The sequence below is a fragment of the Triticum urartu genome, chromosome 2 (assembly GCF_003073215.2).
Source record: "Triticum urartu cultivar G1812 chromosome 2, Tu2.1, whole genome shotgun sequence".
Taxonomy (NCBI): domain Eukaryota; kingdom Viridiplantae; phylum Streptophyta; class Magnoliopsida; order Poales; family Poaceae; genus Triticum; species Triticum urartu.
Window position 1 is genome coordinate 679,322,819 of NC_053023.1, and position 72,089 is coordinate 679,394,907.

The 72,089-nt window shown below is 50.5% G+C and overlaps 1 long non-coding RNA gene across 5 annotated transcripts; it reads left to right on the top strand.

The window, feature by feature from the left end:
- The first annotated feature begins 48,638 nt into the window (after positions 1-48,638).
- Positions 48,639-52,051, top strand: LOC125539678. 5 transcript variants are annotated; one of them, XR_007296935.1, is made up of 5 exons: positions 48,639-48,734; positions 48,808-49,732; positions 49,837-49,954; positions 51,050-51,126; positions 51,810-52,051. It is a non-coding gene; the product is annotated as an uncharacterized LOC125539678 (long non-coding RNA). The 5 variants fall into 5 exon arrangements; XR_007296936.1 differs by lacking the exon at positions 48,639-48,734 and having other exon boundaries at positions 48,773-49,732; positions 49,828-49,977; XR_007296933.1 differs by lacking the exon at positions 48,639-48,734 and having other exon boundaries at positions 48,773-49,732; positions 49,828-49,954.
- Positions 52,052-72,089: the final 20,038 nt, after the last annotated feature.

Here is a 72,089-nt window from a genome sequence, read left to right on the forward strand (position 1 = left end):
AGACATGCAGACATGACCGAGACGCCTCTCCGGCCAATAACCAACAGCGGGATCTGGATACCCATGTTATCTCCCACATACTCCTCGATGATCTCATCAGATGAACCACGATGTCGAGGATTCAATCAATCCCGTATTCAATTCCCTTTGTCAATCGGTATTTTACTTGCCCAAGATTCGATCGTCGGTATCCCAATACCTGATTCAATCTCGTTACCGGCAAGTCACTTTACTCGTACCATAATGCATGATCCCATGATCAAACACTTTGATTACATTGAGCTCATTATGATGATGCATTACCGAGTGGGCCCAGTGATACCTCTCTGTCATACAGAGTGACAAATCCCAGTCTCGATCTGTGTCAACCCAACAGACACTTTCGGAGATACCCGTAGTATACCTTTATAGTCACCCAGTTACGTTGTGACGTTTGGTACACCCAAAGCACTCCTACAGTATCCGGGAGTTACACGATCTCATGGTCTAAGGAAAAGATACTTGACATTGGAAAAGCTCTAGCAAACGAACTATACGATCTTGTGCTATGCTCAGGATTGGGTCTTGTCCATCACATCATTCTCCTAATGACGTGATCTCGTTATCAACGACATCCAATGCCCATAGTCAGGAAACCATAACTATCAGTTGAACAACGAGCTACCAACTAGAGGCTTACTAGGGACATGTTGGTGTCTATGTATTCACACATGTATTACAATTTCCGGATAACACAATTATAGCATGAATAAAAGACAATTATCATGAACAAGGAAATATAATAATAATCCTTTTATTATTGCCTCTAGGGCATATTTCCAACAGTCTCCCACTTGCATTAGAGTCAATAATCTAGTTACATTGTGATGAATCGAACACCCATAGAGTTCTGGTGTTGATCATGTTTTGCTCACGGAAGAGGTTTAGTCAACGGATCTGCGACATTTAGATCCGTGTGCACTTTGCAAATTTCTATGTCTCCATCTTGAACATTTTTACGAATGGAGTTGAAGCGACGCTTGATGTGCCTGGTCTTCTTGTGAAACCTGGGCTCCTTGGCAAGTGCAATAGCTCCAGTGTTGTCACAGAAGAGTTTGATCGGCCCCGACGCATTGGGTATGACTCCTAGGTCGGTGATGAACTCCTTCACCCAAATTGCTTCATGCGCTGCCTCCGAGGCTGCCATGTACTCCGCTTCACATGTAGATCCCGCCACAACGCTCTTCTTGCAGCTGCACCAGCTTACTGCTCCACCATTCAACATATACACGTATCCGGTTTGTGACTTAGAGTCATCCAGATCTGTGTCGAAGCTAGCGTCGACGTAACCCTTTACGACGAGCTCTTCATCACCTCCATAAACGAGAAACATGTCCTTAGTCCTTTTCAGGTACTTCAGGATATTCTTGACCGCTGTCCAGTGTTCCTTGCCGGGATTACTTTGGTACCTTCCTACCAAACTTACGGCAAGGTTTACATCAGGTCTGGTACACAGCATGGCATACATAATAGACCCTATGGCTGAGGCATAGGGGATGACACTCATCTCTTCTATATCTTCTGCCGTGGTCGGACATTGAGCTGAGCTCAATTTTACACCTTGCAACACATGCAAGAACCCCTTCTTAGATTGATCCATATTGAACTTCTTCAATATCTTATCAAGGTATGTGCTTTGTGAAAGACCTATGAGGCGTCTTGATCTATTCCTATAGATCTTGATGCCTAATATATAAGCAGCTTCTCCAAGGTACTTCATTGAAAAACTCTTATTCAAGTAGGCCTTAATGCTGTCCAAAAGTTCTATATCATTTCCCATCAAAAGTATGTCATCTACATATAATATGAGAAATGCTACAGAGCTCCCACTCACTTTCTTGTAAACGCAGGCTTCTCCATATGTCTGCATAAACCCAAACACTTTGAATATCTCATCAAAGCGAATGTTCCAACTCCGAGATGCTTGCAGCAGCCCATAAATGGATCGCTGGAGCTTGCATACCTTATTAGCATTCTTAGGGTCGACAAAACCTTCCGGCTGCATCATATACAGTTCTTCCTTAAGATGACCGTTAAGGAATGCCGTTTTGACGTCCATTTGCCATATCTCATAATCATAGTATGCGGCAATTGCTAACATGATTCAGACTAACTTCAGCTTCGCTACGGGAGAGAAAGTCTCATCGTAGTCAACCCCTTAAACTTGCCGATAACCCTTAGCGACAAGTCGAGCTTTATAGATGGTAACATTACCATCCGCGTCCGTCTTCTTCTTAAAGATCCATTTGTTTTCTATCGCTCGCGATCATCGGGCAAGTCTATCAAAGTCCATACTTTGTTTTCATACATGTATCCTATCTCGGATTGCATGGCTTCAAGCCATTTGTTGGAATCTGGGCCCGCCATTGCTTCTTCATAGTTCGAAGGTTCACCGTTGTCTAACAACATGATTTCTAGGACAGGGTTGCCATACCACTTTGGTGTGGAACATGTCCTTGTGGACCTACGAAGTTCAGTAGCAACTTGATTCGAAGTACCTTGATCATCATCATTAATTTCCTCTCCAGTGGATGTAGGCACCACAGGAACATTTTCCTGAGCTGCACTACTTTCCGGTTCAAGAGGTCGTACTTCATCGAGTTCTACTTTCCTCCCCCTTACTCCTTTCAAGAGAAACTCTTTTTCCAAAAAGGATCCGTTCTTGGCAAAAAAGATCTTGCCTTCGGATCTAAGGTAGAAGGTATACCCAATGGTTTTCTTAGGGTATCCTATGAAGACGCATTTTTCCGATTTGGGTTCGAGCTTTTCAGGTTGAAGTTTCTTGACATAAGCTTCGCATCCCCAAACTTTTAGAAAGGACAGCTTAGGTTTCTTTCCAAACCCTAATTCATACGGTGTCGTCTCAACGGATTTAGACGGTGCCCTATTTAAAGTGAATGTAGCTGTCTCTAGAGCATATCCCCAAAATGATAGCGGTAGATCAGTAAGAGACATCATAGATCGCACCATATCCAATAGAGTGCGATTACGACGTTCGGACACACCGTTACGTTGAGGTGTTCCAGGCGGCGTGAGTTGTGAAACGATTCCACATTTCCTTAAGTGTGTGCATAATTCATGAGTTAAATATTCTCCTCCACGATCTGATCATAAGAACTTTATTTTTCGGTCACGTTGATTCTCTACCTCATTCTGAAATTCCTTGAACTTTTCAAAGGTCTCAGACTTGTGTTTCATCAAGTAGACATACCCATATCTACTCAAGTCATCAGTAAGAGTGAGAACATAACGATATCCTCCGCGAGCCTCAACACTCATTTGGACCGCACACATCAGTATGTATGATTTCCAATAAGTTGGTTGCTCGCTCCATTGTTCCGGAAGATGAGTCTTGGTCATTTTGCCCATGAGGCATGGTTCGCATGTGTCAAATGATTCATAATCGAGAGACTCTAAAAGTCCATCAGCATGGAGCTTCTTCATGCGCTTGACACCAATGTGACCAAGGCGGCAGTGCCAAAAGTATGTGGGACTATCGTTATCAACTTTACATGTTTTGGTATTCACACTATGAATATGTGTAACATCACGTACGAGATTCATTAAGAATAAACCGTTGACCATCGGAGCATGACCATAAAACATATCACTCATATAAATGGAACAATCATTATTCTCGGATTTAAATGAGTAGCCATCTCGTATTAAACGAGATGCAGATACAATGTTCATGCTCAAATTTGGCACTAAATAACAATTATTGAGGTTTAAAACTAATCCCGTAGGTAAATGTAGAGGTAGCATGCCGACGGCGATCACATCGACCTTGGAACCATTCCCGACGTGCATCGTCACCTCGTCCTTCGCCAGTCTGCGCTTATTCCGCAGCTCCTGCTTTACGTTACAAATATGAGCAACAACACCGGTATCAAATACCCAGGAGCTACTACGAGCACTGGTAAGGTACACATCAATTACATGTATATCACATATACCTTTAGTGTTGCCGGCCTTCTTGTCCGCTAAGTATTTGGGGCAGTTCCGCTTCCAGTGAGCCTTCCCTTTGCAATAAAAGCACTCAGTCTCTGACTTGGGTCCATTCTTTGACTTCTTCCCGGCAACTGGCTTACCGGGCGCGGCAACATCCTTGCCGTCCTTCTTGAAGTTCTTTTTACCCTTGCCTTTCTTGAACTTGGTGGTTCTATTGACCATCAACACTTGATGTTCCTTTTTGATTTCTACCTCCGCTGATTTCAGCATTGCAAATACTTCAGGGATGGTCTTTTCCATCCCCTGCATATTGTAGTTCATCACAAAGCTCTTGTAGCTAGGTGGGAGCGACTGAAGGATTCTGTCAATGACCGCCTCGTCTGGGAGGTTAATGTCCAGATGAGACAAGCGGTTGTGCAACCTAGACATCTTGAGTATGTGCTCACTGACAGAACTATTTTCCTCCATCTTACAACTGTAGAACTTGTCGGAGACTTCATATCTCTCGACCCGGGCATGAGCTTGGAAAACCATTTTCAGCTCTTCGAACATCTCATATGCTCCGTGTTGCTGAAAACGCTTTTGGAGCCCCGGTTCTAAGCTGTAAAGCATGCCGCACTGAACGAGGGAGTAATCATCAGCACGATGCTACCAAGCGTTCATAACGTCTTGGTTCTCTGGGATGGGTGCTTCACCTAGCGGTGCATCTAGGACATATTGTTTCCTGGCAGCTATGAGGATGATCCTCAGGTTCCGGACCCAGTCCGTATAGTTGCTGCCATCATCTTTCAGCTTGGCTTTCTCTAGGAACTCTTTGAAGTTGAGGTTGACATTAGCGTGGGCCATTTGATCTACAAGACATATTGCAACGTTTATTTAGACTAAGTTCATGATAATTAAGTTCATCTAATCAAATTATATAATGTACTCCCACTCATATTAGACATCCCTCTAGTCATCTAAGTGAAACATGATCCGACTCGACTAGGCTGTGTCCGATCATCACGTGAGACGGACTAGTCATCATCGGTGAACATCTCCATGTTGATCGTATCTTTCATACGACTCATGTTCGACCTTTCGGTCTCTTGTGTTTCGAGGCCATGTCTGTACATGCTAGGCTCGTCAAGTTAACCTAAGTGTTTGCATGTGTAAATCTGTCTTACACCCGTTGTATGTGAACGTTGGAATCTATCACACCCGATCATCATGTGGTGCTTCGAAACAAGAAACTGTCGCAACGGCGCACAGTTAGGGGGAACACTTTCTTGAAATTATTATGAGGGATCATCTTATTTACTATCGTCGTTCTAAGTAAACAAGATGCAAAAACATGATAAACATCACATGCAATCAAATAATAGTGACATGATATGGCCAATATCATATAGCTCCTTTGATCTCCATCTTGGGGCTCCATGATCATCTTGTCACCGGCATGACACCATGATCTCCATCATCGTGTCTCCATGAAGTTGCTCGCCAACCATTACTTCTACTACTACGGCTAACACGTTTAGCAATAAAGTAAAGTAATTTACATGGCGTTTCTCAAGGACACGCAGGTCATACAAAAATAAAGACAACTCCTATGGCTCCTGCCGGTTGTCATACTCATCGACATGCAAGTCGTGATTCCTATTACATGAACATGATCTCATACATCACATATATATCATTCATCATTCATCACAACTTTGGCCATATCACATCACAAAACACTTGCTGCAAAAACAAGTTAGACGTCCTCTAATTGTTGTTGCAAGTTTTACGTGGCTGCAATAGGGTTCTAGCAAGAACGTTTTCTTACCTACGTAAAAGCCACAACGTGATTTGTCAACTTCTATTTACCCTTCATAAGGACCATTTTCGTCGAATCCGCTCCAACTAAAGTGGGAGAGACAGACACCCGCCAGCCACCTTATGCAACTAGTGCATGTCAGTCGGTGAAACCGATCTCACGTAAGCGTATGTGTAAGGTTGGTCCGGGCCGCTTCATCCCACAATACCATTGAAGCAAAATAAGACTAGTAGCGGCAAGAAAGTTGACAACATCTACGCCCACAACAAATTGTGTTCTACTCGTGCAAAGGGAACTACGCATAGACCTAGCTCATGATGCCACTGTTGGGGAACGTTGCAGAAAACAAAGATTTTCCTACGGTTTCACCAAGATCCATCTATGAGTTCATCTAGCAACGAGTGATCGGATGCATCTACATACCTTTGTAGATCGCGAGCGGAAGCATTCACTAGAACGTGGATGATGGAGTCGTACTCGCCGTGATCCAAATCACCGATGACCAAGTGCCGAACGGATGGCACCTCCGCGTTCAACACACGTACGGAGCGGATGATGTCTCCTCCTTCTTGATCCAGCAAGGGGGAAGGAGAGGTTGATGAAGATCCAGCAGCACGACGGCGTGGTGGTGGATGCAGCAGTCACCGCAGCAGGGCTTCGCCGAGCTTCTGCGAGAGAGAGAGGTGTCGCAGGGGAGAGGGAGGCGTCAGAGCTTCAGGGTGCGGCTGCCCCTCCCTCCCTCCCTTTATATAGGCCCCCTGGGGGGCGGCGGCCCTGGAGATCCAATCTCCCAAGGGGGGCGGCAGCCAGGGGGGTGGAGTACCCCCCAAGGCAAGTGGGGCGCCCCCCCACCCCTAGGGTTTCAACCCTAGGCGCAGGGGGTGGGCCAAGGGGGGCGCACCAGCCCACTATGGGCTGGTTCCCCTTCCCACTTCAGCCCATGGGGCCCTCCGGGATGGGTGGCCCCACCCGGTGGACCCCCGGGACCCATCCGGTGGTCCCGGTACAATACCGGTGACCCCCGAATCTTTCCCGATGGCCGAAACTGCACTTCCTATATATAATTCTTCACCTCCGGACCATTTCGGAACTCCTTGTGATGTCCGGGATCTCATCCGGGACTCTGAACAACTTTTGTATTATTGCATACTCATATCTTTACAACCCTAGCGTCACCGAACCTTAAGTGTGTAGACCCTACGGGTTCGGGAGACATGCAGACACGACCGAGATGCCTCTCCGGCCAATAACCAACAGCGGGATCTGGATACCCATGTTGGCTCCCACATACTCCTCGATGATCTGATCGGATGAACCACGATGTCGAGGATTCAATCAATCCCGTATTCAATTCCCTTTGTCAATCGGTATTTTACTTGCCCGAGATTCGATCATCGGTATCCCAATACCTCGTTCAATCTCGTTACCGGCAAGTCACTTTACTCGTACCGTAATGCATGATCCCGTGATCAAACACTTTGATTACATTGAGCTCATTATGATGATGCATTACCGAGTGGGCCCAGTGATACCTCTGTCATACGGAGTGACAAATCCCAGTCTCGATCCGTGTCAACCCAACAGACAATTTCGGAGATACCGGTAGTATACCATTATAGTCACCCAGTTACGTTGTGATGTTTGGTACACCCAAAGCACTCCTATGGTATCCGGGAGTTACACGATCTCATGGTCTAAGGAAAAGATACTTGACATTGGAAAAGCTCTAGCAAACGAACTATACGATCTTGCGCTATGCTCAGGATTGGGTCTTGTCCATCACATCATTCTCCTAATGATGTGATCTCGTTATCAACGACATCCAATGCCCATAATCAGGAAACCATGACTATCAGTTGATCAACGAGCTAGCCAACTAGAGGCTTACTAGGGACATGTTGGTGTCTATGTATTCACACATGTATTATGATTTCTGGATAACACAATTATAGCATGAATAAAAGACAATTATCATGTACAAGGAAATATAATAATAATCCTTTTATTATTGCCTCTAGGGCATATTTTCAACAGAAAGACCACTCTGTTAGGTTCTCCAAGGTTGACAATATGGTGATGGTGCGTGTAGCCATCTCACACGAAGTCCATGGCCTAGTCAGTTATGCGGGGTTCATCCCATAGGTCGGTGGCAAGAAATAGTCTACAGAGTTTAGTTAGTGCAACTTTGCTTGTCTGTAGTAAGTACTATTGTTCAGTACTTGATTTGTGTTTGTGAATCCTGTATTGTTTATTAGTACTGCCGCTTTTGGTGTGTGGTCAGTCCTGAGAACGGTCTATGTTAATGTCTGTCCACTCAATTCAGTCTGTATATTTTGAAGTATCCAGATCATATTTTTGTGAGGACGGTTTATCAATTATGGCTACACTCCAATATCTGTATGCATTGCAGGGTTTATCGCACCCACCAGGATTTCCAGTCCCCTGGATGTTCGGTCCATACGATTTGTCACGACCTTTGGACTGTCCTGCTTGTGGGAGTAGGCAGGGCCCCTGCATGCCACGCGTAGTTGGACGATCAATCTTCTGTTTAGTACTTCAACATAGTGATTTCCTGGTAAGGATTCGCTCGTGTCACATCAAGTAAATCTTATTGATTTACTGTCTAAATCTTATTGATTTAATGTCATGTTTTCTTTCTTTTCCTGCAATTTTACGATGCAGGTATTGCCATGTGACATTCATCACAGAATAAACCGTTTGGTTTGCTCTACGATGGCTTTTTTGCAGGTTTCACTTCTTATGTCGTGTCAGTAACGAAGGCACTGTCCATCACTTATACTACTAGAAAAAATTGGATCAGTCTATTGTCTGAGTACAAGCTGAATCCCTATGATGAACTGCAGTTTGGTTTAACAAAAACGCCACAATTAGTCCTTCTCGCGTTTAAAAGAAATGAAGAAAAAACTGGATCACGGTCATGGATCCTAGTCAAGTTAGAAAGCTGATCATAGCAGACAAGACACGATCACCGCTGTCTCGCACAGATCGAGCACCGGCAGTTGCTCTAGCACTGGCAGCGGCAGCAGCTCAGTCTGATCCAGCTGAGGATTGGGCACCGACCGCGTCAGCGGATCAGTCTGATCTACCGGAGGATCGGGCATCGACACCGGCACCTGCTCCGACACCGGCACCAGCTCTACAAGGAGCACCATCTCCGGTAGGGGCAGCGGCTTCGGCACCCGCACCAACACTTGCACTTGCATCTGCTCCGGCCCGTGCAGTTGCACCGGCAACAGACTAGGCTGTAGTTCGCACTTCATATACCAAAGTCCTTACAAAAACCGACATGTCCACCTTCTTGGTAAGCATTGGCCGCCCAAGTGCTTCGTTCCTTTTTCTTTCCATGTTGTTTTACATGATTCACTGTGTTGATCTAACTGTTTGGGTATGTCTTCTTGTTTGCAAATAGAGAATTCCTAGAGCAACAAGGGAGTCGTTCAACAATCCGGGCGACCGCGGCCAAGTTTCTCTTACCATGTGCAGCCTTGGTGTGAATGAACCTGCTCAATATACCGTAAGTACAAAGGATGGTCGCATGATGATTGATGCTAAAGGATGGTCAAGGTTCAAATCTAAATCATATCTTGCGGTAGGGGATGATGTCAAAATCAAACTTTCTCAGCAAGGAGAGCTGGCCCAAATGAACTTTGAAATTCTTCAGTAGCAGCACGCAACTGCCGAACTGATCTATCCTCCGAGAGATTTTGATGTAATAATCTGGCATGGTGAAACAAGTGTCCTGTGTGTATAAGTAGTACGAAAGTATTATTTATCACATGGTATATCGTTGATAGAATTGCAACTCTGATTGCTGGTTAGGAAATGTCGTTCGATTTCATTCCAACAGCTGCCGTGCTTTATTCAATTTTGTGTATTCGCCTTGTGACAACATCTAAAACCAGCGCCGTACCGATTGCTTGCAATATGAAAAGCGCTGAGGTAGAACACATGGGCCCCCAAACATGCAGGGCCGGCCTACGACCCAAAGTCCAGAACCGTGAGCCTATCTGAGTATTATATTCTCAGCTAAACCCCCATAATGCCCGTGCGTTGCAACTAGTTATATTTATGTTATGTGTAACTAGTTACTCCTGTCTTTCTACTTCCTTTCGCTGATATGTGGGGCAACCGGCAACGGGGTCCATGTGTCATATGCACAAATTAGAGTGCACAACTTCACGGTAGACACACCCCGGTCATAGCGCCGCAGTAATGCCCAATGAGCCATCAAATCACAACCCCCCTTTCCAGCTTTAGCAGTAAGCTGGACGGACGAAGCGGCAATATTTCACTGGGCCTGAATCCCCTTCTCCCTCGTCTGCTTGTTCAGAGGAAACCCCCTCTCGGCGATTGCATAGGGTTTTCTCATGGAGAACCAGGTACGAATTCTTCATCCATCCCCGATAAACCCAAGTCCCTTGGTCGCAGGTAATTCTAGGATGGCAACCGCCGCCGTTGATGCATTTTTCTTCCTACTGAATCTAGTGTGTTTCATTTGCAATGCCCAAAGTGCGAGTACCCTACAGGTTTCTGCGCCCTCGGCGAGATGCCACACTTGTTCCTTCTCATCCTAACACAGCATTGTGAAACGCGCACAGTATGTTCCTAGAATCCTCTTTTCTATCCGGGAGGGTGGGGGTTTTTTGAACATGCTGTGTTCTCATATTATTTTTCCTGCAGTGTATTATTTGCTCTGCCAGAACACATGTACTCAAGATGCTCGGCCTTGCCATAGCTGAATACACTAGTTTAATGGTCACAGTGAAGACAAGCCATGGATATAAGTTCCGAGTTGGGTTCATGAACCAAGAAGATCACTGCTTTTTTTATGGCCGAACTTGGATAAACTTTCTCAAGTGTTACGGACTGAAAGTTGGCGCACGAATGTTGATGGAAATAGCAGAACCTGGTCTCATCTTCACTGCGATCTTCCACCCCGACGTCATTCCAATTGTTCATCCATGTTAGTTTTGTATCTGGTTCTTGCTTGTTGCCTCGATTACTTCTTAATCCACCTATTCTGTCTAAGTAATCACAATTTAACTTTAAAGTAGCAACGAATCTCTCACGAAGATGCTACTTCTAACTAATATTTTCTTATAATTGGTGGAACGTGTAGGTTTTTTCAGAGTTAAGCAGTCTGCTCGTTTGTTACTCTGTAATAACTCGGCTGTTACTAATGGCACTGAAGTTGACTGGATCGACATCCACAAGTTCCTACACTCCATTGATCGTCTTGAGGTCCTTGTGGGGCGTTTCAATGGTGGAAGGCCACGTGGGATATGTGTGCCACTGCAGCACTCGTTGAACAGGTCCAACTGTGTTGAGAAACTTATGGTACGAGCTCTTTTCTGTTATATATGTTGTTCATAAACTATTGCTTATACACAGTTTTACAGCTGTGATCTTCTCGAAACAGGAACTGCTGAGTTCTATTGTTCCTATACATATGCCTGACCATGGTCGGGCCAGACTTGCGCTTGGTCACAACATGATGTTTATGTCGACCTCTACTCAATTCCCCTTGGAGGTGAAAAGATACTTATTCATGGGTGGTCTCAAATAATGAAGGCCCGTCCATCTTGGAGAATAGGACAGAAGATTATGTTCATGCTTTTCCATGGCTCTAAAGCGAATATCCTGTTTATTGACCATGTTGCGAGATGAAGCCGCTTTCAGAAGGTTGTGGATGCGCCGGGTGGCGCCTGGGCCTTGTCCTTGTGCTTGGCAACCTCACCCTTGGTTAACTGTAGGCAAAGTAGCACTGTTCGAGGCGTGCTTTGTACGGTTGAACCTGTATAAGTACTCATACTGCTTTCAGCTTTGGTTGTTAAGTGCCCCTGGTGGTTTCAGTTAAGGTTGTTAAGTACTCCTGCTGCTTTTACAGTCTGTCGTGTTTCTTCAGTCATGTCTTCATCCAGCCGCCAAGACCAAACCAGCGCCGACGGGGCCGCCTGCTTCCGCCTCCCACGGCTGGCTGCGCCTCAGCGCACGCATCGCCGCCCCACTGTCTCCTAAATTGTTAACGCCGACGTCCTCCGCACGCTTTGGTGCGCTCGCCGCGGCGCCGCCCTCTCGCGTTGTCAACATGGTCAACAAACAACAGGAATCGGCAGAAGTACGTGGAGAGGATGACAGTAGGGGCCCACCACGTCAGCGTATGGAAAAATAAAATGCTTCCTCCTAGTGTTTTCCTGACATCTGGGACCCACGACATTGTGAGCGTATATAGTCAATAGACAAGAGAACAGCACAAGATCGGCTGACACCTAGGACGTAGCTACTCGAGCAATATTTTTTTGTTTGGTATTGTTGAGACGGAGCAGGGTTTGAACTAGGCTGTGGTCCGTCTAGCCCGGGCTTATATTTTATGTTCACCATGTGACCAGCCCCAGCTATTTTTTCTTTGTGAAAATGAGCCCAGTTTATTTTTTTTGAAGAATACCCAATCCAGGCCTACTTATTTTTCAACACCCTGATGGGCTGCAACTCTTTCAAGACGCCTGCAAATCTTGAAAGTAATATGAAATGGGTTGTAAATATAAAAACAGATGACAAATTGGCAATTACTTTATAATTTCTGAATTTTATCACATTTTCAGATTCCTATTTCACTGGGCATTAACCTAATTTAAATATATCTTCAAAGTAATTTAAATCTGGCTGGACATTTCGGTATTAAAAATAGTTTGGAACCCACAGAAATATGCGAAATTGGCCCGGGTCAACCAAAGAAAAACGACTGCAATAAATTGCATAAGAAGTTTCCATGAGCTATATATAAATTATTAAAAAAAGAGGGAGTGGTCTGACTTGTGGGCCTGTTTAGTTGACGTGTATGCAAGATTTTTTAGTTATTATATACGTCAACAAACGATTCTAGCAGACGTAACCGTTGGATGTCAATCCAACGGCCGTCGTGTTTCTTCAATCTCTGATCTTCTTGCTCCAGCCGCCAAAGCAGCGCCGGCGGGACCGCCTACTCCCGCCTCCCGTGGCTGGCTGTGCTGCCGTGCAGGCCTCAGCGCCCCCTACTACTCCCACCGCTGGCCAGGGCATCCCTCTACTCTCCCACACCCCCTGTTATTCTGCGGCGACGGCAGCCTCACACCTCAGCCGAACCGGTGAACACTCGTACTCATCTCCGCGTGGGCATCCACTGCCGCATCTTCCCCGGCTCCGCATCGTCCCCTTCCGATGCCTCGCCGTCGTCCACCGCCGTGGTGCTCTCGGCGAGGCGTGGTCAAAGTGGTCAACGACCGACTTCCATCAGAAGAGTACTGTACATGGAGAGGCTGACAGCTGGGTCCACGGCAGCCGCAAGGAAGTGCCTCCTTATTACGTGGAAAATAATTATTCCTCCACCTGACAGCGGGGACCCATCGGACGGGCCACCAGTATTTTGCGAAAAAATCGTTTCCCCCTGACTGCTGGGACCCACCGGACGGGCCACCATATTTTGCGAAAAAAATGTTCCCCCCGCTGTCAGCTCGGACCCACCGGAAGTGCCTCCTTATTACGCACAAAAAAATGAATACTCCCCCGGCTAGCTGGGACCCACCTTGGTGGGAGGCTGACTTGTGGGCCTACTAAGTTGACGGGGACGAAGGGCTTTGTCAACTTAGTCAATATGAACGATAGTAGCTCAAGTGACCGTACGATGTCCATCAAACGGCCGTAGTGCTTCTTCGACCTCTGGTCTTCTTGCTCCAGCCGCCCAAAGCAGCGCCGGTCGTGCCGCATGCTCCTGCCTTCCGTGGCTGGCTGTGTTGCCGCGGAGGCCTCACAGCCCCCTACTATTCCCACCGCTAGCCAAGCCCTGCGGCGACGGCAGCCTCACACCGCAGCTGAACCAGTGAACCCTCGTACTCCTCTCCGCGCGCGGGGGCTTCCACTGCCGCGTCTTCCCCGGCTCCCCGTCGTCCCCTTCCTAGGCCTCGCCGTCGTCCACCGCCTTGGTGCTCTCGGCGCGATGTGGTCAACGTGGTCAAGGAACGACATCCATCGGATGTGGACTGTACGTGGAGAGGCTGACAACTGGTTCCATGGCCGCTGTCGGTGTCAAAACCGGCGGATCTCAGGTAGGGGGTCCCGAACTGTGTGTGTAGGCGGATGGTAACAGGAGACAAGGGACACAATGTTTTACCTAGGTTCGGGCCCTCTTGATGGAGGTAAAACCCTACGTCCTGCTTGATTAATATTGATGATATGGGTAGTACAAGAGTAGATCTACCACGAGATCAAGGAGGCTAAACCCTAGAAGCTAGCCTATGGTATGATTGTTGTATGTTCTATGTTGTCCTATGGACTAAAGCCCTCCAGTTTATATAGACACCGGAGAGGGTTAGGGTTACACAAAGTCGGTTACAATGGTAGGAGATCTAAATATCCGCATCGCCAAGCTTGCCTTCCACGCCAAGGAAAATCCATTCCGGACACGGGATGAAGTCTTCAATCTTGTATCTTCATAGTCCAGGAGTCCGGCGGAAGATATAGTCCGACCATCCGGACACCCCCTAATCCAGGACTCCCTCAGTAGCCCCCGAACCAGGCTTCAATGACGACGAGTCCGGCGCGCAGATTGTCTTCGGCATTGCAAGGCGGGTTCTCCTCCACTTTCCGTGTACCTGTTGAATATTTTTTGTGAATGCAGTGCTCCTTGGCTTCTACGCCCAATAAAGGCCGCCTTCCACGTGTCAAATGAATACGAAAAGTCTGGGTGTTTTTACATTCACAGCCCTAGCCGCGTAAATAAGCCACCCATTTAAAGAGATGGGGATTTAGATCCAAACCACACCTTCTCCCTTCCGCGAGTAGTCATCAGAGCGCATCCAGCAAAGGTCCATTCCATCATGGCCAGCCGTCGCAACTCCTCCTCTCGCTCTTCCAGTCCTCAGCCTGGAGACTGGGAGAGGTGCTCCATCCCGCATAGCGAGCTAGTATCGCTTCAGACCAAGGGATTCCTCCCTCCGGCCTATATGGTCCCGGTCCGAGCCGGACTCGCCACCTATAATGGCGGAGGGCAAGCAGAGAGCGCCCCCAATCCCTCCAAAGGAGAGCGGGTGTGCCTCGTCCCTTATCTAATAAGAGGACTTGGATTTCTAGTTCATCCGTTTCTCCGGGGGCTTCTGGAGTTCTATGGCCTCCAGCTGCACAACCTCACGCCCGCCTCTATATTGCATATCGCGGGCTTCGTTGCCCTTTGCGAGCTGTTCTTGGGTGTCAAGGCTCATTTCGTGCTGTGGAAGAGGCTGTTCTGCCTGGTGCCCCGTTCTCAGGAGGGGTCAATATATCAAGTGGGCGGAGCCGAAGTGTGGCGCATCGCCGGGACCAGATATCTATCCGGAACTCCAAAGAAGGCGTCCGAGGACTGGCCTTCAGAATGGTTCTATATAGGGGATGTCCCCCTGCCGGATCCTGTTCGGATCGGCCTCCCTGAATTCAACAGTGCTCCGCTGAAGAAACGCCTAAGCTGGCGTCCACGGAGCTCTCAGAGCACTAGTAGAAAACGGACCTTTAAAACCGGTTTGTAAGGGCCTTTAGTGCCGGTTATGGAACCGGTACTAAAGTTTCGGCACTAAAGGCCCCCCCTTTAGTACCGGTTCGGCACGAACCGACGCAAAAGTACGCAAAAGTGCCACCACGTGGCGTGAGCTCGCGCTGGTACGTGGTGTAAGGTTTTTTTTAATTTTTTTTTTGAAAATTTTGGAAATAAAATTTGATTTTTTTAATTTTTAATTTTTCTGAATTATTTGATGATTTAGTCTCTAATCACCTCTCTTAACTGCTCAAGTGTGGATCACTCATTCCAAAACATCTAACTTCCCGACCGGTCACCCATCCCTCTCACTACTCCAACCCGAGCACGCTTAACTTTCAGGTTCTATTCTCCTTCGTTTCCGAGTCTGCACTTGTTGTTTTCCTGACAATAGTAAGATGTCCATCCTATTAACCCTCATGAGTTTAGCTTGAGCATGAAGTCACACATTTCACCGTTTGAGTTTGAAACTATTATTCTAAAGAACAGTAATTATTTAGTAACGCTAATATTTCTTGAATAAGTTTGACCATAGTTTGACCATAGTTTGACCAAATTTGACCAAAATTCAAAAAATTGAAATAATTATTTAGTAACACTAATATTCTTTAATAATTATGTAGTAACACTAATATTTCTTGAATAAGTAGTTTGACCATAGTGTGACCACAGTTTGACCAGATTTGAACAAAATTCAAAAAAACTAAGATACTTATTTAGTAACACTAATATTATTGCGTAATTATTTAGTAACACTCTATATTTCTTGAATCAGCTGTTTGACCGGTTTGACAAGATTTAACCAAAATTCAAAAAACATAAATTAGAGCATATCTTTTTTTCCTTTTACAATTTGTCATTTCAAAAATTGTCCTAAACCCTAAACCTGGGACTTAAAACATCGGAAACTCTATGCTAAACAGTAAAAACTAAGGGTTTAGACCATAAAACCTAACCCTAAATGCTGAAATCTAAACCCTAGCACTAAACGCTAAAAACGTCCAAAAAACGTCTAAAACGCCCAAAAACTCTATTTTCCCTTTGGAATTTTGTGATTTTAAAAAATTGTCGAAACGGAAAACTGGTCAAATTTGAAAACTCTATTTTCCCTTTAGGATTTGTCTAAAACGCCCAAAAACTCTATTTTCCCTTTAGGATTTTAAAAACAGTAATTATTTAGTAACTCTATTTTCAGCGGATCAATCTTTTTGTTCTGCAAATTTTGATATATTATATGTATTTTTCTGAATTAGGATGATTTAGTTATGATTTTTTCAAGTTTGAAAATTGCCCTATAGTGCCAGTTTGTGTCTCCAACCGGTACTATAGGTCAGACCCCGTTAGTACCGGTTCGTGGCATGAACCGGTACTAAAGGTTAGACCTTTAGTACCGGTTCGTGCCACGAACCGGTACTAAAGGTGATCGTGGGGCCCCGGCCTGACGCCAGCCTGCCACCACCCCTTTAGTACCGGTTCGTGCCACGAACCGGTACTAAAGGTTCAACACGAACCGGCATTAATGCAAATCCGTTCGAACCGGCACTAATGGTGCCATTAGTATCGGGCCAAAATCAAACCGGCACTAATGTGCTTCACATTTGACCCTTTTCTACTAGTGGAGAGAAAGTGACAGGGACGTCCTTTACCTGATGGGCCGGATAAGACTATTGGCTCATTCCGGACTAACCATGATCGGAGTCATGGCCGTATGCATCATGCGGGGGGTGCAGCCGCTTCAGTATAGAAGCCACCCCATGTGGGACTTCAACGGGGAGGATGGCGGCACCCGTCACGGACGTAAGGGGCCGGACTCGGCTGCCGTTCTGATAAAGATCTTGTCCACTTTGTATAAGGGAGAAGAGGAGGAATTCCTCCGCGTCAACCCTCAGGGTGGATTTGCTATGTACAATCCTCCGAGTTGGGTAAGTGGGCAATTTTACTTGTCCATCCGTCCATTATTAATTATATAGTCTAACGACTTCAACGCAGGAACTGCGCCAGGAAGTAAAGGAAATAAACAGCCCTCCTCCGCAGCCCGAGGATCCAGAACGGTCCCTCGACCCGGCCTCCGAAGAGGATCCGAACTTATCTGTGGAGCGGATTGACGGGGTGTTTTATCAGCTGAGCAAGCACAATACCTTGGTGGCCATTACGGCCGATTATCCAGGGTTAATCCCGGCCTCCCAGGTAACTGAGACCGAAGTCCCAGCACCTTGAAAAGGGATCCATCCTCACATGTTTTCAGTCTCCTGACAACAACCGTGTTCTGTAGGGGAGGTTCTTGAGACGGGAGGCCGAGCCTGCAGCGGCTAGCCAACAAGGGGCTGCAGGGCCCCGTGGGATAAAAAGAAGTGTAGTCCGGATTGAGGCGCCGGCGCAGAGGTATAGCGCGCCTTCTCATTCCCAGGTGTTATTCCTTCAAGGCATATTAACACTCGTGCTCTGTTCAGGACAAAGAGACCTGACCGGACTATATCCGGAGAGGCTGCCAATCGCGCCTCCACCAGCCAGGCTCCACAGCCCGGTCCAAACACGGAGGCGAACATGAGGCGCGCACCGGATGCTCCTCCGACAGAGGATGCGGACAGGCTGTCCACCACAAATTCCGAGGTGGAGAGTGCCATGAACCACAGGCGTCGCCGGACAGTTCTTCGCGACGTTTGTTTCTCCCGAGAGGCATTGGACGCCTTCAATTCGGGAGATGCGTATCTCCGTGCCGCTCAAGATGGTCTAGCCAGAGCCACGGAGCAATATGTAAAGGACATACAGGTGAGAAATTTTAATGGTTATATATATATCAGTAGCCCCCGAGACTTGAAACAGTTAGAGTAACTGATTTAAGGATCATGTAATACACATGTTCTTTCAGAGAAGAATATCCAACTGTCCCAGGAGCTAGAAGAGTGCAAGGCCCAACTTGAGGCCGCACTAGCCGTGACAGGGGAGACCAAGGAGACCCCCTCTGGTTATATATGCTTCAAAAAGGATAAGTATTATGCAGCGTATGTGCGAATCTAATAAATAAAATTGCAGATGGCGCCGGACTAGATCCGGAAAGGCAACAACTCCTGCGCCAGCTAAAGGCTGGTGAGAGCGTGCTGGCGAAGGTGAGGCGGGAGAAGAATGATCTTCAGGATGCCAACACCAAGCTGGACGTTGAACTAAAACATGTTCGTGCCCAGCTGTCGGACTCCGTTAAGGAGAATCGGTGGCTTTGACGCGGCATATTTAGTAAGTGCTTGAACGAACCTTTGGAAAAAAGAGTTCGGCGAGGAAGTCTAATAACAGAGTAATGTCTGTAGGTATGCTAACAGGTCGTCCTGCAGTGGAGATGCCCGGTTCTATGGGTGACCTTCTTCCCGAGCTCTCGGGACTGCACGAGCAAGTTCGGCAGGCGATGCAAGGCGTTGCCCAAGCCTTATTGCCTTCCCTCTCCATGCCCGAGGGCCTTGGAGAGCTTGCAGAGAAGCTGAAGGGAGCACGGCGGCACTTCCGATTGTGGAAGATATCGGCCTGCCGTCAAGGCGCAAGGGAGGCCTAGGCCATGGTGAAGATGCGGTACACAAAGGCTGACCCAAACCACATGGCCGAGGTCGGACCTGTGGGGCCCGATGGGAAGGAGATCCCTGTAAGCTTAGTGTATGGCCAAGTAGAATTGGCCGCAAAGTATTCCTAGCAGGACTGTAAGCTAGACAGCCTGTTAGATGGTATTGAAGAGGAATACGATCAGTCATAATGACTATGTAATTTTAATTGACATGTGTGATGCCTTCTAGCCGGATTGTAGATCGTTTGTCATGGCTGACCTTTTCGCTTCGACCTCGGGACCTGACGGTCCGGAGTGTGTCCGAATACCCTTGCGGTTATGGAAGAACCGGGGTATGCATGGAGACCAGGCGTAGGGGTCATTAGTGCTTTATCAGCCAAGTGCCCAACTAGTTATGTTATATTACATGTTTAGTAGGAAACATCTTCCAGGGAGAATAGTTCCATTAGGGGTTCCTTTCCCTGGGAGGCATGCCCTAAAGTGCATGTCCAGACTGCGAAAAAAACGCAGGAAAAAACATCTAGGGGCAAATAAATAAGTAAAAAGATCATCTTTAGTTCACCGACCGAATATTCCCTTAAGAACGCTAGCTTTCGGCTTCACCTGGTCTGAGGTACACATCCGGCTGACCCGGCAGTAACAATCGCAGAGGTGCTCCCTTTACCACCTAGCCGAACAATCGGGAATGTAGGGGTAAGCACAGGAGCCAGGCAACCCATCTTGGCCAAAACTTAAGTCATATCGATGCATATAATGGTGAGGAAAAGGTACATGCAGAAGTGTGACACATGTGTTGGGCATGAAGCCCGTATAAATAAGCTTCTGTGTAAAGAAGCCCCCAGGTTTAATGAGCGCGGGTAGCGCGTCACTTGATGAGCCTTTAAGGGCTATAAGAGAAAAGAGGGGAAGGAGAGAAATGTAAGAAAAAAAATGTAAAAAATGGATAGAGGAAGGAGACAAACACAGAGTCCAGCGCTAGGCATAGAATCTTCGGAGACGGGCGGCGTTCCATGGGTTTGGCTCGAGTCGGTTATCCGATGCAACTCACAGGCGGTACGCTCCACCAGTCAGGACTTGGTCAATTATGAAGGGACCTTCCCATTTGGGCTTAAGTTTGTCCTTTTTCTTGTCCGGCATGCGTAGAACTAGTTCGCCAACATTGTAATTTTTGGCCCGTACTTCTCTGCTTTGATATCTTCGAGCCTGCTGTTGATAGAATCCGGAACGGGCTTTTGCCACGTCACGCTCCTCCTCCAAAGCGTCCAAACTGTCCTGCCGATCGAGCTCGGCTTCTCTTTCTTCGTACATGCGCACTCGAGGTGAGTCATGAATTATGTCGCAAGGCAAAACTGCCTCTGCGTCGTACACCATGAAGAATGGTATGTATCCGGTGGTGCGATTCGGCGTGGTCCACAGCCCCTAGAGTACGGAGTCGAGCTCCTCTACCCAGTGCGTGTTAGACTCCTTGAGGGACCGCACTAATCTGGGTTTAATGCCGCTCATAATAAGACCATTTGCACGTTCGACCTGTCCGTTAGTTTGTGGGTGATAGACGGAAGCATAATCGAGCTTGATGCCCATGTTTTTGCACCAGAGTTTTACCTCATCGGCCGTAAAGTTCATGCCGTTATCAGTGATGATGCCGTGGGGGATGCCGTAACGGTGTATGATCCTAGATATGAAGTCTATCACCGGTTCCAGATTCAGCCGTCTTAACAGGCTTGGCTTCTATCCATTTGGTGAACTTATCCACCATGACCAGTAAGTATTTTTTCTTATGGGTTCCACCTTTAAGGGGTCCAACCATGTCAAGCCCCCAGACCGCGAAAGGCCATGTGATGGGGATAGTTTGGAGGGCGATGGGTGGCATATGGCTTTGGTTTGCAAGAAGCTGGCAACCGACGCATCGTTGGACCAAGTCCTGAGCGTCTGCCCGGGCCGTCGGCCAATAAAAGCCTGTACGGAAAGCCTTGCTTACAAGGGACCAAGCTGCAGCGTGATGACCAACGAGTCCGGCATGAATTTCAGCCAGCAAGTTCCACCCTTCCTCTTCGGAGATGCACCTTTGAAGGACTCCGGTAGTGCTTTTCTTATAAAGTTCTCCCTCATGGACTTTATAGGCTTTAGATCGCCGCACTATGCAGCGTGCCTCGTTTTGGTCCTCTGGGAGTTCCTGCCTAGTAAGGTAGGCTAGGATTGGTTCTGTCCATGGGGCGATGATGGCCATTATTACGTGGGCTGAAGTTGTAATGTCATTGGCAGAGCCTCCGATTATGTCAGATTGTTCGGTGTCGGCCAATGCGGTTGGGTCCGGGCTGTTATTGCCAGGTTCCCCTTCCCATACTACGGATGGCTTAAACAGCCTTTCCAAGAAGATGTTGGGGGGACTGCATCGTGTTTTGCGCTGATGCGTGCCAGGACGTCTGCCGCCTGATTGTTTTCCCGGGCTATATGGTGAAATTCGAGTCCCTCGAACCGAGCTGACATTTTTAAGACGGCGTTGCGGTAAGCTGCCATTTTTGGATCCTTGGCATCGAAGTCTCCATTTATTTGGGATATCGCGAGGTTCGAATCCCCGCGCACCTCTAGGCATTGAATGCCCATGGATACTGCCATCCGGAGACCATGTAAAAGGGCCTCGTATTCGGCTGCATTGTTGGAGTCTGTGTACATAATCTGTAGTACATATTGAACTGTGTCTCCTGTGGGGGACGTCAAGAGGACGCCAGCCCCTAGTCCGGCCAACATTTTGGAGCCGTCGAAATGCATGATCCAGTTTGAATATGTGCTGTACTCTTTAGGGAGTTCGGCCTCCGTCCATTCTGCGATGAAGTCGGCTAAAACTTGCGACTTAATAGCTCGCCGAGGCTTATAAGTTATGTCGAACGGGAGGAGCTCGATGGCCCATTTTGCAATCCGGACCGTTGCGTCGTGGTTGTTTATAATATTTAGTCGCAAGAACCTTAGCGTTTTCCAGATCTGGCCCTGTAATGATGTACTGTTTCTTCGGGCTTTTGCCTGATTTGGGATAGATCGCTTATGTCTGGGTGGGTGGGTGGAATTTAATCCGAAATCTCACCCAATCTGAGACTCAGAGGCCAAGGAGTTTCCGAACTCTGAAGTTTGGATTCTTGGATGTTGTCCAATGAATCTAGCCCGTTGCCTGATTCTAAGTTCAGGTCTTGAGTTACATCCTCCCCTCCGCGGGTATCCGGCTTGGAGGGATCAGGAATCCGGACATAGCTAGTCCTTAAGATAGATGAAGGGTCGCCGCACTGCGCCTCTATCACGGCGACGTGATGGGTGACTTGGGGAGAGTTAATCTCTCTTAGATCGGGTTTAAGCCCAACCTGGTCGTAATCCGTAGCGACCCCCAGGGCGGCGATGCGATCCAAGAGCTTGTTTACGGAAGAGAGCTCCATTGGATCTAGCTGCTCGGCGAGTTCTGAGCTGACGTGAAGATTGCTTTTGATGACCCGAGAAGTCATCGTCGGCGCAACAGCCGAACAGGCGGTCATAAGAAAAACCACCTAGCCGGAGGGTTTGACCGACAGCCAAAGCTCCCTTAGCAATGGTGCCGTCTTTAAAGACGGGAAAAGGCATCCTTCCTGATTGCGACGGCATAGAGGAACTCTCAATGAAAGCACCAATGTTGGTGTCAAAACTGGCGGATCTCGGGTAGCGGGTCCCGAACTGTGCGTCTAGGCGGATGGAAACAGGAGACAAGGGACACAATGTTTTACCCAGGTTCGGGCCCTCTTGATGGAGGTAAAACCCTATGTCCTGCTTGATTAATATTTGATGATATGGGTAGTACAAGAGTAGATCTACCACGAGATCAAGGAGGCTAAACCCTAGAAGCTAGCCTATGGTATGATTGTTGTATGTTCTATGTTGTCCTACGGACTAAAACCCTCCGGTTTATATAGACACTTGAGAGGGTTAGGGTTACACAAAGTCAGTTACAATGGTAGGAGATCTAAATATCCGCTTCGCCAAGCTTGCCTTCCACGCCAAGGAAAGTCCCTTCCGGACACGGGACGAAGTCTTCAATCTTGTATCTTCATAGTCCTGGAGTCTGACGGAAGATATAGTCCGGCCATCTGGACAACCACTAATCCAGGACTCCGTCAGCCGCAGCAAGGAAGTGCCTCCTTATTACGTGCAAAATAATTATTCCTCCACCTGACAGCGGGGACCCACCGGACGGGCCATCGTATTTCGCCCCCCTGACTGCTTGGACCCACCAGCTACATCTTTGCAGGCAAGGAAGTTCCTGACAGTCGAGACCCACCTGGTCGAAGCGTACATAGCGTTGTCATTCTGGTCGTGAACGTGTACGTACATATATACTGGTGGATGTAGAGGCACGCACGTGTTGTAGTAGAGGCAGCCAGGGTGCAAGTAAGAAAATACGGCCACGTATGTGTACATACGGGCGGGGTCTCGAACGCCTACTCGCGCATACGTACGGCGAGGGCTCGTGTACATGGCCGGGTCAGAACGGAGAAACAACGTCGTCGTCGTGTTCATGGGGAGGCAATGGAATGTGTCGTGTTCATCGGGAGGCAACGCGGGTGGGCCGGAACGGAATGCGTGGTCGTGTTCATCGGGAGGGCTTGGACGGTAGAGGCGATGGAAACGAGGCCTGGCGTACCGCACAATGGAGGAAACGGCCTTGTGTTCGACCGGCCACGTTCGAAACGGGCTCATGTTCATCGGGAGGGGTCTGGCGTACCGCAAAACGGAGGAAACGGACCTCCTACAGTCGAAACGGGGGTCCTGTTGATTAGGAGGGGTGTGGCGTACCGCAAAATGGAGGAAACGGACCTCCTACGGTCGAAACGGGGGTCCTGTTGATTGGGAGGGGTGTGGCGTACCGCAAAACAGAGGAAACGGACTTGTGTTGGAGCGCTACGGTCGAAACGGGGGTCCTGTTCATCGGGTGGGGTGTGGCATACCGCAAAACGGGACTCCACGGGATACTGTTCATCTCCACCGTCGACCCCCTCCAGCCTCCACGAGCTACTGTTCATCCACCGTCGACCTCCTCCAGCCTCCACAGGCTCCTGTTCATCCAACCTCGACCGCACGCTACTCCACCGGCTACTGTTCAACCACCCCTCCACCGTCGACTGTTCATCCAGCCCTCCACACCACGGGGTCCTGTTCAACCACCCCTCCACGGGCACCCCTCCACCGTCTACTGTTCATCCTGCCCTCCACACCACGGGGTCCTGTTTATCCACCCCTCGACGGGCATCCCCTCCACCGTCTACTGTTCATCCAGAGGCAACGCCACCGCTCACTGTTCATCCAACCCCCCCCCCCTATAACACCCACGATACAGCTATATCTCCCACGTGTCGGGGCACGACTTGGAGGCATAACCGCATGGTGGTTTTGTCGCAAGAAGGGTCATCTTCACACAATCCCATGTAATGAACAAAAATGGGATAAAGAGTTGGCTTACAATCGCCACTTCACACAAAACGTAAATTTAACATACATCAATCATGATACAATCAAGGTCCGACTACGGAACCAAACTAATAGAAGACAATGCAACTGCTAAAAGCCCGATCGTCCCAACTGGGCTCCACTACTGATCATCAGGAAACGAAACATAGTAACGACCACGTTCCTCGTCGAACTCCCACTTGAGCTCGGTTGCGTCATCTGCACTGACATCATCGGCACCTGCAACTGTTTTGGTAGAATCTGTGAGTCACGAGGACTCAGCAATCTCACACCTGCGAGATCAAGACTATTTAAGCTTATAGGAAGGATGGGGTAATGAGGTGGATCTGCAGCAAGCACTAAGCAAATATGGTGGCTAACATACGCAAATAAGAGCGAGAAGAGGAGCAATGCACGGTCGTGAAGCTAGAAGTGATCAAGAAGTGATCCTAAAACTACTTACGTTCATACATAACCCAAACCGTGTTCACTTCCCGGACTCCGCCGAAAAGAGACCATCACGGCTACACACGTGGTTGATGTATTTTAAATTGAGTCAAGTGTCAAGTTCTCTACAACCGGATATTAACAAATTCCCATCTGCCTCATAACCGCGGGCACGGCTTTCGAAAAGATAATACCCTGCAGGGGTGTCCCAACTTAGCCCATCATAAGCTCTCACGGTCAACGAAGGATATTCCTTTTTCCGGGAAGACCCGATCAGTCTCAGAATCCCGGTTTACAAGACATTTCGACAATGGTAAAACAAGACCAGCAAAGCCGCCCGATTGTGCCTACAAATCCCGATAGGAGCTGCACATATCTCGTTCTCAGGGCACATCCGGATGAGCAGTCCGTACAACTAAAACCAGGCCTCAAGTTTCCCCGAGGTGGCGCTGCAAAGGGCTCTAGTTTGGACCAACACTCAGAGGAGCATTGGCCCGGGGGGTTAAATAAAGATGATCCTCGGGCTTGCAAAAACCCAAGGGAAAAGGCTTAGGTGGCAAATGGTAAAACCAAGGTTGGGCCTTGTTGGAGGAGTCTTATTCAAAGCGAACTGTCAAGGGGTTCCCATAAATCACCCAACCGTGTAAGGAACACAAAATCAAGGAACATAACACCGGTATGACGGAAACTAGGGCGGCAAGAGTGGAACAAAACACCAGGCATAAGGCCGAGCCTTCCACCCTTTACCAAGTATATAGATGCATTAATTAAATAAGAGATATTGTGATATCCCAACATATCCATGTTCCACCATGGAACCAACTTCAACTTCACATGCAACTAGCAACGCTACAAGAGGGGCAGGAGCAAAAGTGGTAACATAGCCAAACAATGGTTTGCTAGGAAAGGATGTTAGATGCTTTACATGGCAATATGGGAGGCATAATATAGCAAGTGGTAGGTATCGCAACATAGCAAAAGAGCGAGCAACTAGCAAGCAAAGATAGAAGTGATTTCAAGGGTATGGTCATCTTGCCTGAGATCCCGCAAGGAATAAGAACGAGTCCATGAAGAAGACAAACGGACGAAGCCGGACAAATCCTCGCAAACGCGACGTTATCGGAACTAACCCGAAGAAGCAACACCGGAAAGAAGCAAACAACATGTTAAACAACAAACACATAAGCATGGCATGATGTGCAATCAAGTATGATGCATGCCCGGTTTAAATATGCATGGCATGGCAAAGTGCAACAAACAATACTACAAATTAAGTGGAGCTCTTGCATATTGACGAAACACCACTTTCCAGTTATTTAGTTCGCTCTCGTTTATGTACCCAACAATATTAAATGTTGTTAACCATGGCAAGAGGTGAAACATAAATAAACTAACTATTTAGGCAAGTTTAAATAAGGCCGGAAACAACAAAGAACAATGCCGGAAAATCCTCATATGCATATTTTGGATTTGGTACTGTTCTGTCCTAAAGCATATTTTAGAGTTGTTAAACATGCAAAGTAATGCTACCATGTTAAACTAGGCATTTTTTCACCCCATTTACATATAAAGTTTATTAAAATCGGAGCTACGGTTAATTAGTTATGAAATAAATCATTTTAACATGGCATTTTTACAAATTTAAACAAACAGCAAGTTTAAACATTTTTAACATGGATGAAAGTGTCATATTATTAAACTACACAAATTTCTGAGCATTTTACATATATAGTTTATTTAAATCTGATGCATGGTTAATTAGTTATTATATGCCTGAACTCATGCGGTTTTCTGTAAAACAGACGTTCCTGGGATAATAGCTAAATTCACAGATCTAAAAAAAACACATCAGGCTGAATCTGGGCGGACTGAGCGCTCACCATAGGCTTGGCCCAGGTCGGTGTTGCGATGCGGGCAGGCTACGGAGGAGGTTGGGCTCTCTTGGCACTGGCTGGGCCTTGCTGCCGATGCGCTGGAGACGCGGTCAATGTTCGGGACGAGCGAGCCGCTGCTGCTCGTTACCAACAGAGGCAACAGCAGGCCATGGTGACGCAGAAGGCGGGCATCGCAGCAACGGGGCTCCGGTGAGCTGGGTGTCAGCGAGGCAGGGGCGCGGACGAGGACCTGCGTCGGGATTGGGCCGCATCCAACCGGATCTGGCCATTCCCAAGGCTTGGCGGCACGGGAGTTCGAGATGGAGGGGCACCATGGCCGCTTCCTGCTACTGCTTGGGTGGCTGGCTGCATAGCAGCGACCTAAAGGCAGGAACGAGACCGGGGCGCAGGGAATCACCGGATCTGACGGAGATAGCAACGAACGGAGCAGGGCCGCGGTGGGAACTTGGCGTCCATGACGTCGGCTGGAGGAGCCCATCCATGGCGCTGCTCCTACGTACCTGAGAGAGAGGGAGGTACATGAGAGAGAAAGAAAACGGGAGAGGGAGGAGAAGAAGACAGAGAGGAGGAGCAGAGGTCCTGGAGGCCGGCGTGGCGGGGTCACCGGAGGGCGCGGCCTGCAGGGTCGGCGAGGTTGGACGGCTGCGGGGTGGCTGCGACTCGGGAAGAGGAGCTCGGGCTCCTGGCTTGCGGTTGACGGCGGGAGGCGACATGGATGCAGATCAGGAGGATGTTGTGGCTGGTTGCACGCGGGTGGAATTTGGGCGGCGGCGAGTGGTTGGCTTGCCGGTGATCCCGAGGGAAATTGAGAGGGTGACGGCGTCGTGGGAATTTGGAGGAGAAGGTGGCGGCTTGGCTGTGGTGGTTGGAGCGAAGGGGATCTGGGAGAATCCCGAGGAAGGGGGAGACTAGGTGGAGCTAGTGACGGCGGAGAGGAGGATGGATGGGACATCTCCCCTAGAAACTAGGGTTGCTCACTATTTATAGCAAAATGGTTTTTGTTAGGGACTAATCTGACCCTTCGATCGTAACTGAGCGGCCGAGAAAAGTAGGTTAGGTAGATCAAATAAAAAAATCAAAGATGTTTTTCGGATATTTGGTGATGATCTGAAACCAACGGTGATGACTCAGCGGGCGGGTTCGGGGCAGTTTCGGACATGCACGTAAAGGGGGGTTAGGCCGTCATGGTCAAGAGGGAAGCAAAAACCCGATTGGTCTGGAACGGTCAACGAAGGCAAAGCGGATGCGGCAACTACGAGCGGACGCAAGTTTTTAAAACATGACGGCAACGGAGTGCCTATGCAAATGCGGATGATGCGACAATGAATGCAACAAAATAAATAATTACACACAATGATAACGAAAAATATGGAAGCCGTCTGGAGCGTTGGTCTTGGGGCGTTACAACACTCCACCACTACAAGAGGATCTCGTCCTGAGATCTAGGATGGCACCGGAGGGGATCAGAAGAGCAAGAGGTAAAACCAAGTTGCTTCTTTGACAAACGAATGAAACCACGAACCTTGAGAGGTTGAAAAGTTCAAAGAAAGAACACAACGGAGTTGAATACAATTGAGAGCACTGCGGTAGAAAAAAAGAAACAAGGAACACCATGTGAACCTTGGAGATTGCAAAGCTATGAATGACGAGCACAATGGACAAGAAGCAATTGAAACCACTCTGGTTGAAACGAGATAAGAATGATATAATTTTGACAGCACTCCAACTGTAAATTGAAGGAATTGAACATGAACTTGACAAAGCGAGACGATGGGTCGAAGAGAGCCACATCACAATGCCTCCGAAAGAAAAAATAGAAGATAGATCATTGGAATAAAGGAATGGAGAAGAAATGACAACTTCTACCATAATTTAATTTGGAAAGCATCCTTGAAAGAACGTTAGAGCGGAACTGTTGGAAAACCAACAACGAAAAGAATAAGCTTGATGTGGGCTTATAGAAGACATCTCAAAATTATGAGGTGAAATTCTGCCACTAAGGGAAACAACAGATTGGATTGATATCAGCAAGGAGATGAAAACTTCTTCACCAAGATGAGAAGGAGAAAATTGGATCATTGATAAACACCACAAATAGCTACATTCCTTAGGGAAGGCTATAGGTGAAATATAACCCAATAAAACTCCAACAAAAGATTGATTGGTTGAAAAGATCTCTTGAATGGAGAGAAAATGATGGATTTAAATATCTCATTCTTAACAACTTGTGAACCTTGAAACACAAAGGGAAATTGTCAAGAATGGCATAACACCATCTCAAAAGATAAGGTAGAAAGGATTGCACTTCGGAATGCAAGATGAAGAATACTTCAACTCCTCAACACAAAACATGTGTTGAACACCATGTTTATTTTAGAGTATATCTTGGCGGATCTTAGCTTTGAGAGAATTCCTGAAGAACACTTGAAGAATGAAAGGAACCCTTGACAAACCACCATGTAGAGCCTCCATGTAGAACTCTGGTAATAAAAGGATGATAGAAAGAAAGAGAAGTTGAAAAACACAAGGTGAAGCCTTGCGATGATTTAGATGGAGCTTCATGACGAGTTAACTGAGAGAGCTTAGAACTCCGGAAACAAAAGATGAACAACTTAGCACCGAAAAATTGATATCATGAATGAACTCCGGAAGAAAAGAATTGAGACACCTCCAAGAAACACGAATAAGATTTACTGTATGTTTATCCTTCATCAACTTAAATTGATGACAAGCAACGGATTTGGCATACTACTTATTCTTCTTGAAAAGATTGAAGAGATATAGCCAAACTTGAGAAAAGTCTTCAACAATCCGCCGGTAGGATTGGAAAGAACGAATGAATTAATATGAGAGCATAGGAAGAGGAATCTTGAACAAACCGCCATAAGAATTGAAAATGAAAGTAGCAAAGGCACAATTCACCGGGAACAATTGGAAAAGTAATGAAGATACTTAAGGGGATTTTGATACATGAGAACGAAGTGATCATGAACCGATTAGAGGATATTTGAACGATGCACCGGTAAGATTTGGAGAATGAGATCTGAAAGCTGAGAATGAATACCTATGACATGATGGCCTTGGGAGGAAAGAAATGGAAACAACTCATGAAATGCTCCGGATGGGTATGAAAAGAATTATCGCAATCGAAAACAATTATGAGAGGATGGCATCAAGCTAGAACCATGAATCTTGAAGAGAATGGAGCAAGATTAAAGAGAAACTCTTCTTCGGTCTTCAGATGTCGAGAATGACGATGAGAAACACCACCATGAATTTTTGAGATACTCTGGGATGAAAATTGGAAAGGTTGAACCAAAGATGAAAAGAATTTGAAAGATCTTGGAGAAAGACATATGACTGATGATAAACCATCCTTACGTCAAACTTCGAAAAGAATTTGGGAATAGCTCCGGGAAAATTAGAAGAGTCAGGTAGGATCCTGGGAAAAGACCTGTGGGTTAGGGCCCACTCGAAGATACACCGTTGAACGGTTTAGAAGAGAGATTGCACCGGTAGAATTAAATGGCTCAAAAGAGATAACAACCTCAAGATATCTTGAACAAATTAGGAATGATAACACGAATCTTCCGAGATATCTTCAGCACACCGGAACAACAGGAAAGCGAGAGGTGAATGATTAAGAGATACACCGGCATAAGAGAAAAAAACATTTGAAACAAGGAAAGGTATGATCAACAAAGCTTGCATTTAATCCACTGGAGAAGAAAGATAACGAATAATGATGAAGTTAAGGCTCCGTTAGTATCTTCCTGAGAATCACCGGATAAGAACGTTGACGAAAAAGAATGGAGGGACTTCCCATATATAAGATGGATACTTGGTTAAGAAATCTGAGTCCTTGAAGAAAAGGGTGGGAGAGTGGGAAAACAAAGGCAACTTGGGTCGGATGAAACGAACACCGTTGAGAAAAAGCTTAGAATTGATCTTGCGAATGTTGGAATGATCGGATTTACTTGAAGAGAAGCACGCCAGTTGGAAAAGAGTTGACATGACAACCTCAATGATCAAGAAGGATTAGCACTCCCATAGAAACATGAGAACACCGCTTAGAATGAGGTATGGAATCAACACTTGGCATTGAAAAAACTCGAATACCACAAAACAAAACAAAAACAAAGGATTGGCTTGTAGAATAAGCCGAAAACAAACATATGATAGATACCATATCGTATCATGTGTGTGTTGGAAAGATATCCTACGAGATACTTGAATTCCCACTTATAAACTCCCAAAACTTTCTGGTTATGCAATCAGGTGTTGGGGATACAGGGGACACAAAATATATCACCCAAACTAACAATACCTAGATCCAGCTGCATCCATCCTTCAACACATAACCAAGAAACCTTCAGAAATCGTTTACCTTAACCTTCGAAAAGCATCCATTATACGAGTTATGGCAATACTCCTGAACTCCCGCCCCAGTACTGGGTGGCGTCGAGGTGATCTCACCAACAACTGCAAAAAAGAGATTTTCGATGTTGGTGAAACTCAGGTATTCCGATGTTGGTGAAACTCAGGTATTCCAGAACTACAACGATAAAATTGTGACGACAACACCTCGGAGCTCAACTCCCCGGGACACTGCCACAACCCCTAAATGTCAGGAGGCACGAAGAACAATGTTCTCGTCACAAGACTATCGGAACGATTCCAAGATACCCGCGTGATCCTAAAAAAAATTTAGTGAAATTTGAGGAGCGGAAAGTCAAAACATCTACGTCAGGAGGCCTCACCAGAGCGACGAAGGGACCGAGGAGTAAAAAGAATCCTACTCTCCGATATATATAATCCTAAGACTCAAAACATTTTTTTTCTAGACTCAACAAAGTCAGCGATTCAATCAAGCAGGGGGCTCCTAAGTAGGGGATGGCTCTGATTACCAACTTGTAACACCCACCATGCGGCTATATCTCCCACGTGTCGGGGCACGACTTGGAGGCATAACCGCATGGTGGTTTTGTCGCAAGAAGGGTCATCTTCACACAATCCCATGTAATGAACAAGAATGGGATAAAGAGTTGGCTTACAATCGCCACGTCACACAAAACATAAATTTAACATACATCAATCATGATACAATCAAGGTCCGACTACGGAACCAAACTAAAAGAAGACAACCCAATTGCTAAAAGCCCGATCGTCCCAACTGGGCTCCACTACTGATCATCAGGAAATGAAACATAGTAACGACCACGTTCCTCGTCGAACTCCCACTTGAGCTCGGTTGCGTCATCTGCACTGACATCATCGGCACCTGCAACTGTTTTGGTAGAATCTGTGAGTCACGAGGACTCAGCAATCTCACACCCGCGAGATCAAGACTATTTAACCTTATAGGAAGGATGGGGTGATGAGGTGGATCTGCAACAAGCACTAAGCAAATATGGTGGCTAACATATGCAAATAAGAGCGAGAAGAGGAGCAATGCACGATCGTGAAGCTAGAAGTGATCAAGAAGTGATCCTAAAACTACTTACGTTCATACATAACCCAAACCGTGTTCACTTCCCGGACTCCGCCGAAAAGAGACCATCACGGCTACACACGTGGTTGATGTATTTTAAATTGAGTCAAGTGTCAAGTTCTCTACAACCGGATATTAACAAATTCCCATCTGCCTCATAACCGCGGGCACGGCTTTCGAAAAGATAATACCCTGCAGGGGTGTCCCAACTTAGCCCATCATAAGCTCTCACGGTCAACGAAGGATATTCCTTTTTCCGGGAAGACCCGATCAGTCTCAGAATCCCGGTTTACAAGACATTTCGACAATGGTAAAACAAGACCAGCAAAGCCGCCCGATTGTGCCTAACAAATCCCGATAGGAGCTGCACATATCTCGTTCTCAGGGCACATCCGGATGAGCAGTCCGTACAACTAAAACCAGGCCTCAAGTTTCCCCGAGGTGGCGCTGCAAAGGGCTCTAGTTTGGACCAACACTCAGAGGAGCATTGGCCCGGGGGGTTAAATAAAGATGATCCTCGGGCTTGCAAAAACCCAAGGGAAAAGGCTTAGGTGGCAAATGGTAAAACCAAGGTTGGGCCTTGTTGGAGGAGTCTTATTCAAAGCGAACTGTCAAGGGGTTCCCATAAATCACCCAACCGTGTAAGGAACGCAAAATCAAGGAACATAACACCGGTATGACGGAAACTAGGGCGGCAAGAGTGGAACAAAACACCAGGCATAAGGCCGAGCCTTCCACCCTTTACCAAGTATATAGATGCATTAATTAAATAAGAGATATTGTGATATCCCAACATATCCATGTTCCACCATGGAACCAACTTCAACTTCACCTGCAACTAGCAACGCTATAAGACGGGTGGAGCAAAAGCGGTAACATAGCCAAACAACGGTTTGCTAGGAAAGGATGGTTAGAGTCTTGACATGGCAATATGGGAGGCATGATATAGCAACTGGTAGGTATTGCAGCATAGCAAAAGAGCGAGCAACTAGCTAGCAAAGATAGAAGTGATTTCGAGGGTATGGTCATCTTGCCTGAGATCCCGCAAGGAAGAAGAACGAGTCCATGAAGAAGACAAACGGACGAAGTCGAACAAATCCTCACAAACGCGACGTTATCAGAACTAACCCGAAGAAGCAACACCGAAAAGAAGCAAACAACATGGTAAACAACAAACACATAAGCATGGCATGATGCGCAATCAAGTATGATGCATGTCCGGTTTAAATATGCATGGATGGCAAAGTGCAACAAACAATACTACAAATTAAGTGGAGCTCTTGCATATTGACGAAACACCACTTTCAAGTTATTTAGTTCGCTCTCGTTTATGTACCCAACAATATTAAATGTTGTTAACCATGGCAAGAGGTGAAACATAAGTAAACTAACTATTTAGGCAAGTTTAAATAAGGCCGGAAACAACAAACAACAATTCCGGAAAATCCTCATATGCATATTTTGGATTTGGTATTGTTCTATCCTAAAGCATATTTTAGAGTTTTTAAACATGCAAAGTAATGCTACCATGTTAAACTTGGCATTTTTTCATCCCATTTACATATAAAGTTTATTAAAATCGGAGGTACGGTTAATTAGTTATGAAATAAATCATTTTAACATGGCATTTTTACAAATTTAAACAAGCAGCAAGTTTAAACATTTTTAACATGGATGAAAGTGTCATATTATTAAACTACACAAATTTCTGAGCATTTTACATATATAGTTTATTTAAATCTGATGCATGGTTAATTAGTTATTATATGCATGAACTCATGGGGTTTTATGTAAAACAGACGTTCCTGGGATAATAGCTAAATTGATAGATCTGAAAAAAACACATCGGGCTGAATCTGGGCGGACTGAGCGCTCACCATAGGCTTGGCCCAGGTCGGTGTTGCGGTGCGGGCAGGCCGCGGAGGAGGCTGGGCCCTCTTGGCGCTGGCTGGGCCTTGCCGCCGATGCGCCGGAGACGCGGTCAACGTTCGGGACGAGCGAGCCGCTGCTGCTCGTTACCAACACAGGCAACAGCAGGCCATGGCGACGCAGAAGGCGCGCAGCGCGGCAACGGGGCTCCGGCGAGCTGGGTGTCAGCGAGGCAGGGGCGCGGACGAGGACCTGCGTCGGGACTGGATCTGGCCATTCCCAAGGCTTGGCGGCACGGGAGTTCGAGATGGAGGGGCAACATGGCCGCTTCCTGCTGCTGCTACTGCTTGGGCGGCCGACGGCGTAGCGGCGACCTGAAGGCAGGAACGAGACCGGGGCACAGGGAATCGCCGGATCTGACAGAGATAGCAACGAACGGAGCAGGGCCGCGGCAGGAACTTGGCGTCCATGACTTCGGTTGGAGGAGCCCATCCATGGCGCTACTCCTACGTACCTGAGAGAGAGGGAGGTACATGAGAGAGAAAGAAAACGGGAGAGGGAGGAGAAGAAGACAGAGAGGAGGAGCAGAGGTCCTGGAGGCCGGCGTGGCAGGGTCGCTGGAGGGCGCGGCCTGCAGGGTCGGCGAGGTTGGACGGCTGCGGGGTGGCTGCGACTCCGGAAGTGGAGCTCGGGCTCCTGGCTTGCGGTCGACGGCGGGAGGCGTCATGGATGCAGATCGGGAGGAGGTTGTGGCTGGTTGCACGCGCGTGGAATTTGGCCGGCGGCGAGTGGTTGGCTTGCTGGTGATCCCGAGGGAAATTGAGAGGGTGACGGCGTTGTGGGAATTTGGAGGAGAAGGTGGTGGCTTGGCTGTGCTGGTTGGAGCGAAGGGGATCTGGGAGAATCCCGAGGAAGTGGGAGACCAGGTGGAGATAGTGGCGGCGGAGAGGATGGATGGGACATCTCCCCTAGAAACTAGGGTTGCTCACTATTTATAGCAAAATGGTTTTTGTTAGGGACTAATCTGACCCTTCGATCGTAACTGAATGGCTGAGAAAAGTAGGTTAGGTAGATCAAATAAAAAAATCAAAGATGTTTTTTTGGATATTTGGTGATGATCTGAATCCAACGGTGATGACTGAGCGGGCGGGTTCGGGGCAGTAAAGGGGGGTTAGGCCGTCACGGTCAAGAGGGAAGTAAAAACCCGATTGGTCTGGAACGGTCAACGAAGGCAAAGCCGATGCGGCAACTACGAGCGGACGCAAGTTTTTAAAACATGACGGCAACGGAGTGCATATGCAAATGCGGATGATGCGATGATGAATGCAACAAAATAAATAATTACACACAACGATAACGAAAAATATGGAAGCCGTCTGGAGCGTCGGTCTTGGGGCGTTACACCCCCCCTCGCAACGCTCACTGTTCATCCCATCGATCGGCTTCAGTTAGCAGCAATAGCCAAGGAATCGCTCGATCGCGTTTAGTTAACAGCCATCGATTGATCGCTCGGGTTCAGTAACGCGTAGCCTTCAGTGCAATCGCTCGGGTTCAGTTAGAGCCCAACGCCTCTCTCGGGTTCAGTTAGAGCCAACGCCTCGCACACATGCGCGTACGTGTACGAGAGAAACGCGCATCGCTTGGCCCCCGACCTCCCACCGTAACCGGGAACTCCCCGAAATTTTCCTCTCCCTCGCTTCTACCATGGTTTTTTCCATCATGGACGGCCCAAAGAATGTCATGCAGCTGCGTCTTCGGCCCGCCCAGGACGAAAAGCCCATTTTCTTTCATGATTTTTTTCATAGAAGTAGGAGCCCACCACATCTATGATGATACCAGGTTTTGTCACAATTATCGTCATAGAAGTGTCATATGTATGACAGAAAAAAAATTCGTTCGGCCCAAAATGTCATGGATGTGTCTTTTTTTGTAGTGAAGGCGAGGAAGACCAAACCCTCAGGAGTTCATCGCAAGAAACACCCAGGAGCTACAGGAGTCAAGAGTCATGCGCGGCAGCCGCCGCTTGCCCGCCTTAGCCTCACATCCAGGCGAGGATGGTGGGCTGCGCGTGTGCATCGACGTACCAGGGCTCAACCGAGCCGCATCTCAGGAGTGCCTCTGGCCTTCGTGCGCGGGGCGTTGCGAGGGTCCACCTCACAGCTACGTCCGCATGCCTTTTGGCCTGCCGAACGCGGTTGTCGCTCATCAGCTCCTGCTGAGGAGCATTCTGGAGGCTCAGGAGGTCAGGCATTCGGCAGTCCTGGCAGAGATGGAGATGGCCCTCGAGGACCCACCTGTGCCCCCGGAGCCTCCCAAGGCTCCTGGGCCTGGGGGCTCATGAGGGTCGACGTCTTCACTTTGCATCGCTCGCTTCTTCAGCATCACTTCATCTTCAATAGCATCAGGTGACATCTTTCAAAGTTCCATTATCAGTTGGGAGTGCCCACAGGGCCGCATCATTCCCAGGCCGCGTGGGTCCGTCCACGCGGCATGTATCCATTTTGCTTGTGCTCTTTACTTACCCTGTTGAGGGCGCTCCTCGGGCTGCATCATCCCCAAGTTGCTCGGGCCCGACCCAGAGGTGGCTGCTTTTCCTGCATCTACCTAAAACGAATTTGCTCTTCGCGCTTAATCTGGCTCCCATGATTATCACCTGCTGCTTATCGCGGACTTCTCCACTCTCATGCAAAGCGCTTGCACGTTAAAAGGGGAGTACCTGAGCATCGCGACTCATGGGCTCCTACTGGCTCTCCAGCCCTCACCCCCTGGCCTTGACCCACGACATCGCGACCTGTCATACCAGCGGCGGCTGAACTCGCTCGAGGGCCGGGACCTGAGGACGTAGAGCATTTGCATTCTAACCACCCTGTAGGAACACACCATTGATAAAGGCCCAGAGCCAGGCGCAACCCGCCTTGAGGTAGGGCCTCGTGAGTCCCGCGCTGGCTCACGAGTGCCCAGATACACCTCTCCTAGCCCTACCGTGACGGCCACGTGTCAGGGCGGGGCTGTACACGCCCCGGGGGCTCCTCCCGGAGGGGAGCCCCCTCCCACGTAACAGTGGAAGCACCATGCTCCGCGCTGGCTGACGACACTGCCGAGGAGCGGCTATGCCCGTACACATATGAAAGCGCTATGCTCCACGCTGGTGATAAACAACCGAGGGCAGCCCACGGCCGTACCAACCTCAGGGAGCCTAGTACTCAGTGTCCGGCACCGTCGCAACGCCTCCCCTCGGGAGCGCCGCGCGAGGGGGCTGGACACGCGGGCTACGCCCGGGCCTGGCCCGAGCGCACGCCACCCAGCCAGGTCCTTCAGACCTGGTCATCGCGCGCCCACCCCGAGCGGAGCCAGGGTATGAAAACCCGTTTGAGCGTCAAGGGGGACTCCTGAGCATCGCGACTCAGGAGCCTAACTGGTCACGTAGCCCCTCACTCCTTAGTCCCGTCCTGGTTTCCAGTCGAGGCTAACGCTGGGTGAGGTACGTGCGGGGCCGGGCCCTGCCGACGTAGAGCGCAAGCAAGTAGGAGAGGAAAATGCAAATTCCAGGAAATTCAAAGCAAATATTACAAGCCATAGACTGTTCCACAACGCCAAACACAAGTTTAAACGCCTCCGCGAGGCATGGCGCATGTTGCAGGAATAAAAGCAGGACAGAAGCCGCGAAGGGATCACTCTCCAATGGCGCCGTCGCCTGTGGTGGAGTCACGTTGTGTGACTCCGCCTCCTGAGGTCGCGGAGTTGGCAGCACCGCGCCCGGGCAAGATGCTGAAGGAGCGGAACTTCCCTAGCAAAGCCTCTGCTCGGCCTTTCACGGCCTCAGCGGCAGCGGCGGCATGGTCGCCTCTCACGGGTTCCAGCAGGCTGTCGAAGTCGACGTTGGGGTCGCGCAGGTAGACGTGGCTGAGGACATGCGTCAGCGTCGCAGAGGACAGAGCACGCGTCTCGGCCTCGACCGTGGGGCCAAGGCCGTCTGTGACATCTTCAAGCGCATCGACCAGGAAGGGGAGCAGCTTGGTGGCACCGTCCTCTGTACCAGCCAAGGCTCCTCCAGGCCGCTCTCGTAAAGCGTCTTCAGCGTGGCGCGAGCTTTCTTCTCCAGCTTCGCGAAGGCCACCCGATCCTCCGCCAGGACCTTCGCCTTGGCATCCAGCTCGGCCCTCTCCGCCTTCAGCAACCGCTCCAACGTCTCCAATTTGTTGTGGCGGTCATCAAGCTTGGCGTCCCGGTCCTTGACGGCAGCCTCATGAGCCTTCATCTCCTTCTCCTTCTCCTGGCGGCCGTGCACCTCCTTGGCGAGCTCGTCGCGCAGGCCTTGCAGCTCGACCTCCAGCGCCTTGCAGCGGCCCTGGGCGGCCGCAGCGTCACCCAGGGCAGCGTCACAAGCGGCCTTGGCTTGGCTGGTGGCCTGCTTCTCCCATCGGAGGCCGACACGGCCTGGCTCAGCGCTGCTCGGATGGAGGCGGCAGAACGGGCCCAGCCAGAAGCTAGCTCCAGGCGCCCGGCCACTAGGCGAGGGTCCGCACTCAGGAGATCCTCCCGCAGCTGGCTCAGTTCGTTGGCAGCCAGGTCCAGGACGGCGGCAAAGGGAGCAGAAGAGACGGGAACCAGTGGAGCGAGCGGAGACGACGGCAGCGTGATCATAGCTTGACAGGAAGGAACCCTCTCGGCCTTGGCTGCTCCGGCTGCAGCATCGAGCGCAGTCGACTCCAGGGTTTAGCGGGGCCACGGGGGCCGACTCCTCGCCAAGTTGTCCCAGTTGGCCTCGCGAAGACGATCGGGCAGAGGAGGCCCAAGCCTTGCCGTCTTCTTCCCCAGCGGATGAAGGCGCCGCCCCGGCAGATGGACTCGCCCCAAGCAGGGCCGCGGAAGCCCCTCTCAACCTCTTTGCTGCAGGTGCCGACCTAGCAAAAGAACGCAGGCGTCAAGCCTCGGCGGCAGAACCCAAGCAAAGCACGAATCAAGCACTTACTAGACGTCGTTCACGGACTCAAGCAACCTCCGGCCAAACTTGAAGCCCGAAAGCCTGCAGCTGGGGTCGGCCTTGGGAGGCCTGGAAGCAGAAGGCGCGTCAGGAGGGCCGGAGCTGGCCTCAGACCGCCCAGGGACCAGAGTAGACCCTGGGGGAACCAGTCCCGACCTGCCCTTCCTTGTGACCAAGGGAGAGTCCTCCCCTCCTCGCGTGGCACCGGCCTCGTCGTCGTCCGGCATGGAGCGGAGGGCCTGGGACCTGCGTCAAGGGAAGGACTCCCCTGACTCCTCGCCAGTCACTTCGGAGTCAGACTCTTCCTCCTCCGCTTCTTCTTCCCCCTTACTCCTGCTGGAGCTACTGGAGGACACGTTCACCATCGCCAGCGCCGCCAGATCCTCAGGAGCTTCCGCAGGCACCAGCCCCTTACCATTAAAGGTGGGCATGGCGTTCACCACCTGCTCCCAGTCGTCGCGAAGGAATAGGGGGACGGGGGCGCCCATCGGGCTCACCACATCTCCCCAACCAAGGAATGGAGGGCCGTGACCAGATCCTCGTCGGTCAGGGCCTTGGAGCTCAGGCGCAGCGTGGCGTCCGCGCCCCCAAGCCTCCACAATGGGAGCGAATTTCCTGGAGAGGAGCCACCCGGTGCTCCAAGAACTCCCTTAGGAGGGTGGCCCCGGTCAACTTCGCCACCCCCAAGTTGCTTGGCCTCAAGTCTGCATTCATCCTCTTCAGCACCGCCTTCACAAGGGGGTCGACGAGCTCCGCACGGGACCACGCATCAACGGCCTTGGGCTGCCCCGTGGGCAACACCAGTCGGGGGTGGATGCGCCCGACGTCCACCATGACCCACTTGCTCCGGAAGCCTTCGATCCTCTTCCCAGGCTTCGAAATGGCATTGGAGTTGGAATATGCGATAAAGCTCGCGCATGCGGAGACATGGGCACCAAAAACTCGGAGGGAGAAAAAGTGGCGCAGCAAGGCCACCGAGGGCTTTACCCCAACGTGAGCCTCACAATAGTAAGCGAAAATCGCCAGGAGAAGAACGGAGTTAGGGTGGAGATTCAGAGCCTGCAAGTTGTATTGGCGGAGAACAGCAAAGAAGAACTCAGAGAAAGGAGGCACCAGACAGGCGATGATGGCGCTCACGATGAATGGATAGAAGGTGCTCCCCTTGCCCTCAGGCTGGTCGGAGCCGGCCTTGAGCACATTCGCCCCCTGGCGGCCCTGCACCACCGTTATCAGGCGCGTGAGGACGAGGTTCTTCTCCGACAGGTTCGTGGAATCCAGAGCCGGCGAGCACCAGGCCTCGGTCGGGGACTTGCGAGGCGCCATGGCATGCCGGATGAGAAGGATTGAGGCAGATCTGGAGGATTTCGGGGGCGAGAAGGAGAAGAGCGAGAAAGGGGATCTAGGGCGAGACGAACGAGAACAAAGCAAGTAAGTCTGGCCCGGGCACCTCTTTTGTCAGATAGACAGTTGCCGAGGCGTCGTGGGAAGCGTAGTCGCCCGCGTCCAATATACCACCACGCGGCGCCCAAGGCCGTAGGCTTTTGGGGCCCGTGGCGCTTCGCGCTTGCCCTTTTGCTTCTCTGCTAAGCCAAGCCCGCACGCGCCTTGGGCCCGGGGGCTACTGTCGGCGTTCTGGGAACGGGGGTCCCCAGACTTGCCTGCCTGCGGCCTGCGGCGTGGCTCAAGTGGGGGACCAGCATGGCCCATCTTCATCAGCTCAAGCTCAAGACCCTCGCGAGGGGCCGAGCCTCGCGGGGCGGACGACAGGAAGCTTCCTCAGGAGCAGCCTCATCAGGCAGGCTCACGAGAAGGCGGAGAGATCAAGGCAGGGGTACCTCGTGAGGAGCCTGTGACGCAAGCCATGACGATCGAGACCAAGCGGGCGCCAGGCGGGCGCTGGCCTACGTAGTGTCCTTGTTTCCCTTTCAGTGCAAAGGGAGCAAGCAGAGGCCAAGGCATCAGGCAAAGGTTACCATTCTGGTGCAACGAGACCAAGACCAGCAGAGCGGCAGGACGGAGGTCACCGTGGAGCCCAAGACGGCGTCATCACTAGTGCTTTGGCAGCCGAAGACCACCTTTGGTCAGGATAACTTGTACTAGATGTTCCCCTTCAAAATGGCCAATTGTTGGCACCCTTCCCGCTCATTATTTGGGGAGAGGCCCAGGGCCTCTATAAATAGAGCTAGCCACCACAGAGTAGGGGAGAGGACATCAAGAGATCGGGAAATCCGATAGAGCCCTAGCAGAGAGAGAGAGGCGACTAAACTCACCCAGGTAGTTCATCGCACCAGCTCAAGAACACCTCTCGCGAGGCTGTTCTTCCCTTGTACTGTTCATCATCAACCCCTGAGGCAATCCACCACACCACACACTGGAGTAGGGTATTACACCACAGCGGTGCCCCGAACCAGTATAAACCTCGTGTCCCTTGTGTTGTTCATCGTTTCCAGCTTAGATCACGCGACGAGATCGGGCATAGATAGGTAGGGGAGAGATCTTCGCGTGCACCCCAGTGTTCGAACCTCAAGGGTCTGCCGGAACCCAAAATCTGACAGAGGTCACGCGAGGCGCTGGAGACGCTCTACGAGCGCGGCCTGGAGAAGCCTCTGGACACCGACGAGGACAACCCCGCCTAGCTCCTTCCTATCATGGTGAAGGCGCTTGAGGAGGTCGTCGACGGCCTCGCTCCCATGGCAGAGGCAGAAGCTCATGTCCTGCCTTCAGTTGCACTAACTCAGGTCTTCAGCCTTCTGCACCTCCGCGACCCCAACGCTCGCCTTGACGAGCTGCTAGAGCTGGTGGCTGAAGATCAATACGAGGCAGCTGCCACGACTGTGCGGGATCAAGTGGGGGCCTTGCTGAGAAGGTTCCGTGGCTTTGTCTCCGCTCCTCTGTCCGGCGTCGTCTACCTTGCGGCTGGTGGTGAAGACAAAGCAGATCACGAGTGAGCGCCTTCCGCAGGTGTTGGCGACGCCTGGAGGTGACCCGTGGCCATTTCTCCTGTTCTGTTCCTGCAACATTTAACCGGCCTCGTGGAGGCGTTTAGACTTTTATTTGGTATTGTGAGGACAATATGCTTGTAATATTTGCTTCGAGATTTTGTGATTTCCTTCCTATTTTCTTTGCGTTCTGCGTCGGCGGAGCCCGGCCCCGCACATTCCTCAACCGCCATTGGGCCGACCGGAGACCAGGACGGACCAAGGAATGAGGGGCTACGTGACCAGTTAGGCTCCTTTGTCGCGATGCTCCGGAGTCTCCCTTGATGCGCAAACAGCATATAGGGAGAGTTCGCTGGGATAGATTATTGTTCTACGTCGGCAGAGCCCGGCCCTGCGCATACCTCAACCGCCATTGGGCCGACCGGAGACCAGGACGGACCAAGGAGTGAGGGGCTACGTGACCAGTTAGGCTCCTGAGTTGCGATGCTCAGGAGTCCCCCTTGACGTGCAAACAATCCCGTACCTGCCCTCGCCGAGGCCTTGGAAGGGGCGCGCGATGCCGAGGTCCGGAGGACCTGGTTGGGTGGCGTCCGCTTGGGCGTGACCCGTGTGCAGCCCCCGTTCCCAGCCCCCATGTGCGGCTTTCCCGAGGGGAGGCGTTGCGGTAAGGCTGGGCGCTGAACTCTGGGCTCCCTGAGGTTGGCTCGACCGTCGGGTCGCCCTCAGTTGTTTATCACCAGCGCGGAGCGTAGTGCTTCTGCTTGTGCACGGGCATAGCCGCTCCTCGGCTGTGTCGTCAGCCCGCGCGTAGCATGGTGCTTCAAGTTGGGCGTGGGATGGGGCCCCCTCCGGGAGGAGCCCCCGGGGCGTGTACAGCCCTGCCCTGACACGTGGCTTGCACGGCAGGGCTGCGAGGTGTATCTGGGCACTCGTGAGCTAGCATGGGACTCACGAGGCCCTACCAAAACGCGGGTTGCACCTGGTCTTGAGTCTTGGTGACTGTATGTTCCTGCAAGGCGGTTAGATGCAAGCACTCTACGTCCTCAGGTCCCGGCCCTCGAGCGAGCTCAGCCGCCGCTGGTATGCCAGGTCGCGATGCCGCGGTCAAGACCAGGGGGTGATGGCTGGAGATCCAGTAAGAGCTCCTGAGTCACGATGCTCAGGAGCCCCCCTTTTAACGTGCAAGCGGATTGCATAGGGTGAACAGGCGGGCGGCAATCAAGTAGGCGATAGCCGTTGGCAGGTTAAGCATAAAGAGAAGATCAACTTGGATAAATGTAGGAAGATACATGCCACTGGGTCTGGCCCGAGCAGCTTGGGGATGATGCAGCCCGAGGGGCGCCCCCAACATGGTAAGCTAAAGACTTAAGCAAAAGGGGTACATGCCGCAGGGACGGACCCGTGCGGCCTGGGAATAATGCTGCCCGAGGGGCGCTCCTAGCTTAAACGAACTTGGAAGCTGTCACCTAGTTCTGGAGACGAAGTAGAGTTGATGTAGCTGAAGCCACGGGTTGAAGGGATGACTGCTCATGAGCCTCCAGGACCGTGAGCCTCAGGAGGCTGTGGGGGCTCGGGAGGTTCCCTGAAGAACATCTCCATCTCCTCCTGAACAGCGTGGATCCTGGCCTCCCGAGACGCCAGGACCCGCCGCAAGTTGCGCTGATGGGTCGACGCCAGGCTCGGGAAGCCGATGGGCATGCGAACGTAGCTGTGTGGTGGGCCCTCACAGCAGCCCGCTTGTGATGGCCAGAAACGCTCCTGAGATGCGGCCCTGTTGAGCCCTGGGACATCGATGTAGAGACGCAGCACGACATCCTCGCTCGGATGGGGTGCTGCGCCCTGTGTGCGGCTGTGGCCGCGCATGGCTCTTGCTCCTTGCAATTCTTGGGTGGTCTTGGTGATGAACTCCTTGGTGGTGGGCACTCCTTGCCCTGTGTTCTCCTGAGGGAAACGTGCCGCGAAGCACGCCTCCAAGTGGCGCCTGTCGGATTTCGGGCTCCGCAAAACCCTTATGATTCGAACACAGGGGCGTGACGAAGATCTCTCCCACTTCACGTCTACCTAGCGCCTCGCTCTTCTCCTGGTGGTGGGAACGGAATGCAAGCAAGCAGGAAACAAGTAGAACACACAAGAGTTTACCCAGGTTCAGGCCACCTTGCGGTGTAAAACCCTACTTCCTGCTTTAGTGGATTGGCCTCACGAGGGCACGAGTATGAACAAGTACAGTGCTTTCCCGAGCTCAGGAGGCGAGCTCAAGAAGGATGAGGAGGCGGATGTTCTTGCTCCTTTTCTATGCTAAGTCCCAATGGGTTGGTCGATCCCCCTCTATGCTAGGAACCCTAGCTACTTATATAGATGGCCAGGGTCCTCTTCCCCCGAAATGTTTAGGCGGGAAGGGAATCCCACGACGGCCATTTGACCGAGAATACAAGGGCGCTCCTATCCTGACAAAAGGTGGTATTCGCCTGCAAAGAGGGCAGGCGTGACGCGGTGGTGGGCTCGGCGATGACATCCTTCCTGCCATCCTTGCGGTCTTCAGTCTTGTTGCACCAAAGGGGAAACCTTTGTCTTGCCCTTCGGGAACCTGCGCCTGTGCAGTCTCCTTTGCACCGATATGGAAACTGCGCCCGCTGGCGTGCGCTGGCGCCCACTGGCGCCCGCTGGCACGGTTCGTCATGGCTTGCTTCACTGCCTCTTCCTGAGGTAGCCCTTTCCTTGAGATCTCTGCCCTCCCGAAGCATCCTACCTGAGGCCACTCTTTGGAGAGGCCTTGGTCGCCCCTCCTGAGCAGCCTAGGTGAGGCCGCTCCCTGAGGAGGTCTTGGTCGTTCTCCTCGCCAGGGCTGGCCCACTACAAGAAATATGTCAGCTTATGACCTTCTTTCAGTGACCCTCGAAGAATTGGTCATAAATTTATGACCATTTCAGACCAATTGGTCAAAAGCTATTCGGGGGGCTCCAAACCCTATACCATTGCGACCATTTTGGTCAGAAAGGTCATAAATTCATTACAGGAAATGGTCATAAAGCAAACAGCGCTAGTCCTCTGCCTTATTGTTAACGACCAATATAGATGGTCATAGCCTTGTAAATTGTGGTGGGTTGCGATGAGTAGGCGCCACCTCATCAGTTTTGCCTATGTGTCATGTCCATGTGGCAGTTTTTGCCCTAGGTTGTGAAGCAACCTATATTTTTGTCATTCCCAAAATTCCCAAAAAAATCTCATAAAATCTTTGGGTCATATCTTCTTCAAATATGTAAAAACCTTCCTTGCCTAGTTCAAAAATAATTCAAAAATATTCATTTCCTATTTTGTTCAAAACAACAGTTTGTGAAGGAAGTACCACTTTGGCATGTCCAAATAGTATCCATTTTCTACAATGCTTTCCTATGCCCAAATAAACATCCTCCACCAAATGCCAGCTCAATCTATTCTTTATTTTGAGCCGAGCTTCAACATACGTATTTATGTCCAGTGTGGTAGTTTGCAAAGCAAGTACCACCTAGGCTCCTCCTTTTGAGCTGAAAATTTGTGAAGACGGTCTTCTTAGTAACTGATCATCCTCAGCCAAAACTCACGCCCATTAGCCATGTACATTTCTTGTACCGCTAATCAAACACTTGGCTGCTAATTCATGTTTGAGCACCGATCGGTCTCCTTGTGAGAATCTTATTTTGTAATTTTCTTCCTAGCACCTACCTGGGGAGTGCCCGACCCACTAGACATGTCTAGGCCACCCAAAACACATGGCAACGCCACGGTCACGCGGTGACCACGCGGCGGGCATGCGAGTTTACGCGCTCTAGAGATGGTGCCCTCGGCCACCGCCCAAACCTCGACGTATCGCCACCAAACCATGTATTTATGATTAAAGAGGTACTTATGTAACTAGAAATGATTTTTGGAAAAAATAAATAGCAAACTATGAGGCAGCTGCAGTTCAAATTTGACCCGCTTCTAGCTGAATCGGTGGAAATTTGTCTTTTTCACGAGAGGTGGATCAAAACTTTTTACACACAACCATTTTGTCAATTGTGCATTAAATATGTCCTAGTATTTTAGAAAATTGATTTGGTCCAATTTTGCAACAATTATTTGGTAGTTCCTTCACAAAAAAACCTCCTTTCGGGCACTCGGAAAATGAAAAATGGTTTTTTCGTCCAAAGAAAATGAAAACTTCCTTAGGAAACATTGTTTGCCATTCCAATATGCACCCTTGTGCACAATATGAGATCATTTGAACAAACTATGCCACGAGTGTGGCCATAAGATTGATCATTTGGCTTGAAAGCCATGAATCTTCAGAGATGATAGCTCATTTCTGAAAACACTTTTTAAAAATAATTGTCGTATTACAAGTTTGTTATTTTTCTTGGGAACTTGGCCACATATAATGACACAATGTGAAGGTTTCCCATTTTTTGATTTTTTTTAATTTTTTATGCCCGTTTCAAAATGCGGTCAAAACGGCGGGCTTGACCGTTCCTAGCTAGTGGTTGAATCTTGGAAAACTTTTGGTGTTTCTCTGATTAAATAGATACTTATGTACCTAGAAATGATTTTTGTAAAATATAAATAGCAAACTATGAGGCAGCTGCAGTTCAAATTTGACCCGCTTCCAACTGAATAGGCGGACATTTGTCTTTTTCACGAGAGGTGGATCAAAACTTTTTACACCCAACCATTTTGTCAATTGTGCATTAAATAAGTCCTAGTATTTTAGAAAATTGATTTGGTCCAATTTTGCAACAATTATTTGGTAGTTCCTTCACAAAAAAACCTCCTTTCGGGCACTCGGAAAATGAAAAATGGTTTTTTCGTCCAAAGAATATGAAATCTTCCTTAGGCAACATTGTTTGCCATTCCAATATGCACCCTTGTGCACAATATGAGATCATTTGAACAAACTATGCCACGAATGTGGCCATAAGATTGATCATTTGGCTTGAAAGCCATGAATCTTCAGAGATGATAGCTCATTTCTGAGAACACTTTTTAAAAATAATTGCCGTATTACAAGTTTGTTATTTTTCTTGGGAACTTGGCCACATATAATGACCCAATGTGAAGGTTTCCCAATTTTTTGAATTTTTTTGAATTTTTTATGCCCGTTTCAAAATGCGGTCAAAACGGCGGGCTTGACCGTTCGTAGCTAGTGGTTGAATCTTGGAAAACTTTTGGTGTTTCTCTGATTAAATAGATACTTATGTACCTAGAAATGATTTTTGTAAAAAATAAATAGCAAACTATGAGGCAGCTGCAGTTCAAATTTGACCCGCTTCCAACTGAATCGGTGGAAATTTGTCTTTTTCACGAGAGGTGGATCAAAACTTTTTACACCCAACCATTTTGTCAATTGTGCATTAAATATGTCCAAGTATTTTAGAAAATTGATTTGGTCCAATTTTGCAACAATTATTTGGTAGTTCCTTCAAAAAAAACCTCCTTTCGGGCACTCGGAAAATGAAAAATGGTTTTTCATCCAAAGAAAATGAAAACTTCCTTAGGCAACATTGTTTGCCATTCCAATATGCACCCTTGTGCACAATATGAGATCATTTGAACAAACTATGCCACGAATGTGGCCATAAGATTGATCATTTGGCTTGAAAGCCATGAATCTTCAGAGATGATAGCTCATTTCTGAGAACACTTTTTTAAAATAATTTCCGTATTACAAGTTTGTTATTTTTCCTAGGAACTTGGCCACATATAATGACACAATGTGAAGGTTTCCCAATTTTTTGATTTTTTTGAATTTTTATGCCCGTTTCAAAATGCGGTCAAAACGGCGGGCTTGACCGTTCCTAGCTAGTGGTTGAATCTTGGAAAATTTTTGGTGTTTCTCTGATTAAATAGATACTTATGTACCTAGAAATAATTTTTGAGAAAAATAAAGAGCGAACTACGAGGTAGCTACAGTTCAAATTTGACCCGCTTCCAACTGAATCGGCGAAAATTTGTCTTTTTCACGAGAGGTAGATCAAAACTTTTTACACCCAACCATTTGGTCAATTGTGCATTAAATATGGCCTAGTATTTTATCGAAATGATTTGGTGAAAAATTGTAATAAATATATGATAGGTCCTTCAAAAAGAACTCATTTTGGACACATGATAAATGAAAAAAATGAATTAAAAGAAGTCATTTCTCATAACTCTTTAAAAAATATTTGTCTTATTTCAATTTGTGATTATTCCTGAAAACTAAATTAAAATTTGCTGACACAATGCGAGGTTTTTTTTTCAATTTTTCAGGTTATAATAAAATAGCTAACATGATTTAGCACCTTACTTTTAGTCGATTACGACCAATTTAAATGGTCAAAATATCATACCTGTGTACTGCATTTTGATTGGTCCAGAGGCCTCTCACGCGGATCGTGGATATATCACCGTCGGATGCTCCTGGATCCAACGGCCCGCACGTCGCACGTCTCACCCACGTCCCGCACTCCTCCTCTCGCACCCTTCTCTCGCACGCACCGACGCCCCTCTCTCCTCTCCCTCACTTCGATCTGATCTGAATCCACCGCCGCCCACCCCCACCGCCGCCCACTGTCGCCCACCCCCTCCACCGCCCACCCCCACCGTCGACGACCCTCACCATCGAGCCCACGCCCCAACCCGCGCCCTCTAGTACTCGCCCGCAACCCTCACCCGTGGCTAGGTTTTCGGCCGCCACCCCTAACTTCATCGGGATCTGCCAAATCCGGCGACGGCGAGGCCAGAGGTGGCCGGATCTGGCACCGGTAAGCCCCTCCCCTCCTTATTCGCGCACTATCTCCTCCTCACCTCACCTCGTCTTGTGTTCCCTTTCGGCAGGTCAACATGGTTGTGGATGGGAGGACGACGATGGCAGGAGGGGCGGACCTCCATGGGACGGGTCGCCACCAAGGAGATGGAGCTCCTTCTCCCCTACCACGCAACCTCCCTCCCAGCGCCAACAGAGCGCCGGCTACCATGACGCGACAGCGCTGTTGCAAGCCTCGCAGGGCTGTGCATCTCGTCGTCTGCCGCGCCCTACCAGGAGCTCCATCACCCACGCATCTCCTCTGAGGAGGGGACGGTGGCTTGTGGGTCGGCGTGGTTGGCTCCAGCACCCCGCCGACCTATGACTCCACATGCGTCGCCGTCTTCGACCACAGGTCCATGTCCTCGATCTGCTTCCTTTGCTTCCCGTAGGTTTCTGCGTAGATCTGGCCGTTTGATTTGATGCGGATGCGAATTTGGATCTCCATCACTGTAGGTTTCCCGTAGGTTTCCTGTTCGTACTTGCGTTCGAATTAGCATTGAATCCCTCAGTTTATCCCTACTCTGCTTCTTCTCTTCCCCTAACTCCATCAAGGTGATGGATTGGTACAGCGACCTACTCCCCTGCTTCCTATGTTAATTTGGTGTGCGATGTGGATGTGATCTATTATTAAATACGTATTTTGGTTCAACTCTGACTGAATAAACTTGTTGGTTCAGTTTCTTGTATGAAGAATAAATATAGCGAACACCTTTTCTTTTCCTTTTTGTTCAAGATTCATTTCTAATTCTAAACCAAACCGAAATTGCAAATACTATAGAATGAATGAAGCAGGGAGTCCTTCCTTCTTTGGCAGCTGGTACAATTCCTTCTCAAGGTGCTGGTGTTTGTGGAGGTGATTGACCTCTTTTTTTTACTCTGTGTATCAAGGTGCAGCTGCTGAGCATTGATAGGTGTTGTTTGGTGTACCTCGACATGATTTCCAGGACATGAAATGTGAGCTATCTAAGCTGCTCCTTTGTCCCTGGACATGATTTATCCTTCGGTTTGATCAACATTATCTTGTGATGTCTATTTTCCGTCATGTGGAGCGGCAACAGGATTTGCAGAGTACAAGGGTGGGCTCATCGAGGTGTGTGGTGGTAGGCTCGCTCGGCCCCAGCGTCTTCTGTTGAACGGACATGCCGCCTCTTTGGCGTCGGCTACATGAGAGCCATGGTGAGCTCTCTTCTCGATCTATGGTGAGCCAATACTTAAAATTTCAACAACTAGTATACACATATGGTGAGCCAGTTAGTAATCGTGGCTGAGTCATCGATTCTCATCTAGCAGCCACTTGTTGGCCACTTGATTCAGAGTTTTAGACCATATAGCCATGCTTTAGAAGGCTGTATTTGGTAATCACCCAAAATGCCTCTCTTTTTTTAGCTGATGAATCGTCCTAAATGCACATTTTGCTTGATGTCCGTGTTTATCCAGATTCCAGAATGTTTGATTGCAACATTCTATTGAAGATAGAAGTATAGGACCAGCGTACATGATCTGGAACCTTTTGGTTTCGATCAGTTGCTGCTGCTGATTTAATGCCTATGCTCACACTGTTGTTGATTAAATGCTTATGTTGTTGCTGCATGCTTATGCTATTGATTCAATGCTTAGGAATTGATTGAATTGAACATGTTGTAATCTTTCCTGATGAAGTGTCCAAGATATTCAGTGAACTGTGTGGATTCAGACAGCAACGCTTCAGTTAACTGTGTAGATCATGTACTGTATTGTTAATCACCAGTTATTGTTTCCTTTCACTGTGTTGTCGTGCCGGTTACTACTACTGTTCCTACATAATCACAAGCGTGGATGGATGATTATCTCAGATCAGATGTTGCTAGATTACTTTCTTAGATTTCTTTTGTCACCAAGCTAAACAGATCACTAGTTAGATAGAACCCGCTACGCTAGGGTGATGAATGAACGAACAAACAATAATAGGAACATGGGCACCAAGTTTTAGAGGGCTTATGATTTTGTGGTTGCAGCAAGCCCGCCTTATACGCCCGACGAGTTTATCCTGTGTATTTTGTCTTGCTAGACGAGTTATCCAGCAATACTAGTGCATACTAGAAAATTATCATAGATCCTGGTTGTAACCTGCTTTTGTGCTTGTAACTTTGGCCCACATGATTTTGTGGGGATTTGGTACCAGACTAGAGGTAGAGGCTTGACAATTTCTTGCTGTTTCAATCAAGTGCTTGATAGATAGCTGTCTCATATGCATTTTCCATTCCTAATGGTGCTTTTTAATTTCCTTTCCAGGCCAAATAAAAGATGTTGTTCTCGGTGGAGATGCACTTGAGGATGAGCACAGAGAGAAATTTAATCAAATCCAAAAGGTAGGTTCTTTGTTCTTATCAGATGTTGGCAGATTCTATTTTGTTGTGCATATGCCAAGTGTGTCTACCTGATTGTAAACATAATTGCAATACTGTATATATGTTGACAGTCTAGTAAAAACAAACTTGTTGTGCCTGGGTTTGTGGATCTTAAAAAAAATCATCTATGCTTTCCTTACTCATACAAAATGCCCAGCTGTTGTTCTTGTTAATACAAGTGTGCATACCATCTGCACCTTCACCAAACAGAAAAGGCTCTAGCCACATATTCCTCTTTACTGAAAAATCATTGTTCTTTTCTAAACTATTGCAAAAATTGAGCAGTGGTACTGATTATATAAATTTTTTATTGTCTTGGTAGCTTCACTCGTGTTTGCCACTGATTGGTTTCTGCTTAACCCATGTGTAGAGGGAGTACTAAACAGCAGGATTTCAATCACCTTGTATACACTAGCAGCTTGCTTACACAGTTGTCACTTCTGCTTGTGGTAGCCATTATGTGGCTGAATCATGTTTGTGTCTACTAATCATTAGTTAATCGTATTTGGCTTCTTTGTGATGGTCTAGGACTATTTTAGGGTGATGAGGATATGCTTTCTGATTTATAGTTACTAATCTGTGGTCTGGTGTCATATTATGGTCTAATATTTTTTGTTTTGACTCTTTTTCTGGTGCGAGGAAAGCTGTGAGTAGACGTCAACGATACCTACTTGTTTGGCTGCTACAGTGATGCATGCGCCGGTCAAGCAAGCACACATGCATATACGTTCCTACTATATTCCTGCTATATACGTACATGTGTAAATGTATTTCTGAGAGATGTGTTATGTAAACCTGGGAGATGTGTTATGTGATGTGATATGATGGATGATTTGAATTCGACATGGAGTTTTCCTGATTTGAATATGAAACAACTTTGTCCAAACATTTCTTTCAAAATCTGAGATCTAATATTGGACAAATAATTGGGCTGGAAAAGGCAACAACCGAACAAGCATTGGACTGTTTAAAAAGCGAAACAAAAAAACCTTAGAAAATAAAAAAAAAGAAATATACTGCAAAAAAGGCCGAGGCCCCCTAGTATGGAAAAACCTAACAAAAAGGCTGAATTGTAGGTATGGCCCATGCTGAAATTAATAGGAAAAAATACATTAAAAAGGCCGAATTGTTGGGCTAGGCCCATGTAGAAAATCGAATTGGACCGGGCTGAATCTTGTGCCACATCAGCTTGCCACGCTGGATGCCTACGTGGCCTGGGGAGGTTGCTAGTGACCAAAACGCCACAGTAGGCTTATTTTGGTCGTAAACGTCTTCGACCATTCGAGAAGAAAGGTCGCTATAGTCAGTTTATGACCGCCGGCTTTTGACCTTCTGTTTTTGGTCACAAAAATGTCGTAAATGGAAATTTGTGACCTTTCAGTGACCAATAGTGGTGGTCACAAGTTGACATATTTCTTGTAGTAGCCCCCTCGCAATGGGTCTTGAGCAGTTGGTCGATCAGCTGGGCTTTACCGGGCCGTACCAGGAACGCGACGTGGGCCGCAGACAGGCAAGTCTGGGTACCCTGGTTCCCAGTACGCCGATAGTAGCCCCGGGGCCCAAGGCGCATGCGGAGTTGGCTTCTGGGCGAAGCCTATCCGAGAATGAAGCACCGCGAGCCCCAAAGACTGCAGGCCAGGCTGGCGCATGACGGTTGGATGGGACGTGGTGACTCCACTCCCCACGCAGCCTTGGTAACCGTGTGACTTGACAACTCCTTGGCGTGGGCGATAGAACCGGCGTGTCCGCGCATGAGTGGCTGGCGATTTGCCTTCTCAGTCTATAAAAGGGGGACGACACGCCACTGAAGGAAATATGCCCTAGAGGCAATAATAAAGTTATTATTTATTTCCTTATACCATGATAAATGTTTATTATTCATGCTAGAATTGTATTAACCGGAAACATAATACATGTGTGAATACATAGACAAACAGAGTGTCACTAGTATGCCTCTACTTGACTAGCTCGTTAATCAAAGATGGTTATGTTTCCTAACCATGGACAAAGAGTTGTTATTTGATTAACGGGATCACATCATTAGGTGAATGATCTGATTGACATGACCCATTCCATTAGCTTAGCACCCGATCGTTTAGTATGTTGCTATTGCTTTCTTCATGACTTATACATGTTCCTATGACTATGAGATTATGCAACTCCCGTTTGCCAGAGGTACACTTTGTGTGCTACCAAACGTCACAACGTAACTGGGTGATTATAAAGGTGCTCTACAGGTGTCTCCAAAGGTACATGTTGGGTTGGCGTATTTCGAGATTAGGATTTTTCACTCCGATTGTCGGAGAGGTATCTCTGGGCCCTCTTGGTAATGCACATCACATAAGCCTTGCAAGCATTGCAACTAATGAGTTAGTTGTGAGATGATGTATTACGGAACGAGTAAAGAGACTTGCCGGTAACGAGATTGAACTAGGTATTGAGGTACCGACGATCGAATCTCGGGCAAGTAACATACCGATGACAAAGGGAACAACGTATGTTGTTATGCGGTCTGACCGATAAAAGATCTTCGTAGAATATGTAGGAGCCAATATGAGCATCCAGGTTCCGCTATTGGTTATTGACCGGAGACGTGTCTCGGTCATGTCTACATTGTTCTCGAACCCGTAGGGTCCGCACGCTTAAGGTTTCGATGACAGTTATATTATGAGTTTATGCATTTTGATGTACCGAAGTTTATTCGGAGTCCCGGATGTGATCACGGACATGACGAGGAGTCTCGAAATGGTCGAGACATAAAGATTGATATATTGGAAGCCTATATTTGGATATCGGAAGTGTTCCGGGTGAAATCGGGATTTTACCGGAGTACCGGGAGGTTACCGGAACCCCCCGGGAGGTATATGGGCCTTAGTGGGCTTTAGTGGAAAAGAGGAGAGGTGGCCAGGGCTTGGCCGCGCGCCCCCCTCCCCTAGTCCGAGTAGGACAAGGAGAGGGGGGCGGCGCCCCCCTTCCTTCTCTCTCTCTTGTTTCCCCCCTCCCGAATCCTATTCCAACTAGGAAAGGGGGGGAATCCTACTCCCGGTGGGAGTAGGACTCCTCCTGGCGTGCCCTCCTCCTGGCCGGCCGCACCCCCCCCTTGATCCTTTATATACGGGGGCAGGGGGCACCCCTTGACACACAAGTTGATCCACATGATCATATTCTTAGCCGTGTGCGGTGCCCCCTTCCACCATAGTCCTCGATAATATTGTAGCGGTGCTTAGGCGAAGCCCTGCAACGGTAGTACATCAAGATCGTCACCACGCCGTCGTGCTGACGGAACTCTTCCCCGACACTTTGCTGGATCAGAGTTCGGGGATCGTCATCGAGCTGAACGTGTGCTAGAACTCGGAGGTGCCGTAGTTTCGGTGCTTGATCGGTCGAGCCGTGAAGACGTACGACTATATCAACCGCGTTGTGCTAACGCTTCCGCTGTCGGTCTACAAGGGTAAGTAGATCACACTCTCCCCTCTCGTTGCTATGCATCACCATGATCTTGCGTGTGCGTAGGAAATTTTTTGAAATTACTACGTTCCCCAACAGCCACCCCCGCTCATTTGACTGTTCCAGGACAAAACCCTAGTTCCTCTTCCTCCGGCGAGCGTTTTTCGATGGCGCCTATTCGCATGTTCTCCGCCACAGAGAAAGGGAAGGGCCCAGTGGTGGAGCCCGAGCAACTTCCACCAAAGAAGAGGCGCCGCGATTCGCTGAGGGCGCCCCGGAGGCCGGTGGATGCTCGCACGTGGTGCATGCGGGCGCCACCAGGGCTTCTACCCCACACAGCCGCCCCGGCGGCGATCGTGCGTGGCGAGGGCGGCGGCGACGGGGGCGGTGCAGGTAACCACCCGGCGGGGCAAGTGACGCCACGCCTCCCTCCGCTGCCCTATGCTGAGGACGACGTCCGTGAGTTCATCGTGTGAGCGGGAGCTCCCCCGCACACTTGGATCCTCCTCCCCCCATTCTTGAGGGAGGTGCTTCCGGCCCGCGGACAAGTGACGATGAAGCTTCGGCATGATGGATGCCATCTCCCTCATTCATACGCCGACGTGGACGTGATCTCCTCCGGCTAGGTCTACATGACCTGGGGCTGGGGCGTGGTGCGCCGCGCGTGCGCCCCTGCCAGGAGGCACGTTCTTCACTTCAGGCTGGATGGGCTGGCTTCGCTGACCTTCAAAGTCTTCGGGGAGGATGGCCGGCGATGAGCGTGCAACGAAGAGGAGGGGCTTGCCGACGACCATTTCCGGTGCTGCCTGGGCGCCGAGGCCTGGGGCGAAGTGTTCGCTGTTGGCTCCGCCCCCGACTCCCCTAGTAGCAGCTCGGCCTCTCCCGCGATGGCCTCGAGCTCTGACGAGCGTTACGAGCCGCCGACCCGCCGCCCTCGCCTCCGGAGCGATGCGCGTCCTCTGACCGTCGTCACCGCTGAGGGAGCTCGAGCGTCACTCCTCCGGAGGCGGTTTTCTTTTGCTTGGTCCCTGCGAGGCAACCATGAATGGCCCCCCCGAGGGTGTGTAAATGTTTGCAACTTTCTTTTGCTGTCGAACAAGCGTCGTAACCCGGGTTCCTCATGCGATCCTTTGTTAGAGCAAGACCTTCCTTCTCTTCCGTCCTTGCGGTAGCTTAGTTCCCCACGTCTACGAGACCCAGTTCCTAGGCAGGCTTCAGCCGTCGCTGGTATGCCAGGTCGCGATGCCGTGGCCAAGGCCAGGAGGTGAGCGGCCCAGAATCCGGTAAGAGCCCCCGAGCCCTCAGCCGAGCGGGCGGTCGTGGTGGCGCCCCCTCTTCAGCAGGTGAGGTCTGGTCCCGAGGCCCTGGAGGCGGCCTGCACTGCGCTGAACTAGCTCCGCGTTGTCTTTCGGGACAGAGATGATCGTGCGCTGGACGCCCACTTGGGCCTACTCTCGGGGTGGCTGCAAGCAGAGGAGTCTATGCAGGCCGCCTGGAGTCAGGCTTCGGCGGCCATTGCCGAGGGTCGGGAGGAGGCTCCCTCGGCTGCACGGGCGCGGGAGACCACGGAAGCCTAGGCAGTGACCTCCGAGAACCGTCGTCAGGAGGCGGAAGACGAACTTAAGACCCTCCATAAGGAGAGCGCGAAGCACGCCCTGGAGCTTGAGAGGTTGGAGAAGGAGCTCCAGGGCGAGAAGGCCGAGACATCGCGGTTGCAGGAGGAGCAGCTCGCTGACCATGCGAGCCTGGAGAAGATGAAGACGGAGGCCAAGGAAGCCAAGGCGTCCCAAGCCAAGCGCGAGGACGAGCTGAAGGCCAGGGAGGACGCCCTTGCAGCCTTGGACAAGACCGCGACGGTGAGTCGTGAGGCCCTCGCCGCCTTCGAGCTTGAGGCCCGCAGGCTACTGCGGTTCGCCTATGGGGAGGGGTTCGAAGAGCCGCCGGCCACCCCAGAGGATGGCGCCACCGGGCTCCTAGCTACACTCGTGAAGGCCCTGGGCGACGTGGCATCTGCAATCGGTCAGTTAGCTGATACTGAGGGCCGATCGCTTCTTACCTCTGCCTTGGCGCAGGTGTGCGGCCATTTCTTCCTTCCTGACCCTAGCTTCGACCTGTCCACGCTATCCCAGCCGCTGGCCGCGAGCCTGGAGGGCGTGACTACTGAGTGTGTGGCGGAGAATGTCAAAGAGCTGGTGGAGGCGTTCCTTCCGGCTGCTGCTGATGCGTCTGAAGAGGCGGAAGCAGATGCTGGCACGTCTGGTGATGCCTGACCTGTTCCTACTGAGGAGAATAGCTAGGCTTTGAATTCTGTGATTTCCGTGCTTGCTTCCATTCATGTTTGCTTAAGTGCTCTGCATCGGCAGGGCCCAGCCCCGCGCATACCTCGATCGCCATTGAGCCCTCCGGGTCACCAGGGCAGGCTCAAGGAATGAGGGGCTATGTGACTAGTGAGGCCCCTGGGTCGCGATGCCCAGGGGTCCCCCTTAACGCTCAAGCGACCCGTTTGCGTTCTGTGTCGGCAGAGCCCAGCCCCACGCATACCTCGACCGCCGTTGAGCACCGGGCCCAAGGAGTGAGGGGCTACGTGACTAGTGAGGCCCCTGGGTCATGATGCCCAGGGGTTCCCCTTGATGTAAGAACGGCTCTCATGAGGGAGAACGAGCACCATACCTTCCTCACGAGCCTTCACCTAGGATGGGGGCATGAGAAAGCCAGGTGTCTGGGCACCTGGTAGGGTGGCGTCTGCCAGGCGTGACCTGAGCATAGCCTCCATGCCTAGCCCCCCTCGCGATACCCTTCCAAGGAGAAGCTGTGAGCGTCGTGAGCTGAAAAGCTCCCTGAGGTTGGTGAGACTGCTGGGGCCGCCCTCCGTTGTTTATAACTAGCGCAGAGCATAGAGCTACCACACTTGCGCGGAGTGTGGGCATAACCGCTCCTCGGTCGTATCGGCCAGCGTGAAGCTTGGTGCTTCCACTGGTTCGTGGGCACAACCGCTCCTCGGTCTTACCAGCGTGGAGCTAAGCACTTCCACTGGATCGTGGGAGGGGAGCCTCCCACCGGGAGAGACTCCCGGGCGTGTACAGCCCGTCCGGACACGTGGATTGCATGGCGGGACAACCAGGGTATATATGGGCCCTCCTCAGGACGAGCTGAACGACTCCGAGGAAGTTCTCGCGAGCTTACACATCACTCACGAGACCCTACCCTGAGGCGGGTTGCGCCTGAGGTGGGTTGCGCCTAAGTCTTCTTCTGCAAAATGTGAAAAGAGATGGGTTGCCTGGACCTGCGCCGAATGCATCTCCAGAGGGCATTGCATGAGAAGGCCCCAGCACCAACAACCCCAGGAGGTGACGTCAGCGGGACCGGCCCGTAAGACAGAGCTCAGCCGCTGGATTTATCGACGCTGCAGGGACGGACCCGGGCACAGACGTCGTGCCCAGTCTTCTCATGCTATAGTCCAAGGGATAAACAACCGGCGCGTGGTTCTCGCAGAAGCGAGGCACCTGCCACGGGCCCCTACTCACCCACCAATGATTAGCCCATGCAAAGGACCACGGGAGGTGACGTCACGGGAATGGCTCGCGAGACAGAGGTCAGCCCTTGGGTTTAGCGACGCTGCAGGGACGGACCCGAGCACAGACGCCATGCCAGTCCTTAATCATGGGGCCGTCGCGGATGGGCTGACAAGGGCTCATGACCTTAGTGGCGGTGAGGATGCCAACCATATAGATAATACGAAAGGAAGCAACTAGTTCTGATTCATGCGCAAAAAGGAGACGGCTGTGGGGGTAAGCCCCCAACGACTCAAGGATGATGCAGCCCGAGGGTCGCCCTTGACAGAATACCTGAGACATCACCTGGTGCTTGCCGCTAAAGAGGAGTTGGGGTAGCTGGAGACGCGAGCCATGCGGGTTGCTCCTGAGGAGAGCCGAGCTCCCAAGGCCCAGAGGCTCCGGAGGCCCTCAGTGGTCGCGGGGGTCCTGGTCCTGCTCCGTCAGGACCGCCTGCTGCTGAGCCTCCTGAGCCCCCACGGCCTGTTGTACGAAGTGCTGGTATGTGGCGGCCGCGTTGCGGAGGCCATAGGTGAAGGCCCTCCTCCAGCCGACTGCCATCGGCTGGAAGAGGCCCTGGGTGGCAGCCCTGTTGAGGCTCGGGATGTCGATGCAGATGCGAAACTGGTTGCTTGGGTCTTGAGTAGGTGGGTAAGGTTCCTTGGTGGCTTGGTCGATGGGGTCCTGAGCCCCCAGCGTTATGAGGCTCACGCTGGGCTCAGGACGACGCACGGCCGGGCGCGCCCGCGAGTGGTGCCCGAGCACCTTCCTCATGACCAGGTCCGGGGCCCCCTTGAGGGGAGCCCCGAGCTTGTCCTAAGAGGGGCGTTGGGCGCGCCTCCCTATGTGAGGGCGGAGGGCGCCTCGTCAGCAGGCGCGGAGCTTGAGGTGGTGCCGTCAGGAGCCCCCAAGGCCTGAGAGTCGGGAAGTTGCTTCTTCATGTTGGGGGCGGTCATCAGGGCGAAGACGGCTCCGTCTCCGTCAGAGCTCTCGATCGCCGCAGTCTGGTAGGCGTGCTCCAGAGAACGTACTGCTTCCTTCTCGTTGCAGGCGATCGTGATGACTCTGCCACTTTCAGGCATCTTGAGGACGTTGTAGCCGTGATGGGTCGCCGCCATAAACTTGGAGAGGGTCAGATACCCTAGGATGGCGTTGTACGGGAGGTTGATGTTGGCGACGTCGAAGTCGATGAGCTCAGTGTGGTAGTTGTCGCGGTCACCGAAGGTGACGGGGAGGCGGACCTGCCCCATCGGGAGGGTGGAGCCATCTGTGACTCCGTAAAATGGCTTGGTCGGGTGTAGCTGATCGTAGGGTACTTAAAGAGTCTCAAAGATCTGGACGGAGAGGATGTTGAGCCCTGCCCCACCGTCGATGAGGGTCTTGGTCACGCGGACGTTACTGATGGTCGGGGTGCAGAGCATCGGGAGAGTGCCTGGCGCGGCGGTGCACCTGTGCTGATCCTTGGGGTCGAAGGTGATGATCTGCTTAGCCCACCTGAGGTTGCGCACGGCGTCAGGCCTAGCGCCGCGTTCACCACACGAGCAAACTGCTTGAAGATGCGGTGAGAAGCCGGAGCGTGGGCTCCTCCCAGGATGCACGTGACCCCGTGTGGATCTTGGAAGCCCCACGCTTCGTCTCCCTGGCGGTCATCGTCGTTCCTTCTTGGCGGTGGTGGCAGCGGAGGCAGGCCCGCGTTGCCCTGAGGGCGACCCTCACGAGGCTGGTCACGCCAGGGGGCGTCACGAGGCTGCTCCTGCCAGCGGTCTTCACGAGGCTGATCACGCCATCCTTGGCGCGAGTTCCTGCCGTCCCAGCGTCCTCTGCCATGGCCTCCTCCGCGGTCGTAGCCACGGTTGTCGAGCTTAGGCGCTGCACGACGCGCCCGCCGCGCATCGCCCTGAGCTCTTGGCAGTCGTTGGTGTTATGGCTATGGACATCGTGGAAGACGCAGTACGAATGGTTGTCTCTTGGAGGGTCGTTGTAGCCGCAGCCACGCTTCACTTCTGGCTCCACAACCAGCACGACAGGTCCCTTGCGCTTTTCTTCCTTGGCCTTGGTCTTCTTGTCGTCGGCTTCCGCCTTAGGCGGTTCCAGGAGGGAGAGGCGGCCTTCCTCTGCCCTGGCGCACTTTGCCGCGAGATTGAACATCTCGAGGGCCGTGCATAGGTCCTCGTGGATGGCAAGTTCCTCCTTCGGAGACCCTGGGGATCTTGAGGCGCACGATGTTGAAGCGTTGGATGTACTTCTGCAGGGTCTCCCCAGGCTGCTGTTTTACGTGGCGCAGGTCTGTGGCCGCTGGAGCTCGGTCGTGGGTACCTTCAAAGTTGGCGATGAAGCGCTCGCGAAGCTCCCCCCAAGAAGAGATGGATCCTGGAGGAAGGTTCAGGAGCCAGGAGCACGCACCGTCCTTGAGGGCCATGGGAAACCAATTCGCCATGACCTGCTCGGTGCCGTTTGCCGCCTCGATGCTGAGCTCGTAGAGCTGGAGGAACACCACCGTGTCGGCGGTGCCGTCGTAACGCGGAGGAAGATCCGGCTTGAACTTGCCGGGCCAAACGAGGCGTGTAGCTCAGGAGATAGGGCGCGGCATCCAGCCACGCTCATGGTTGCTGGCGCCCCCTGCGCCTGCGGTGTTGGATCTTGGGGTGCGGGCGCCACCACCTACTATGGGGCGCTGTTCTGGTGCTGCTGAGCGGAGCACATGCGCTTCTGCCTGGGGGTGCGGGACCACCTGGCAGCTCTCCTCGTCACGCGAGGGGGCCCTGCGGGGTTGTTTGCGCCGTGGAGCCTAGCGCCTGAGCCCCTGGCCGGCGCTACGCGGTGCAGGTGAGGGCGGAGCATCGTGGTCTTCCTTCCCCGCCATGAGCGACGGAGGGCGAGTGGAATGGGTCGGTGCGGGCGCCTCCCCGGCAGCGTTGACAAGCTCGGTGATGCGGTGGAGCCACTCGTCGTAGAGGGCGTTCGCCGGACAGTAGCGTAGGAGATCCCGCGCCATCAGTAGTGCAGACTGCTGGTAGACCGGACCGCGGCGGACCAGTGAGGACGACACCGTGGCCGGCGTAGGTGACGGGGTCGCCGTGCGGCCTTCACGCCGCACGGACAGCGGCAGCGAAGAGTCCTGCTGCTCGTGGACGTCTAGGTCCGTGGCCGCGTTGGCGACCGGCGAGTTGGGGCGGAGTGGTGCGCCGTTACCCGCGGGTGCCGTCTGAGCGACGTTGGCGGCGTGGCGGACGGCGTGTGCTCGGCGAGTGTCCACCATGGCGGTGAAATGAGGTCGACGGAGAAGAGCGGAGCGAGGTCGTCGGAGAAGCGAGATTTCGACACGCCCCCTACCTGGCGCGCCAAATGTCGGATTTCGGGCTCCGCAAAACCCTTATGATTCGAACACAGGGGCGTGACGAAGATCTCTCCCACTACACATCTACATAGCGCCTCGCTCTTCTCCTGGTGGTGGGAACGGAATGCAAGCAAGCAGGCAAACAAGTAGAACGCACAAGAGTTTACCCAGGTTCAGGCCACCTTGCGGTGTAAAACCCTACTTCCTGCTTTAGTGGATTGGCCTCACGAGGGCACGAGTATGAACAAGTACAGTGGTTTCCCGAGCTCAGGAGGCGAGCTCAAGAAGGATGAGGAGGCAGATGTTCTTGCTCCTTTTCTATGCTAAGTCCCAATGGTTGGTCGATCCCCCTCTATGCTAGGAACCCTAGCTACTTATATAGACGGCCAGGGTCCTCTTCCCCCGAAATGTTTAGGCGGGAAGGGAATCCCACAACGACCATTTGAGCAGGAACACAAGGACGCTCCTATCCTGACAAAAGGTGGTCTTCGCCTGCAAAGAGGGCAGGCGGTGACGCGGTGGTGGGCTCGGCGATGACATCCTTCCCGTCGTCCTTGTGTCTTCGGTCTTGTTGCACCAAAGGGGAAACCTTTGTCTCGCTCCTCGGGAACTTGCGCCTGTGCGGACTCCTTTGCACCGATATGGAAACTGTGCCCGCTGGCCCCCGCTTGCACGGTTCGTCATGGCTTGCGTCACTGCCTCCTCCTGAGGTAGCCCTTGCCTTGAGATCTCCGCCCTCCCGAAGCAGCCTAGCTGAGGCGACTCTTAGGAGAGGGCTTGGTCGCCCCTCCAGAGCAGCCTAGGCGAGGCCGCTCCCTGAGGAGGGCTTGGTCGTTCTCCTCGCCAGGGCTGGCCCCCTCGCGAGGGTCTTGAGAAGTTGGTCGATCAGTTGGGCTTTACCGGTCCGTACCAGGAACGTGACGTGGGCCGCAGACAGGCAAATCTTGGTACCCTGGTTCCCAGTACGCCGACAGTGCCGAAGCGCCTCCCTCATGAGGTTGGCAAGGTCTGAGGCCCTCCAGAAGAGAGCCCCCGAGCCCTGCCTGAGGAGGGCGCCGGGCGCGCTTTCCTATGCGACAGAGGGAGGCGCCCCTGGAACGGGCGCTGATCCTGACGAGGCTCCTGACGCGACGCCATCTCCTTGTGGTCTTGCACGGCATGGCAACTTCTTCTTGGGAACGGTCTCCGGAGGGCCTTCACTTCTGCTGTCGGGCTCGTCGATTGCTGCGGCTTGAATGGCGCGCTCAAGAGAGCACACCACATCCCTCTCTTAACATGGGACCATGATGATTCCTCCGCTTCCCGGCATCTTGAGAACGTTGTAGCCGTGATGAATGACTGCCATGAACTTGGCCAGGGCTGGATACCCGAGGATGGCGTTGTACGGCAGGCGGATGTGCGCGATGTTGAAGTCGATGAGCTCGGTGCGGTAGTTGTCGCGCTTGCCGAAGGTGACGGGCAGGCAGACTTACCCTATCGGTGTGGTGGATCCATCAGTCACTCCTGAGAAAGGCTTGGTTGGCTCGAGCTGCTTATAGGGCACTTGAAGGTTGGCGAACGGGTCGACGGATAGGACGTTGAGCTGTGCGCCGCCGTCGATGAGAGTCTTGGTAACATGCGCATTGCTGATGACTGGGGAGCACAGCATAGGGAGTGCGCCGGCGGTGGCTGCGCACTTGAGTTGGTCTGCCGAGTTGAAGGTGATGGCACATTAGAACCACCAGAGTGGGCGCGTGGCCTCGAGCTTGGGGAGCGCGGCGTTCACCTCGCAAGCGAACTGTTTGAAGATGCGCAGAGAGGCCGGGGCTTGTGCACCGCCCAAGATGCAAGCGATCGCACACAGCTCCTGGAAGCCCCCAGCCCCCTCGTCCTGGTGGTGGTCGTCGTTCCTTCTTGGTGGCGGCAGCGGGGGGACACAGGTGTTACCCTGGGGGAAATCCTCACGAGGCGGGTCCCTCCAGGCGCCCTCGCGAGGTTGGTCCTGCCAGCGATCCTCGCGAGGCCGGTCGCACCACTCCTGGCGCAGGCCACAGTCGTCCCAATGTCCGCCTCCACGTCCTCCTCCGCGGCCGAAGCCCCGGTCATTGCGCTCGGGGCGTCGACCGTAGCGTCCTTCTCGTATGGCCCTGAGCTCTTGGTAGTCGCTGGTGTTGTGGGCGTTCAGGTTCTGGAAGGCGCAGAACGGTCGGCCGTTCTTGGATGACTTAGACTGATCTCTGCCTCGCTTGGTGTGAAAGTCTGCTGCGAGCACCACTGCCTCCTTGCGCTTCACGTCCTTGGCCTTGGTCTTCTTTTCTTCTGCTCCTACAGCTGGCAGCTCGAGGAGAGAGAGACACCCCTCCTCCGCTCTTGCGCACTTGGTCGCCAGGTTGAACAGCTCCTGAGAAGTGCAGAGCTCCTCGTGGATAGCCATCTCTTCCTTCATCTTGACGTCATGGACGCCGTCGGAGAACGCGGAGATGATGGCCTCGTCCGTGACCTTGGGGATCTTGAGGCGGGTGTTGTTGAAGTGCTGGATGTACTTCTGGAGAGTCTCTCCTAGCTGTTGCTTGATGCGGCATAGATAGCCCGCGGCCGGTGGGCGGTCGCGAGTGCCCTGGAAGTTGGCGACGAAGCGGTCGCGCATCTCGTCCCAGGAGGAGATCGAGCCGTGCTGCTGTTTCAGGAGCCAAGAGGGGGCCCCATCCTTGAGAGCCATGGGAAACCAGTTCGCCATGACTTTTTCGTTGTTGTTGGCCGCTCCGATGCTCAGCTCGTAGAGCTGCAGGAACTCCGCGGGATCAGCGGTGCCGTCGTAGCGAGGAGGCAGGTCTGGCTTAAACTTGCCTGGCCAGGCGACGCTACGCAGCTCGGGGGTGAAGGCGCGGCAGCCGGCTGTGGTTGCCGGGTCCCGCTTTAGGGGCGGAGCTTGGTCTTGACGGGGTTCGCGCTGCGTCGCTGTGGGCGGTGCGCGGTCTTGACGAGGGGGCGCGGGGAGCGTCGGCGGAGCTTCTCGCGGACGCGGGATTTCTTGGCAGATTCTTTCCTCACGCGCGTGCGCCGGGTGCGGTGGGTCACGCCGCAGAGGTGCGCGCCTTGGTTCCAAGGCACCGTCTTGGGGGTGAGGTGGTGGAGGCACGCCATGAGCCCCGTCGCCCGCGGCTGGTTGAGGGGGAGGCAGAGAGTTGGACGGCGCTGGAGAGCCCCCTGCGGCGCGGACGAGCTCGGCGACGCGGTCGAGCCACTCCTCGTAGACGTCGTCGACAGGGCGGTAGCGCAGCAGCTCGTTCGCTGCGATGAGCATGGCTCGTGCCTCCATGGGAGCGCGGTGCGCACGGGACGAAGAACCAGCAAGGGTGAGTGATGGAGTAGCGGTGCGGCCATCTTTCCGCACCGAAGGATGCAGCAAGGACGCCTACTGCTCGTTCCCCGTAGGGCCGGTGGCAGCGTTGGCGACGGGAGACGGAGAACGATGAGGTGGCCCGCCTACAGGAGCCGTCTGAGCGACGCGGGCGGAGAGGGCAGCCTGATGCTCAGCTCGAGCACGGCGAGGGTCCGCCATGGAAAAGATGGACCGACGGAGCAATGAACCGATGGAAGGGAAACCACGGCGCACCCCTACCTGGCGCACCAAATGTCGGATGTGGGGTTCCGGCAAACCCTTAAGGTTCGAACACTGGGGAGGGCGTGAAGTCTTTCCCTCCTACCGATCTACGCTCTAGCTCACTAAGATCTTGCGGACGAACTCGACGAACTCACAACCCAGAAAGAGACACGGGGTTTATACTGGTTCGGGCCACCGTTGTGGTGTATTACCCTACTTCAGTGTGGTGGTGGTGGATTGCCTCTTGGGCTGATGATGAATAGTACAAGAGATGAACAGCCTCCTGAGGTTGAGGTGTTCTTGTGCGTATGAACTTGTGGTGTGAGGAGTTGATGAACTGCTCTCCCCCCACTACTGTGGTGGCTAGTCCTATTTATAGAGGCCCTGGTCCTCTTCCCAAATGTTGAGCGGGAAGGGAGCCAACAACGGCGGGCAAATTTGAAGGGGGGCAGCTAGTACAAGCTATCCTGACAAAAGCGCTCTTCGCCTGCGAAAAGCCCTAGGATGACTCCGTCTTGGGCTCCAGGATGACCTCCGCCTTGCTATCCTCCTGGTCTTGGTCTTATTGCACCAATATGGCAACCTTTGCCTGATGCCTCGGTACTCTTGGTCTGCGCTTGCCTCCTTAGTACCAAAGAGGAAATGGGGGCGCTGTGCGCACTGGCGCCCACCTGGCACCCGCCTGGCGCCGTTCGTCATGGCTCATGTCATGAGTGCCTCGTGAGGTTTGCCCCACCTTGATATCTCTGCTCCTCGTGAGCCTGCCTGGCTAGGCCACTCCACAGGAAGTCTTGCGTCGTCCGCCTCGTGAGGCTTGGACCCTCCGCTCCTCAAATTTAAGCGTCGTCTGCCTTGTTGATGAAGATGGGCCGTACGGCACGCTGCTTAGCCACGCCATGGGCCGCAGGCAAGCAAGTCTAGGGACCCCCGTTCCCAGAACGCCGACACCGGGCAAGATCCAAATAGCCCCTCCCAACAGATTCAAATCCCTCATTCGCCGTGGAATTTTTCCATGTGTTGTTTTCATGGACTAGCAAGATGCTCGTGCATTGCACGGAACATCAGGATGCATTTTTTTACAAAACACCTGTTGTGATTGACCCATGCAGGAGTAATCCCATTTTGTAAAAACTAATGATTGCTCGAGAATTTTATCAGATAAATGGTATCTCGTGAATTTTATCGGACTCCATTTTTGTATACAAGGCCACAAACACATATTACAGGTACCAAGGAAAAAATTAATGTCTTCTAACTCAATGTTGCAAGCCACCTTGTTTCCTTGTTTGCCGTGTAAATTAATGTGTATTCTTCTCTTTCATGCACATCAAGCCAATGCTCACACTCCCGCATGCATGCAAGGGATAATTAATGTCCTCCTTTGCTAGTAGTACTACGAGGCAAACACCATTAATATTGCATCGATTAGTGTTAGTGGCCTTGTATATCTGCAAATTGTAATTTTGATAGTGGCCTTGTATATAAAAATGGAGGGAGAAAGATGAGAGATAAGTTGAGGAGGAGTGGGGCGTGGTGGTGACTGGTGGTCGAACTGGGCGGAGGCATGGGGATAGACGGCGCATTATGTGTAGGTTTGTATCTCTATAGTCCCTCTCACACACACCCACGTAGGTGGGGGATGTGCACGAAGAGAAGAGGTGCACGCACGGCGCACGTACTCCCGTCTCTTTCCCAACCACACCCGCGCGGGTACACGTTGGAGCTCATTTATGTACGAAAAGGCAGCCCATGTGGTAACTTGACACGTGTACTGGTTGTCCACTAGATGGATGGAGAATCATCTACCATGGGTGAACAAACAAATTGCGACTTGACGTGTTATGTTAAAAAAGAGGCAAACCATGTGGGGCCTACCTTAGAGGCAATGCTCTATACACGGGAGTACTTTTGATGTGTCCCGTCAACTCGCAGAACGAGAAGCTTGCTTCATACGCCGTATCGCCCGCCCACGGGCGCGGTGGCTTAAAGGATGAGGTGAAGCTTGATTACTACGCCTTACTCCCTCTCCCTCGCCCACGTGCACGGTGGCTTGCAGGACGAGGAGAAAATTTTACTACTCCCTCTGTTTAATCCCCGTCCCTACTACCTTGGTTAGAGAGATTATCATATTGTTTGGACTATATGTCCTTTACTACTCCCTCCATTTACTTATACAAGGCCACTATAAAAAAAATACATTTTGCATCTATACAAGGCCACAAATAGTAATCGAGACAAAAGTTACTACTCCCTCCTTTCCAGTTTATGGCTCAATTCCAAATCTCTCCAACCAAGGTAGACGGTGAGTGGTCGAATTAATTTCGTACTCCTAGTTTGCACAAGTAATTAGTACGCTCGTTTTTCTCAAGAAGTTATGTTTACCGAGGCATTAATTAGAACGAATGCATGAATGACCACTAAATTTCCATGAACTTCTGCATGCATTGGTGAGTTTTCTCTTGACACTTCTTGCATCGGGTGATCTAATGCACCTCGATATCCAACATGTGATGGTACTACTACTAGTAGTAGAATTGAGACTTATAAAACGGAAAAATGAATGTTTTTTAGATGAGACCTATAAACCCTAGTGGGTACATACTCCGTAAAATCAGATTTTCCCAAAACTAGTTGCTCAACCTTTATTTGCTTGTTTCCCTTCCTGCCTTCTTGCCTTGAGCAGACTATGCCAAACTCCCCTGCCTGCTACGCGGGAAAAGACCCACCCTCGCCTTTTTTTAGTCCAGGTTTGTATCGATGGATCGCGCGAAGCATCAAAAATCCAAGCCATGTCTTGAACTCCTCCGTCGACGCTCGCTTTCATGAATTCTATACTTCCTGTCGCCGACATGTGGGACATATAGCAACCGGGTCGACGTGTCGAGCACCAAATAACAGTGCAGAACAGCAGGGGGACGCACCCTAGTCATACTGCCCCAGTGGTAGTAGTAACGAGCAATGAGACGTCAAATCACAATGCCTCACCTTCCCAGACGGACGAAGCAACCATTATTTCACACTTCGGTTCGCCATCATCTCAAACCACGTAGTATTGCTTCTGCCTCAAGAGGGACACGCGCATCGCCTTGGTACATCATGACACGTGGGACCGCATGACAGGCCATGCTCCCTCGCCAATCGCTCGGTAAATCACCTCATTTTTACTACTATACTTCCTCCGTATCGGTTTACATGGCATGCACGTCGTTCTAGGTTGAGAATTTAACTGGCTATATATGTGATGAACAGTATATGTTTAGAAACTACATCCACTTAATAATCCAATGATATACTTTTTGTGACATAGTAACTCAGATTTAGTTAGCCAAATGGATGACCTAGAACTACGTGCACGCCCTAGAAACCGAGACATCTAAAGAAACAAGACGGAGAGGGTAGTTCAGTACATATCTTTTTAGATCAATATAGTCGGGATTCACCAAGGAGCCAGACCAAGTGGTAGGCTGCACCTGTCGTGTTGGCGTAGCGACTCAAGCAGGGTCAGTCCGCACACGAACTGGCGACACACTTAACATGACCCCTTTGGCCGACATGTGGCTCATCCACCGTCTTGTTCCACGTCCGATGCACCAAATTACAGTTCAGAGCAGCGGTTGGAATTGGAGGCAACCCAGCTGTAGCGCCGCAGTAGTAGAAAATGAGCGATGAGGGGTCAAATCACAAAGCCCCACCTTTCCCGCATTAAGCTAGACGGACGAAGCAACCATCATTTCACTCTAGGGCGCAAGAGCATAAAGAATAGAGAAAACCAATGATGCGTGCGGCAGCTACCTAGGGTACCCTAGGGTAGGGGTCTCCACTACAGATCATTTTTTTAAAAGCGCCTCCAGTACAAATCGGCTTCTCCCTCGTCCTCTTGAAGAAAACCGATGATGTGTGTGGTGGTAGGGTTTGTAGGAGTACTACTAGGGCGTGCGGGGACATGTCGTAGTAAACGGGAGAGGGATTGAGTTCGAGTCGATGCCTTAAATATGTGTGGGCCGCTTGGTTTTAGGGGAACGAGGCAACATTTTGGGTTCGGGGACCAGTGGAGATATAGTACGTACAAAGAATTGTGGACGTAGGTTCGACCGAAAGGCAATGATGCATGGGCCCTGCATTTTGATATACCCGGGGCCGTGTGAAATTTGCTACTCTACTCAAAACTAGTCAGGTACACATGCATTGAACGCATGAGATTTCGAAACCAAATTATGAATAAATACACACTATAGCATGTAAAGCTTTGAGTCATGTATGCATGATGTAGATGTTCGTTTAGTTCTTATAGTTCATCACATTCAAAATCAATTAGTTTTATAAAAATGTTAAGATTCATGGGGTTGTGCATTGTAAAGCATAAAGTAAAAAACAAATAATGGCAATTCATTTAGAAAAAATAAATTATGATACGGAAGATTCTAGAACAAAGGAGAAGTGCTTGTATTTTGAGGTTTGTGCATTATGTTTCAGTTCAACCATGAAGTCTTCTAAATTGTACATGTGGAAGATCTAGTGGAATGTTGATGATATCCAACAGCCAGTAGTTCTCGGATTTGCCATCTCTGCACTATCAGATTAGCTTCACCCAGTGACCATCTTTCAAGTTATTCGCACACTATATAGTTCTTGTGCCTTATAGTTGCATGTCTTGGAAAAAAGATACTAGTGGGTTGTACAAGCTATTTAGGAATAGAAGATGTATACATGGAACTTTTCTATTGAATCTAGAGATGGCATGTATCTCAATTCCTCTAAGGAGGGATTAGAAAAGAGATGTAATTTGGTTCATATCATAGGAACTTTTCTATTGAATATACACTAATGTTTATTTTCCTTTGAAATTATGGGAGTATAGGAATCCATTCATATGAATCAAGTGGCTCTAAAGCTATATAAATGATATCATGTTTATTTCCTTTGAAATGTGGAGTATATGAATCTATTCCTATGAACGAATTGCCTCTAAAGGAAAAAATCCAATAAAAATCATATCATATAGAGTTCCTATGATATTCCTCCACACCAAAGGATGGTTGAAATTGCTGCAGGTGATACGATGGTCTTTCTTTGTAGACTCCTCCCCCATCTTTATAGTTACCTCTCGAAGATGAATGAAATGATATATACAGGGTATTCTACATGTGCAATTTGGTACACAAAAACTCGGTAAAAGTTTGCGAGGTTCAAATTTTCAATAAAGCTATATGCACTGCATTTTGGAGCAGAGGGAGCATACAACAATTGCTAACACTCACGTGGAAGAATTGTGTGTAGGAGGAGTGGCTATTCTGTTAAATGACATGGCAAAATTGACAGTGTCGAATGCCGATCTAACGGTTCTTATGGCGTTCGTCGGGAAAAGGCTTGTGGCGAACGTTTGTCGGATAATGATTTACGGACACATGCATTGCGTTGATACGTGCCCCCCTCTCTCTCACGCACACGCACCCTCCCGATTCCTCTCGCACCCACCGTCTATCTGCAGGTAGACATCACACACATATGTGCTCTTCACACCCTACCCTCAGAACTTCTAAAAAACAAAAGACGTCACGCACATTTTATTTTAGCTCACACGTCACACACTTATACTATTACTCTTGTGGCGAACATTCTTTGGCCATAGTATATTGTACTCTCACGAAGAGAAGTGGTGCACGCACGCACTAGTTCTCTCACACCCACTCGCGGGTACATGTAGGAGCCCATTTTTTTGAAGCTGGTACAACAAAATCACTCCACTATATTTATAAGCAGGAGCCTTAGCGCTTACTTTACTAAGGTTCCTCTCGTTTACTCTCTCATGCTCTCCAGATCTAAGCAAGACATAGGTGGCCACACTCTATCTCAGCTCACGGCTGGTCACAAATCCGGCCGAACAAACTCGACTGGGGCACGGGTGTAGGTGCATCATTCACGCTGTCGTCGGCGGCGAGGGAGGAGACCAACGGCTGCCCGCACATCCCGATCGGCGGTCGTGCCGTTCTCTCCGAGAGAGCGCGGGCTCCGGAGGGCCTCCGACCCCTTCTTCCTCCCTGCGGTATTGTGGCCAAGAAGCGGCCTCCCGACGCCGTCTTTGCCACATGCCGACGACCCTCAGGTATACATTCCTTCAAAACCTTCCTTGCTCTACTGCCCCAGCTCCCCACTTGGCTTCGTGTGGATCTTTTTCTACTTCCGTCCGCTGTTCCAAAGCCACCTAGACTTTTACTATTATTAGAGGTAAAGCTAGTTCATACAGTCGACTCTAAGAGTTGGTTCAAACAGGGAAGAAAGTGGGAAAGTTGTAGCATGAATCTAGGACTTGGTTCTAAGAGGAAACGGGGGAATGTATTAGATACTAGCTACCCAACCGGTCTCTTGGTTGAAAAGACGAAGAAAGCATGGTGGGTGGCGAAGGGTGGGGGGAAGTGGACCTATCTCTTGGTTGAAAAAGGAAAGAAAGTGACGGGTGTTGGGGGACAACGCAAATGAGAATGAGCAGGTCTAGATTTCCTGTGCTCACATGGGAACATGTCGCCGAGGAGATAAAAAATGGGACTGCACAAATGTCACTAGGTCTAGTGCCGTCGATAAATTGAAGCAATGCCATCACCATTTTATGAAGTACTTCCGTCTTGCTTTATTTCCCATGAATTGTGTTTTTGCAGTTACACTTAAATCTCACACCGCTAACATTGCTTCATCCCAGTGGAACTGCACAAATTTGATTGCACATTTACTGACCATGTGCTACTCTCATGACAGTACTACTAATGCTATTGTTCTGCATGTTAATCTAGTGGCAGTGCTGATGTGATGTGATGCTACTTACTTAAGGACACTTTCATACTGTCAATCTAGTGCCAATTATAACACAATAGATGCTGCTATTAATCATACACCACTGCAAATATCTGTCACTGTTTAAATAACCGTATTTCGTATTTGCGCAAACAGGGATGGTTGTCTCCATATCGTTTCGGGATGTCTGTCTCCGTATCGTTTCTATCCGCGCAATCAA